Raw genomic sequence first — 72089 nt, 5'->3', positions numbered from 1 at the left:
ACTGTCGTATGGGCATGAAATGTGGTGGGTACAGTCAACATTTAGAGCCAAATTTTGGAAGGTCATTTCGAGGTCACAAGGGGTCATCTGAGGTCAAATTAGTAAAAACTGTCCTATGGGCATAAAACTTGGTGGGTACAGTCACCATCAGCCAGGTAATCGCGACAGCCGAGAACCGCCAAATACGGGTAACCGCCTAGTCTATATAATAATACGCATCGTCTGTCTATCTGTCTGTGTGTCTGTGTGTCTGTCCGCCTATTTTCTCGGAGACTAGGGGTCGCACGTTCCTCAAACTTGGTGGGTGGGTGCAGCTTGACCCCAGACAGAACAAGTTTGTATTGGTTAGTGGGTCAAGGTCACCAGAGGTCATCCAGGGGTCAAATTAGTAAAAACTGTTTTTCTCAGAGACTGAGGGTCGCACGTTCCTCAAACTTGACGGGTGGGTGCGTCTTGACCCAGGACAGAACAAGTTTGTATTGGTTAGTGGGTCAAGGTCACCAGAGGTCATCTAGGGGTCAAATTAGTAAAAACTGTCATATGGGCATGCAACTTGGTGGGTAGGTGCATCTTGACCTAAGACGGAACAAGTTTGTATTGGTTAGTGGGTCAAGGTCACCCAGGGGTCATCTGAGGTCAAATTACTAACAACTGTTTTCCGCCTATTTTCTCGGAGACTAGGGGTCGCACGTTCCTCAAACTTGGTGGGTGGGTGCATCTGGACCTCAGACAGAACAAGTTTGTTTCGGTAAGTGGGCCAAGATCACCCAAGGTCATCCAGGGGTCATCTGAGGTCAAATTAGTAAAACTGTCATATGGGCATGAAACTTGGTGGGTACAGTCAACTTTTAGAGTCAAATTTTTGACGGTCATTTTGGGGTCAACCAAGGTCAAATTACTAAAAACTGTCGTATGGGCATGAAATGTGGTGGGTACAGTCAACATTTAGAGCCAAATTTTGGAAGGTCATTTCGAGGTCACAAGGGGTCATCTGAGGTCAAATTAGTAAAAACTGTCCTATGGGCATAAAACTTGGTGGGTACAGTCACCATCAGCCAGGGATTCGCGACAGCCGAGAACCGCCAAATACGGGTAACCGCCTAGTCTATATAATAATACGCATCGTCTGTGTGTCTGTGTGTCTGTCTGTCTGTCCGCCTATTTTCTCGGAGACTAGGGGTCGCCCGTTCCTCAAACTTGGTGGGTGGGTGCAGCTTGACCCTAGACAGAACCAGTTTGTATTGGTTAGTGGGTCAAGGTCACCCAAGGTCATCTAGGGGTCAACTGAGGTCAAATTAGCAAAAACTGTCGTATGGGCATGAAACTTGGGGGGTACAGTAAACATTTAGAGCCAAAATTTTTGAAGGTCATTTTGGGGTCATCCAGGGGTCATCTGAGGTCAAATGACTAAAAACTGTCGTATGGGCATGAAACTTGGTGGGTACAGTCAACATTTAGAGTTAAATTTGGTAAAGGTCATTTTGGGGTCATCCGGGGTCATCTGAGGTCAAATGACTAAAAGCTGTCGTATGTGCATGATACTTGGTGGGTACAGTCAACATTTAGAGTCAAATTTTTGGAAGGTCATTTTGGGGTCATCCAAGGTCATCCAGGGGTCAGTCTGTCCGCCTATTTTCTCGGAGACTAGGGGTCGCACGCTCCTCAAACTTGGTGGGTGGGTGCATGTTGACCCCATACAGATCAAGTTTGTATTGGTTAGTGGGTCAAGGTCACCCGAGGTCACCCAGGGGTCAAATTAGTAAAAACGGTTTTTCTCAGAGACTGGGGGTCGCACGTTCCTCAAACTTGACGGGTGGGTGCGTCTTGACCGGGACAGAACAAGTTTGTATTGGTTAGTGGGCCAAGGTCACCAGAGGTCATCTAGGGGTCAAATTAGTAAAAACTGTCATATGGGCATGCAACTTGGTGGGTAGGTGCATCTTGACCTAAGACGGAACAAGTTTGTATTGGTTAGTGGGTCAAGGTCACCCAGGGGTCATCTGAGGTCAAATTAGTAAAAACTGTTTTCCGCCTATTTTCTCGGAGACTAGGGGTCGCACGTTCCTCAAAAGTGGTGGGTGGGTGCATCTGGACCTCAGACAGAACAAGTTTGTTTCGGTAAGTGGGCCAAGATCACCCGAGGTCATCCAGGGGTCATCTGAGGTCAAATTAGTCAAAACTGTTGTATGGGCATGAAACTTGGTGGGTACAGTCAACTTTTAGAGTCAAATTTTTTGACGGTCATTTTGGGGTCATCTGAGGTCAAATTAGTAAGAACTGTCCTATGGGCATAAAACGTGGTGGGTACAGTCACCATCAGCCAGGTAATCGCGACAGCCGAGAACCGCCAAATACGGGTAACCGCCTAGTCCTGTAATTAATACTGGTAATGTTGAAGTATCTGCTGAACTTTTTGAGGAAATATTCTTAGATGTTATTGACAAACATGTACCGTTTAAAAAGAGTAGAATTCGCAAGAAAACTTCACCATGGATGACTAATGAGGTTCTTGATATGATGCGCGAGCGAGACAGGCTGAAGGTTATAGCCATTAAATCAGGTAATGATCACTCTTGTTTAGCAATAATAAGCAATATTGGCTTTATTTAATACGGTTAGGGGCATAGCCAGGATTTATGGGGGCTGATTTTGAAAAAGTGGACATGTTTTGGACCTTTTCCTAAAATTGTGGACTCTTTTGACCAAGAAAGTATAAAGAACCTAATTTTTCGCTCGCTAATGGGCAACATTTTTGACCGAAAAAGCATAAAAACTGTTTTTCCGCTCGCTACGCTACGCAAATTGAACCGTTTTGGCTTTCGATGATTGGGGAGCGACCACCCCGCCTACGCCCCTGATAACGGCTTTCATTTAAAAATATTTTCCGACTTCCAAACACCCCTATTCATATCATTTTTATCTTGCCTAGGCCTATTCATTGCGTAATTAATATAAGGCATCTCATATACAATGCAACTTTAAAACATACACCGCGTTGCGACTTAAACTTTGCATATTAATTAACCGGGACTTTGCAAACACGCTCAAAGAATAATGTACTTAATGCCCGATCATTTGTATATAATAGGCCTAAGGATGACATGAGAGAAGAAAAATTTGAAAGGAATGGGGGTAAACATGGTCAAAAGAAAGAAATTTTATTTCAACAAAGGTGAAATTGGACTGGGAAAGCATGGGAAAAAAGTAAGACTCCAAAATTGAACGTATAGGCCTAATTGAGTAGGTCCATGCCTAAAACCTGCGGTCCGCAAGTCGGGCCCGTTAATGAAACCCATAAAAATATGCGGTTGGAAAATAAATAAATAACCAATAAAAGGGTGAAAATGGTGCATCAAATGGCTTCATTTGTACTTCCATTTTGAAATTTTTTCCAAATTCTCAGGGGGCACATCCCCCTCAGACACCCTGCTCGCGCAAGCTCGAGGGGCAGCGCTATCGCGCCGCATGAATATTCTTCAACATTTTGAAATTGCATCGCCCCCCCCTATCAAAATACCCTGGCGCCGCCCCTGTTTGTAGAGGTCACGCGTCAATGGTGAGAGCACTGTGTATTGTGTATAGGAAAACGGACAGTAACTGCAGTATGTCGAAGTTTTTAAACCACTGCTTCCACACAAAACCAATAATATTTCTAATTGTCTCTTTTTTTTATGACATTAGGGTTCCCTTCTACACCTTGAAGTTGAAAAAGATTTTTTAATAATTTTGTAAGGCTGCCCTCGGGGTTAAAAATAGCCTGACCAAAGTTACCCCACATTTGGGGCAACTTTGGTCAGATTACATTCCATGAAGAAAAAAAATTCCAAAAAATTGATCTTCGCTGTATATGGGCAAGTTGTTGTTTTTTGTGACATTTGACCCCTTGCAAAATTAATCAAGCACACATTCTTGCTCACAAATATCGATTTTATTTTTCTGAAAAAAATGGTAAAAAAATGTTCATTTTTGATCAAAAATCACTATTTTTTCGTAAATTTCGAGGAAATTGGACATAAGCGACTATTATTTCTTCCAAATATATTTCTTAACAAATTGACACCAAATATGACTAAAAACAATATTGCTCTACGAAAATATGACCATTTAAAAAAATATATTTGACCGACCAAAGTTACCCCGCTGACCGAAGTTACCCCATTTTACGGTATATCGCGAATTTCAAAAAATCCAAGTCTACACAGATCACGTGTCCTGGAGTAATATGACACCATTTTTGACCTTCCCGAAAAATTTTGACGCAAAAAATTGCATTTTTAGACATTCGAGATTAGAAATTAGACATTCGTGATTTCCGAAAATTGTCATATAAAAACCACTTTTCTACATCGATCAAGTGCCATGGAGTCATCTGACACCACTTTTTGACATCAAAAAATTTTGGAGAGAAATAACAATGTGATCATTCAGTGAAAGCACACATTTTGTGGAAAATAAATAAGAATCTATTCGATATGCAAATCGCACGTTAATATTGCTCAGACCTAATTATGCGCAGCTTTGATCCAACATTATCATGGTCATATGCACAAGAGATACTACTTTTATCATGTTTATGCTTTATGCTGAAGCTGAACACATATTTTATGGTGCCCTTTACTATTATGTATAACCAAAGATTGAGTATCTTTGCTGACATCCCGGCTGACATCATGTCTGTCTGACATGGGGTCTTATATGATGGGTGGCAAGCTGAAGAATTTGTGCCGCAGGGGGATTTTAAGGGGACCTGTGTGTTATATGCCCGGGGGGGGCACATCAAAAAATTTGGTGGGTATGCTCCCCGGAATTGAGGTGGTGGGTCTTTGGGAGCTGATGGCGTACCGGTATAAGGGGTCTTTCGGAGCTGCGAACCGGGCTGTGAACAAGTAAAATGGGGTCTTTTGGAGCTGCGAAAAGTCAAAATCAAGGGTCTTTCTTGGCTTTTTGGCTGAAAATCGCCTGAAAAAACAAGAAATATGAGGAATGAGCAATTTTGGGTCTTTTAGAGCTGAAATTATCAAAATCAAGGGTCTTTCGGAGCTGTATTTTGGTCAAATATAGGGTCTTTCGGAGCTGCGAAACCCAAAAAGGGGGTCTTTCCGGGGGAGCATATCCGTATGGTCATTTGTGTTGAGTGCCCCCCCCCCGGGGTTATATGCCTAGGCGTTGGCCTCTATGCTTAATCGGTTGTGCCGGCAGCTTCTGTATCTGTATCTGTAGCAATACTGCTCAACGCTTCAGGTGAAGCCAGACGAACAGGAAATGGTTGTGCACATGCGGGATGCTATTTATTGTAGTTGCTTTAGGTGGTTGGTTGCTTGATTCTTGAATTCTTTTGAGTCTTGTATCGTGGTGATGTGGTAGGGTAGTTTGTTCCAGTCTTGTACTGTCCTTGGCCAGAACGAGTACTTGTAGCAGTCCTTATTTGCTGTTATAATTTGATATGAGTTCTGATGGGAGTGCCTAGAAGGACGTTGGACCGGCAGAAGGAGGTCGTCGACCGGTAGGGACAGGAGACCCTCTCTAGCCTTGTGGAGGATGGTTAACCTATTGGCTGTTCTACGATCTTTAAGAGAACACCAATCCAGCTCCTTCAGCATGTTAGTGACACTACTAGTTCTTTTGTGGTCATTCATAACAAAGCGCGCTGCGCGACGCTGCACCATCTCAATTTTGTTACTTAAGTCCTTTTGATGGGGGGTCCCACACTGAACTGGCATATTCAATGTGGGGACGTACAAGTGACATGTAGGCATTTTGTTTGATTTGTTTGGTGCAAGAGTATAAGTTATGTGATTTGACCATGAAAGATTGTTGGAAATCTCAACTCCTAGGTAGGGATGGCATTTTGTCTCTTCTAAAATGCTGTCTCCTAGTTTGTAATCAAACATTTTAGTGGAACGTGCATGGGTGATCCTCATGACGAAACATTTTGGATGTTGAAATGTAGTTGCCAATCATTCTGCCATTTGACAAGTGTGTTTAAGTCATCCTGGAGTTGAACATGGTCATGATTGTGAACTATTTGCCTATAGATAACACAATCATCGGCAAAGAGCCGGACTTCAGACTGTATGTTTTGTGGCAAGTCATTGATATATATGAGGAATAGCAAAGGTCCTAGCACCGTGCCCTGGGGAACGCCAGATAACACATCTGTCCAAGCCGAGTGTTCACCCCCGACAACGACCCTCTGCTTACGGTGCTTAAGGAAGTTTGCTATCCATGTATGAATGTTATTGCGAATGCCATAGTGTTGTAATTTAAGCAGAAGGCGATTGTGTGGTACCGTATCAAATGCCTTGCTAAAATCCATAATTACAAGATCAGTTTGTTGTCTGTTATTTAGTGAAAGGGCCAGGTCATGAGTTGTTAATAAAAGTTGTGATTCGCATGAGTGGTTGCGTCTGAAGCCATGTTGTTTTGCGGTGAGAACAGAATGTTTATCAAAATGATGCATGATGTGTGAATGGATGACATGTTCTAAGACCTTGCAACATATGGCTGTGAGAGAGACGGGCCTATAGTTCGAGGCAGCTGTTCGGTCTCCTTTCTTGAAAATCGGGCTAATATTGGCACTAAGCCAATCAGGTGGTAGTTCGCCAGACTCTAGGGATCTTTCAAAAATCATACATAATGCCGGGGCTATCTCCTCGGCTGCAACCTTGAGTATATAGGCAGGAATACCATCAGGCCCTGGGGCTTTGTGAATCTTGATGTTCTGTAAGAGTTTAATGATGCCCTCTTGTGAAATTTGAATGTCTGGTATTGTGGGATAATTACTAGGTCCTAATGTTGGTAATGTGTCATCTTCATTGGTAAAAACAGATTTGAATTGGTCATTGAGAATGTTAGCCTTGTTATGGTTGTCAGATTCCAGAACACCTGAGTTTGATCTCAGGGTAGATATGCCAACAGAGTCGGTCTTCAAATTCTTCATGAAGGACCAGAACTTTTTGCTGGAATCTAGACAAACAGAGTTGATAAACTCTCTGTGAGCCTTCCTCGTAGCTTTCTGAGTGGCCTTGCGCAAATCATGGAAGCGATCAAGAGATTCCTGGTCCCCAACTTTCTGTTTATGGTTAAACGCACGCTGTTTCTTTTTCAGCTGTCTCTTAATATTCCTCCCTATCCAAGGGGTCAGATTGCGCTTGCTGACCATGCGAGTCGGAATGTGGGAATCCGTGGAATTCTTGACCGCTTTCTCAAAATCAGCCCATAGGTCACTCACAGAGCACGATGATGGATCACTAGAAGTCAGAGTATCACTAAACTGCTTGAGATCATTTCTGATGGCACTGACGTCAGCTTTCTGATATAAAAAGACCTTTCTAGGCTTGGTTTTGATCACCTTGGGCTTAGAGCTGACTATGATCATGGGGATACCGTCATGATCACTCAACCCTGGGATAAGTGAAAACCTTTCAACCAGGGTTGGATTGTTGGTGAAAAATAGGTCTAGGATGTTTTTGCCTCGAGTAGGTTTAGTGACCATTTGCTCAAGGCCAAAGTCTGCAGCAATCTCAAGCATGTGTTTGGAAAGTCCAACATACTGGGAATTAGGGGTGACACTCTGAGAATCCCAGTCGACTCCGGGAAGATTAAAATCGCCAGCAAGCCAGATATGGCTACGATTAGATCTTTTGATCTTGCTGAGCGAATACCTAAGTTGGTCCAAGTACTCAGTGGTGTTACCAAATTGGTGCGATCGATAAAAAGCACCAACAATGATCTGTTTCATCCCTTGGACTGAGATAGAAATCCAGACAACTTCACAGTTTGAATCGAGGTCAATTCTGTGAGTGGCGATGAGGTCGTTCTTAACTGCAATCAGAACTCCCCTCTCACAGCAGAACCAAAGTCACGGTCTTTTCTGACTATTTGGTACTGTGGTGGGAACAATTCACTACTATTAATGGAGCAATCCACATGGGTTTCTGTCCCTATGATGACATCAGGGTTATTGGTGTCTATGCAACAAGCCAATTCAGAAATCTTGCCCCGTATACCTTGAAAGTTGATGACTAACACTTTCAGGTTACTACGTTTGGCTGGCCTGTTATTATTGCCAGGAGTAGTACGATTAATATGAACACCACTGGTCGCTCTAGGCGAGGATGCCGCCAGAGGAGGGCTTTTTGGCCCAGAGCTATTACAACTAGCGTGGCTAGTGTTGGTTTCTATATCAGAATCGGTTGACAAAATTGAATATGAGTTGGACACGGTGACATTAGATGTACTAAAGAATGAGTCAGTAAAGTTTGGCAGTCCACACTTAATACAAATCCAGGAGACGCTGCAATTGGCAAGTGCTTCATAAACTGACAGGTCCATGTTCAGGCAATCCGAATGGCACCTTTCCATGCATCCGTTGCACCCTAGCGCACGCTGCTTCCATTTAACCGCTTTGTTGCAGATCATACATGGGAATTTTGGTGTGTAGGGACCTGGATTGGGATGTAAGTCACCTGCACGTGCGAGCATCAGTATGGAAATATAACACAAGGTGATCTTCCACGGCCGATTACAACTCGTAATCCTCAAAGATTGGGGTCCTGTGTTGCTTAGGACTCCCAATAGGGCCAGGAAGTGGTCAAAATAATTCTGACTAACTAAACTGATCTCATTTGACATTGAGGGTTGATACTGAAGAGTATCAGGCATATGTTCCATCCAGGTTTGGTGGATCTGTACGCCAGATCCAACAACGAATAATAAAGAGACGAGAACAATGTCAAGTCTCATGATGCGAGCGGGGAGTTTTCACAGCAGCATAAGAGATTTAGGCTGATGAAAACTAGCGTCGGGGATAACTACGCTCACGCGATCTTTTAAAGCAGGACTAGAACGTGTAGTGATGACACTACAAAGTCAACCAAAATTTGGCGCAAGTGTGGTGTACCTGACAAGCTTTACCCTCGGCTTCGAGCACAAAATATTTTAAAAATAATAAATACACAATATATAATATACAATGGTATGCATAGATAGTAACACAAGAGCCCAAATAAGGCAAGGCAAATCAATCATGCGCGCGTGCAATTATCATACAATAAGAGCGCTTGCAAATATGAAATGCAATGAATGTCACAAGAAATATGCAATTAGCACGCAATTGAGCAATATAAATATGATACAAAAATATATGGCACTATGACAACGCCGATGGCAATGCATACATGTATGATAATACAGTATACAATGTAGTTCAACTAGCAATCAGTGTCACTAGAAATATGCAATTACATGTAGCACGCAATTGAGCAAATATAAATATGATACAAAAATATATATTTAAATGGCAATGACAACGCCGTTGGCGATGTATACATAACAAAATAATACAGTATACAATGCAAAACATGTAAGCCTGTCTGGCAAATGACAGGTAGGATAATATCAAAATTCATACAATCCAACTTACAATCAATGGAGTACTAGCGCAAGATTTTGATGCGCAAAATTTTGGTGCGTACGGCCGCACGCACAGCAATGAAGTATGGTACAAAATTACATAAATATCAAAGAACAATAATGACAACGCTGTTGGCGATGTTTACATATATTATATAAATACAGCAAACAAATATATACATGAGATAACAAGCAAGCAAATGCCAATGTGGATCATAATAATTCAAAGTCCACAAATTTGCTATAATATTTTAAGCTAGCACTAACGCAATTGGCGTGCGCACGCTCAAGACTATATATATACAAAGCAATTATCAATAAATAAGCAAAATACAATCAATATACGGGTATGCATAATGAAGATGCAATGTAAACAATACAGGGCCATACATTCATGCATTCGACAACATGAAGAGGCATGTAAACATGAGCATGAAAATGCTCAAAACAAAGGCATATGAGAGGGACAACCTAACCCCACCGCGCCGGTAGAGTATCTCACAACTACCGTCCCGCGGTCCAAGGCACTACTGGTCTAGCCAGCCATAACTACGCAATTGGGTTCAGTTAGACGAAGGAACCCCTCGTTGACAGAGTGACTGCACAGTGTGTAGATTGTACCTTGATGTCAAAATGGCCGCTACTGGGTGGGCGAAATACAAAACTTCAACACAAAATTTGAGGAAAATAAAGTCTTAAAGCTACCAACAAACCACACTATATCGCTCAGTAGATGTCAAAGAGCAATATCTGGAAAGAGTTTATGGTGGATGGAAAACATAAACTAGGGATTCTGATGGATAAAAATCCCCCGACCTCCAGGTCTACAAAAAAGCAACTACCGTCGACGCATGCGCACCAACCATTTATATCGTGAAAACATGATGTAGGCCTAGGCCTTCTTTATAATTTTTTAAAAACTTTTTACTAGTCGCGCGCCACACCTGGCTCAATCATCATCAATATCGATATCGCCCAACGACGCAAAAAAATCTGATATTGGATATTGCCCAACCCTACATAATTGATTGGCGATGTTTACGTGGTTGCTGAGGACAAAATTTCGTTCTGACAGTTCAACTTTTATGCTTAAAAATGGGCTAAAAGCACAAATGAAATATATATTTGGGAAACCGAGAACCATGTTTACTTCCTTCAAAGGTGATATGTGCTTGCTTTTTTCTGTATAAGGAAATTGAAATGAAGAAAACGTGTTTTATTGTAGCGAATCTTGATCGTCACAACAGTGAGTAAGCTTAAAAAGTCTGTGCATGTACGTGTGTGCTGTTGCAGTGAGCAGAATCTTGGTCAAAAATCAAGTTACCTCCACACAGAATAAAGCAATTCCCACAGAGGAGAAAGAAACGGAGCGCGTACAACCCGTCAAAGTCCCTGTGTATTGTATGATGTAACAATTTCTCGCATATTCATGAGGGCCGATTGTTCGCGATAGACCATAAACATTTGTTCGAGCATATGTACTCTAATGCAAATCTTTGATTTGCGTTAGAGATGGCAAGTATGCCAGGCTTTTGCATAGTCCGATGCATAAAATTGTACCGAGACGTAAACATGCTTCATAGTTCACAAACACACTTCATAAGCGTGTCATTATAAGCTTTATTCTATTGCATGTATTGAGCCGTACCTTTTTACATTTTCGATACTTACGATCCTGAAAATTGGAAGCAATTATAAGCTGATTTTTGCTGGCTGCACAGCTGACGAAAAGATGGCAGAAATTTAGCCTCACCATGTGGGAGCAATTGACGCAGGCAAATGTTCATGAATAATGACTGGAAAGTCATAGGCTAACAACTTCTATAGATGAGAGTATATTATTATCACGTGAGCTTACTTGACATAACCTGACCTTAGACTGCTGCCCTCAGTCGTCAATCTGACAACGTCATTGATGACCATTCCATTTGAAAATGGGTGAATATGGCTATGATGAGGATGTGACGTCGTATAAACAATTGTTGAAGTACCCTTTCACGTTGGTTTCTGCTTTAAGTTGGGCTTTTAATTGTTTGTCAAATATGGAATCGATGCATCCAGGCACTCTATGACAGTGTGTTTCATCTGAAGTAGCGATAAGCCGATGGGCGTCAACTTCTAATAAAATGGATATGGCTGACGCCGCCCTATTTCTCTTAATGGACTAATCCATTGCCACTCTCTCGCAAGATGACCTCTTCCCATTCTAATGACCTTTTACTTCGTGAAATAAGGCGATCACCTGAGAATATTGGAGCAATTTTTCCAGAAATAGTGATGAAATATCTACCTAAATGCACCTGAAATGGCACATAGAACTGAGAATTACTTCAACAACACGCATAGTAACAAATTGGTAGGTAAAGATATGTACAAGGAGGTATTTAGGGATATTTCAGAATTGCCTATTGTTATTACAATGATATTACGTAACGGTAAGCTTACGTAATTTGTTTACCGACCGATATTCAGGGCGAAGGGACACTAGCCACGAATGCGAGGGCATCCGTGAGCAAATTCGTGGCTAGTGTTTCTCGAGCAAATAAACATATGCGGTTATTGCGTAGCAGTCTCGCCTGTCGCATTTCATGGAACAATCGGCCCTCATTATCGGGTAATGCTGAGACTTTGACTGGTGAATGTCCCGGGGTGAATGTACGCGCTCTGTTTCCTTTCTCTGTGGCAATTCCTATGCTATGTGGTCAGTGTCCGATTTACAATTTTTTTCCTACCTGCACTGGTGCATGTAGCCCCAAATTTCTACATGCACAGCAAAAAGTGTGCATGCACCAAAATTAAAGCAAACATAAAATCACATTGAATCACGATCATTGTCAGTTAAGCTTGTAATAATATTTCCGGCTCCCCTGTCAGTGTCATTTTTATGCCGATCACTCGCCCCTTCACTCGCCGATTTCTCAGCCAAAACACTGGATGCTGTGGCTTCATCTGTTCTAGAACTAGTTGCCGACGAGGTGCACGATTTCCAGAATGATGCAAGTGTTTTTTGAGCTATTTCCTTTTTTGCTGGACATTATTATGATTATTTTCCGTACGTAAACAAATATTTCCCACGGTTTAAATTCCGGTCCTTTTTTTTTCCAATGAAATGAAAATGACACTCTTCTACATGTGCGAGGGTATCGGGAATTGGTGGCATATGATGTTACATTACGCTAGCCCCTCTAAGGTCGTGTTCTCACTACAGACATGGGGTCTCGTACCTAGGTCCGAGTCCACATACAAGTGGACTCAGTCCACATTGATTTCGCGTTCTCACTAACACCAAAATGCTGATGTAGGATCGACTCCACTTACCCGGATGTTATAATATCAAGCGCTTCAATGCATGACCATGACGTCACAAATTCTGTTCCAATGCATGTTTTGAGCCGAACTCACAGCACAAATCAAACTACTATCAATTTGGAAAGATCATGTTTTATTTCCAGGCCCCCTGATATATTCCTTCAATCTATGGATATGTTATTTTGTGATATATGCATGTATTTGGAAAGATCTGAAATAAACACCTCTAAAAGCTGTTATTTTATATTGGCCTATACGTGTAAAATGAGAGAAATACATCGGGTGGTTATTTCTTATTTTGGTCAAGCACGCCGATTCACACGCAACACAACCTCTAAATCACCATCAAAAATACTAATTTTGATTGGTAATTTTAACTCAGTCTAGCAAAATGTACACCTCAAAAACGAATATTACACCTGAATATTCTTTTGTATTATACTGTAAAGCCCAATGTCGTTTTGTTTAATTCTGAAACTGGATAAAATCTGTATCTTGCCGCGATGCCGTTGTTTTCACACTGCACGAGAAGCATGCTGCTCATCAAACTACGGCAAGCATCTCGAGCGAACGAGCGTCCGTGTATATCCACTTTCCCTCGACTTTTTTTCCGCATAAAAATAAATATTGTAAATTCATGAAATAAAGCATGCATGTATAAATTTGTTCTATAATACCAGCTACTAATTTTAAGTTAAAAATGCATGTTTACATTTTATCATGGAAAATTATATAATGTAGACATGTATATTGTATAGGCCTATAGTACAACGACGGCCATCAAGGTTGTGTATACAACATTTCCTGTATAAGTGGATCGAGTCCACTTGTAAACGCGTTCTCACTATGCTGTTTGATACCACGTCCTAGGTACGAGACTACCTCAATGAGGTGGTCTCGATGCTACATCCTGGATGTAGGATCGAAACCACTTATTTCGCGTTCTCACTATGCTTGGAAGTGGACTCGATGTAGGATCGACTCCACGTCCTGGTATCAAACAGGCATAGTGAGAACGCGCCTTAGGGAAGTCATAGTCTCGGACCAGACTGTATGTGGCTATCGCGAATGTTCGTTAGGATGGACAAGTATCAGACCGATGCAAACTGGCTGTGTAGAAGACTAGGGAAGTCAATGAAAAAAGTGACAGTTCTCACGTGATCCCATTCTGATAGGGGTATCGGGAATTGTCAATTGTGCGATTTGTGCCAGCCCTTCTAATGAAGTCAGAAGATGTTGCGCTAAAAATAGATTTGGTTTTTCCCAATCGGACTGACTGCTTGTTTACTTTTGTATATTGGCCTTGTCATATCGCTAGCGCTAAAATCGTACATGCACGTGTGCAGGCAGGTAGTGAAAAGCTGCATGCACAGAGGGAATGTTACATGCACTGGTGCAGGTATGCAGGTGGTAAATCGAACACTGTATGTGGTAACTTGTTCGCTGACCAAGATTCTTCTTTCTGCATTGCGGTTCCAATAAATTGAAACTTTCGGCTCACAGTCCTCAAACGTTCGAAATTTGTAGTTATTACAGCTGCTGGCATGGCTGGTGTTGTTGTTGTTGACCTTTTCCCCCGGGCCTTGTCCTTGTCAAATCCAATGAAAGTGAAATTTCAGATGAAATAAATAAGAAAAACAAATTTTTTTAAAAATAATGAACATTTTTAAAATAAGTTTAATTTAAACAAATAAATAAATAAACAAATTTAAACAAATACATTATTGGCTCTTAGCTAGGCATGTTCACAACATTTTCAAGTAGGATATTTCACATGGAAATTATTTTGTTTAAAAAGGTGATTATTTAACTTAAAAAATGAGGGGTCAACCATGTCTGTAGGTCAAAAATTAGCGAAGTTATGGGCAAATGTCTGTTTAAAAAAAAAAAACATGTAATGCATCATTTTTCACCACGGCGATCCATTTTACACAAAGGCGATTTTATTTTATGAAATCTAACTTTCACTGCATGCTGACTTCTGTATCAAGGATAAAGTACCGGCACATTTTAGACTACGTCGTCAAGTTTCTGGTGTCCAAATTTCAAATTTTTGTATTTCCCTTTTTGGATTGAATGTCGCCCTCTATAATAAGGAATGTGGACATGTCTATCTTAGCGTAGCTAGGTGAGCCTTACTCATTGCACTCAGTGAGGACTGTATTTTTGCTGCAGATTTTGGCCACTTGCGTTCTTGCTTTTTATACTAAGGTTTCTTTTGTTTATATTTGGCTTTGAAATGACGTTCCAAGGTTTGCTTAGTTATTTATCAATCGATTGCACTCCTTTAGAAGTGAATTTGGGGTGGGGAAAGTACTTATTTTGAAGTGAGAAAAGTCAAAAGTCGTCATGAGAAACAAGTCATTTCTATCATTTTGCTTGGTTCCCTGTATGCGCTAGAGATTATTTTGGTCTGAGTAATTTAAGTTGTGAGATCATGTCATTTTTGCGGTGATCTCACATGGATAGAAACATGATTGGATGCCTTTGTCCGGATTGTTTATTGAGTTCTCGGGAGTTTTGTTACCATGGGACAACACTTCAAAATATTTAGAGACCAGTGGCGTAGTAATTTAGTTAAATTAACGCTAAATAATCAGGGTTGCCAAAAAAATTCAGGCCAAATCGCAGGTCAAATAATCGAAAAGTCGCCCAATTTTTTTCTTTACCAATATATTCTATGGGGCAGGAAATTGTTCCGGGGAAAATCTTCAAAAGTCGCCCAATTGGGTTACCAAATCGCAGGTTTGACAACCCTGAAAACAACTATTCATTGTTTGTTCGGCACGCTTTTACAGCGTGGGGGTTGGGAATTCTGAAAATCTGTAAAAAGGGTGGGGGTTAAAATTTTGCGGAATAAAGGGTGGGTTTCTAAAATTAAAAAGCGTGGGAGCAATATATAAAGCGTGTGAGCAACGCTACCAATTGAAAAAATATATATAATAAAGTAATTTGATGATCTTTTGAAAAACATTCATATTTTCTTCATAAATCTCGAAAGAAAATGTCAGAAATTAATTTGCTGATGTTTTCAATTCGTATGACGTCACCCATAGTAGAATCGACACGCCATGAATTTTATGAATGAATCACAGCCTGGAAGTGGAGCGATCGGAACCACAGCGGCTGTGTAGAGAGTATATAGTCAAGTTTGCAATTAATTCAGGATGTCAGCCCTTTACCATTCGCCCATGTGACTGTTTCATAACAAGCTATAAATGGCAAGTCGAATCTGTTCGAAAGACGATTGCAGTTGTGCCAATATTTATGTCGCAAATGTTTCGGATGAATAAGAAAATCATGAGTGTTTGATAGATGAGGATAAATTCTGCATCAATTCTGATTCTGAAATGGATTGATGGCACATGATATAGTAGGCATGTCCACTAAAAATTGAAGTACTTTTAAATTGATTCAGACCTAACTTATTGGCTGGGAATTGATGAAAGAAACATTTTGGCGTTTAAATAATCTTAATCGGACGTTTCATTCCAGAGATATGGCCTTTTGAGTGTTACGGTTTTATATAGGGCTGCTAGAACATGTTAAAAAGTAAAGTCCAAAAAGGATTACTAACAGAAAGTGCAATTTTAAGGTACTTTTTCTTAATGTATTTATTAGCTAGCGTTATCTGGAACATTATATTTGCTTATAACAACATGAAAATAAGATCATCCTGAAAATTTAATCGATTTTGTTGACATACAACAAAAAATATAAGACCTCAAAACCCATGGTTTGTTTGGTGAAACCGCATAAGCATGATCATAGATGGTCGCCATGGAAAATATCTCCATAGAGGAGATGAACAATAAGTGCATTATTTCAAATGAATGGCGGTGGTCTTAAACATTGTTCAATCTTTTACGGTCAGCACATTTTATCTTCAAAAATTATTATATTTCATCATGGCATAAGTTTGGTAATATTAATCACTACCAATTTTGAGAAATTTGCTCCAACTCAAAGGTTATCTTTAATACATTGAGCAATACACTGTGTGTGCATGGAAGCCATGATGGATAGCATATGAAATGGACATGGTAGTGAGAAGTGCATGATTTGAGATGGGCATGTAGGCTTAAACATTCTTAAATTTCTTAACATCCTGTATACTTAGTCTTCAAAAATAGTTACATTTTATGACTATGTAAGTTTGCTTGTCTGATTCACTCCAAATTCGGAAATAATTGCGTTTGAACACCTGATGCACGGAATGGTGTCACTTCAACCTGTTGTAGTTCTCATCTCATTAAATTTTTCATTAAAAAAGTTGATCTCTGCATGGAGGAAGGTCCTCTCTATTTACTGACCAATCAGGAAAAAGTTTGGTTAATGTTTTCCGGTGGAATCAGGAATTTCTTGAAACACCCTGATATAGGCCTACATTTGGATCAAAAACAAGTATGTACGCCATTTAACAGGCCTGGGATTTCTTGTATCGATCAGTTTCTCCATAGACAATACGTGTGTGAGTGCACGCACACAGTAAATGAAAAATCGTTCTAGTGGAAACTGTATGGACAGTGGGCACCCCTACATATAGTGATAAAATGGACCCAGAAGTGACTGTGTGAAACGGCGGTAGGCCTACATGTCATGGGTAGCGCCGTTGTTCAGTCTTCCGAATTTGATAAAGTATGACTGTAAGCGTTGGTCACAAACACTGCATAAGGGTGGGGGTTCAATTTTTGATAAAAAGGGTGTCTGTCTAAAAAGCGTGGGGGCCGGGGGAAATATAAAAGGTGAGGGTTTGACCCCCCTGACAAACGTTCGAAATTTGTAGTTGCTACAACTGATCATCATATAGAATGATCTGTTTGTTTGTCTGTATCTGCCTCTTTTGCATGGAGATCGGAGTGTTATCGTCAGAGCACCTCAGACTAGTATAGTAGGGGAAGCATGTTCCTCAATAGCCCGAGGTACTCACACCTCCGTCACTACGATTTCCACTGTCCTTCTCCGTAAGAAAGTCTGAGACTCCTGAGCATATCTGGTCCAGGGTACACATGGTCATAAAATACCACTTTTTCTCATAAATACCACTTCCTACCATTCCTCACATGAAGATGAAACTTAAACAAAACATATTTGGTGCATATGTTCGTAAATTTTGAACACATTTGAGGATGTAAAAGACCAGACTTATGACTGTTATCGTCACCGTGTTTTGAAGTTCTTCCTATAAATAGATGCTGTCAGTGTGGCGTCATCACCATGACGTGACTTCACCGTGCCTCGTTTTTACGCACGTATGGCACTCATGGCCCTAGTGAGGAAGAAACAGGGCCATGATGTTTCGGGCTAGTTCCTCAAACTTGGTGGGTGGGTACATCTTTAATACAACAAGTCACACCTAGAATATTTTCTCAATTTGAATTTTATCCTTTCTGGGTATGGCTGATTTTTTTACCGTAAAATTTGCATCAATTCCCGATATTGCACATTAGTACACGATATATGCACCACGTTTTGTAGGCTCCAATTGCCGATTACATACAATGTAGATGAGAACAGCTGGTAACCAGCGGCACTGTGCAGTACCGGTCTGTTATTCAATTGCATTGTGCATTTGTTACGTGTATTTTATGTGTAAAATGCCTATACGGTGATCCACCCAAAAAAACAAAATCATCGTATAGATCCCTGTACTAGGTGCATCTTGACCCCAGGCAGCAAAAGTTTGTATTGGTTAGTGAGTCAAGGTCACCTGAGGTCATCCACGGGTCATCTAAGGTCAAATTTGCAAAAACTCGTATGGGCATGAAACTTGGTGGGTACAGTCAACATTTGGAGTCAAATTTTGGGAAGGTTATTTTGGGGTCACCCAGGGGTCATCTGAGGTCAAATTCCTAAAAATTGTCGTATGGGCATGAAACTTTGGTGGGTACAGTCAACAATTGGAGTCAAATTTTGGGAAGGTCATTTTGGGGTCACCCAGGGGTCATCTGAGGTCAAATTACTAAAAATTGTCGTATGGGCATGAAACTTGGTGGGTACAGTCAACATTTGGAGTCAAATTTTGGGAAGGTCATTTTGAGGTCATCCGGGGTCAACTAGGGTCGTCTGAGGTCAAATTACTAAAAACTGTCGTATGGGCATGAAACTAGGTGGGTACAGTCAACATTTGGAGTCAAATTTTGGGACGGTCATTTTGGGGTCATCCAGGGTCACCCAGGGGTCATCTGAGGTCAAATTCCTTAAAATTGTTGCATGAGCATGAAACTTGGTGCGTACAGTCAACATTTGGAGTCAAATTTTGGGATGGTCATTTTGGGGTCATCCGGGGTCACCCAGGGGTCATCTGAGGTCAAATTACTAAAAACTGTTGTATGGACATGAAACTAGGTGGGTACAGTCAACATTTGGAATCAAACTTTGGGAAGGTCAATTTGGGGTCACCCAGGGGTCATCTGAGGTCAAATTACTAAAACTGTTGTATGGACATGAAACTGGAAACAGACAACAAATTTTGTGGGGTCGCATGTTCCTCAAACTTGGTGGGTGCATCTTGATCCCAGGCAGAACAAGTTTGTATTGGTTAGTGGGTCAAGGTCACCAGAGGTCATCCAGGGGTCATCTGAAGTCAAATTAGCAAAAACTGTCATATGGGCATGAAACTTGGTGGGTACAGTCAACATTTAGAGCCAAATTTTTGGAAAGTCATTTGGGGTCATCTGAGGTCAAATTACTAAAAACTGTTGTATGTGCATGAAACTTGGTGCGTACAGTCAACATTTAGATTCAAATTTTTGGACGCTCATTTCGGAGTCAGCCAGGGGTCATCTGAGGTCAAATTACTAAAAACTGTCGTATGGGCATTAATCATCATCAGTCGGCTGCGTCTTGAAGATGGCGAGCCTTTATATTCCACCACATGGGAAGAGGAAACCAAGACGGCCGCGCAGTGGAATCTTGCAAGAATCCATGGATTCTCGCCATATAACTTTGTATGATAAATTGAAATATTTACGAGAATCCATTTAGATTCTTGCAATTTTGTTTACAAGAATCTTTGCGCAAATGAATTCTTGGATTCTCGCCGAATTTCTAACCCTGCAGTTCCTTAATGTTTATAAGTTTTGTTTAGAAAGCTCACAAGATAGGCAAGCCATGATCAAAGGAGTCAGGATGCCAGAAGTCATTGATTATTAGTAATCTTGACACAAGTTTGTCCATCAACTTTGGCATGTTTTGCAGAGATATTCAAAACACATTTTATTACAGGGCAATGAGGGCATGCATTTTTAAATAGCAATTTGTTAAGTAATTTGTATGCAGGCATAGCAACATAATTAAATAGTATAAATTGACACAATTTAAGCATTTGTGGTATTTACACTACACTAAAGTGATCATCTACATGGAACTGTGTCAAACTAAAAAGAATGAACAAAAACTGTAATTTCCCAACACTGTATACCCCGGTGGGGTCACTCAACTTGCAATACTGACCGCACGATCGTTACCAAAATCAAGGAAAAAGGGGTCATTTTAGGGCATGTCCATGGACAAAATTGTCCATGAAATTGGAAAAATAGGGGGGTTTTATTGCACAAATGTCTGCGAAATTGAAAAAAGGGTTCTTATTATTTTCTCCTGATCCCGTGGCCAGATAAAAAAATCACAGGAATAAATTTGGTTTCCTACTTTGTACTCATCCCGTGATCAATATTGTTCTCGGTTCTGATTTATATGCAAGGGGTACTACTTGAATTCTGTGATGCCCTTGTTAATTACTGAAAAAAAACCATTCATAGGCCTAAAAATCCCTTCCTTGAAATGTTGAAATAGGGTCAAAATTGCAAATGTGTCCTCGGAATCTAAAAAATAGGGGTGTTTCAGAGTACCATTTTGTCCTTGTTTTGGAGTAAAAAAGGGGGTAAAATTTCATGATTTGTCCTTGAAATCGACTGCGAAAGAGGGTAATTTGTACTTGTGGTAACGGTCCTATGCGTCCCCCCTGCCAGGGAGTGACCCCACCAGGCTGTATACACACCAATGCAAAGTTTCACTCCAGAAATGGAGTAAAAGCCCGTGTCATTTCTCGGATCACTTCATTTATAATGGGACAGAGTTACCAATAGTACTGTATACCATAACGATCAAAGTCATCAATTGACAAAAAATATCAAAAAACAACCAGTGCCCCCTCAATTAGACCCAGTGCCCCCGCCCCCCATCGGATGACTCTTGCTATTCTACTGAGCATGTTCTTGGGTTTTTTTAATTATATTTCTGAATGGACTGACTATTAGACTATGCCATAGTCGAATTTTATTAAAAATATATTATTATTAGTCATGATGAACCCATTTTGTTGAACTCAAAATTATACTGATGTTTATTAAAATTAAAGTATTCAATAGTAAAATGGTCATAAAGAGTTTAAAATATCAGATGATTAGTGACAATAAAAGTAATTGAATGCAACATTATCTTGCATAATTATATAATGGCTCACTTTAATACTGAACAATTCTGATTTTGGAATCTACCAGTTTATTGATAGCGAACCCCGAATATTCGACTATGGACTTTGAATTGTAAGCAGCACTTTACCCCCTGGACTTTCCTCTCTAAAAACACACTGTCAATCATACTTGTTTATAAATCAGTCCATTAACCACAAGTTCGCGCTAGATGTTTGATGAGAGATTAAATACCACAGACAGTTGTGTACGGTGTAGTTAATGGAAATGGCGCGGGCTCGGAAGATTTAAACCATAGCGAGATATGGGCGACCAATCACAAGGCAGATCCATTTAAAGATGCATTACATCATGGCCAATTTTAGTTAGGCCCGAAATTGGCCTAACTCTCCATAGAGTCCCGTGTTAAAAATCTTAACCACAAGGCAAAGTCAGTAATCTACTTGGGAAGCTAACAAAGAGAGGGAGTAGGGTGACTGAAAAGATCAGATGTGAAAATATATCAATTGTGCACACATTAATTAAATCAGAGTTTTAAGCTTAAATACAATATCCAGAGTATGCACAATGGGCAAGTGGACTACGGGGTACTAGTCTAACTGACTATAAGCTAGCCAGACATACAATGTGAATTGTTATTCCATTTTGTCATTTTGGGGAATCCATGACTAGAATTCTTAGAATGGTTTGCTGACATGAAACAGTGTAAATAATGCATTTTGTAAACATTTTGGTCCATTTTCCAATATTCCAATAACAGTATTGATCGCAAGAGCAATACCCTCCTGCTACATGGTTAATTTCATTGTGATAATTTGCCTAGCTATAATTACTCATTTAATAATATTGCTTAGCAACCTGTAAAATGGCATCCATTGTTTCTAAGAATTAGATGAGTATGGACCATCTGGATGAATTTCATAATGAACATTTTCAGTGATCATCAGTACCTGTTAGTTACTCATAAATCAAAAGCATTAAAATTATTGTGATCTGTCAGCTTAGCTGGATGGACCACTTTTGTGTTTCAATGTGAATCATACATTTTTCAATAATAATCTCATAAATTATGTGTATTATAGTATGTGGTATTTGTTTTTGTGCTGCAATCACGGATACACACCTGAACATTTTTCATGGCACTGGGGATACTCAACCAGCTGTGGGAGTCAAATTTTTTAAATGCTTCAGACCTGTTTGTTTATACCTCAAATGGTTCCTTAAAAAAACAGGTCATCAATACATATTGATTGATTCATCTGATTGTAGAGAGAAGAAACATCAATTTGTCTTTCACTGATGAAAGGCTCAAATATACATGTAGATGAAAGTCCTGTTATATGTTCTGTCTTTATTAAACTTATATTTGTATTACATGTTTTTCCAGCAGAAACAATGATGTGCAGACCCAAGTGAGTCCATGATGGATGTTGATTCAGCCAATGAGGAGGTAGACCCACTGGCATCCAGTGGGATGTCTATCAGCTCATATGAAGATGGAGGGATGGGAAAGACTCGCAAGAAATCCAAGTCAACATTATCACGATTAAGGTGAGTAGTTATTCTAATTCTAAAGTAATCATTTTTTGTGTGTTGCAAATAATTAGAATTACAACAATCTGTTAAACTAGGAAATTCTGGTAGTTACAGGAATGTTAGTGTGAGAAATATATGTACAGTGTACACCCCTTCCCCATTAGCACCCTCCCACAAAGAGTGTTTTATAGTTATATTGCAGAAATTATTTGAGAGAATTATTGGAGAGTATCTTAGATGTTTTCTTACATCTTGGCATTGGTTTCAGTATGTTTTCTTTAAATTAAAAAAAAATGAAGTGAAACAGAGGTAAAAGACAGAATGTGTTTGGTGCCATTGTTTTATCAGACCTTTAATTTTTAGAAGCTCAATCGACTTGCTCCTAACTCTATTTAAGGAGAATTATTTATTGAGCTCCTTGTTCTTTCTTGTTCCTGTGATTATGATGCTGACAGTTTCTAATTGAACTCCTTGTTGAGTTCCTAGACAAGTCGAGGAGTGTAAAAAATAAAGCTCCATCAAATTCTAGATGAAGGCCTGATTTTATGTAATTTTGCTAATTTCTTGCTTGCTGCTGGTAATGCTAAAAACCACATTGAGGTTATTTGATGGGAAATGAAAATCATGCCCTGCGAGAGTTTACTCTCAAACCATAGAGATTTAATAAATCACCTGCTCTTAGTGTCATGTAAACAATTTCTGTGTTTTTTTCTTCCAGAAAACTGAAGAAACCAGAAGCTAATGGCCCCATTGGAAATTTCACTCCACACCCACCATCTGATAAATCAGCCTGGAACAGTCCAAGAACCGATGGCCAGTCACCAACCATCCCTAATGGTATTACTCACTCACCGGAAGAAATAGATCCATTTACTGGAGAAATCAAGAAATCTCGAAAAAAGAAGGATTTATTTACTTCAGCTGGTGATGAAGATCCAAGTCCAGGAAAAGATGATGATGATTCTGAAGAAAAGGTAGATCCATTCACAGGACAAGTCATTAGAACAAAGAAAAAACGAGATCCATTTACAATGGATGCTAGTGTTGATTTTGAAGGTGAACCAATTAAAGAGGATGAGACTGATGGTAAAGTGGATCCATTTACTGGTGCACAGGTTAGAACTAGGAAAGATCCTTTTACCGGTATGAATAGCGTTGATTTTGATAAACCAAATGAATCCGTACCCCATGAAATACAAAGAACATCAAAGGAGAAACAAAGAGATCGCTTTACTGCTATGAATAGCACAGATTTCAGCAGTGTAAATGATGATAAAGATGAACATGTACCTGGGCATGATAGAACAACTTCAAGGCAAAGAGACCGATTTACTGCAATGAATAGTATTGATTTTAACAGTCCTACCAATGATGAAAACACAGTGAATGGCGATGAATATACAAATACAATTCAATCTTCCATTTCATTAAAAAATGAGAAGACATTTGATTCTGCAAGTGAATTGAGTATCAACACCAAAAACACCAATGGACACTCACATGTTAGTGATGGGCAAATCAATATTGCAGATGATGAAACAGGTGAACAAGATGGTGAGATAAAGGAGCGTCGATTGACACCTGATGGCGCTGACAGTATTGAAGGTGTCATCACTGCTGAGCAAGAATCAAAAGTAGAATCATCTCTCAATTTATCAGATGGGAATGACCTGTTAAAATCATCAAGTACTGATTCATATGCAATCAAGTCATCTTTGCCACCACTCTCAAGACAGAGGAGGTTGTCTCCATTGCAGGAGCACTCATCGCAGGAACAATCTTCCCCAGAAAGGCAAAAACCACCTGAATACCAAAGCAATAAGAATATTAGTAATATATCACCACTGCTGAATAGGAAAATTGTAGATGAATATGGTGAAAGTATAGGAGAGAGGGAAGAAAGGAGAGTTGATGTGGTCAAAGACGGGAAAGATTGTGATGAAGACGGTAGAACTGAAATAAACACAACTGAAACTGAAATAGTAACTAATAAGGAACAGGCGGTGGACATAGAGGAAGACTCTGATTCAGATGATCTTGTCGTGATCCCCGGGCTCAACAAGAAACCATCTGATGTTGTCATCAATTCAAAGCCAAATACTGAAATGGAAGTTGCAGCAGCAACGAATAATGAACTGCTTCCAGTGGCAACTTCAACTCCTTCAAAGTTAGATGGAGTGTCTTCAATATCTGGGGCAACCCCTGTTGTGCCTGTCTTGGATCTTGAAGGGGTTGTCCGTAGTGATGAAGAGCAGGATGAGGTTATGGCAGAGTACAGAAAACATGTTGCTAAAAGCATTGATTCAGGAAATGAGGACGAAGACAATGCATCTGGTTCTGGCTCAGAATTGGAAGAAACTACCACTTTGAAAGCTAGTAACTGGGTTGCGCACAATTCTGGCGACAGCGAATCTGAAATCATTGTACGTAGAAAAAGTAGAACTAAAAACATTCCAGATATTATAGCATGTCCTGATGAATCGGGTGGAGAAAGTTCGAGCAATGTTACGAAAACGGGGAAATTGTCTCCAATTTTGTCAAAAAAACAACCACCGCCTCTGGAGGAGAATTTCTCATCTCTAGTGTTAAGGACATGTTATAGAAAAGACAATTTAGCGAGTTCAGTGGTTTTGTCAGAGCCTGTAATGAGGAGCAGAGAGGAGTTGTCGGATACAAATAGATCATTCTTGTCAACCGGAGCACTGCCCCAGATCAGCACAAAGAAAGCAAGAAACAGGTGAGATATGATTTAATTTTCCATTTCCTTTTATTGCAATATTACTATGCAGTCACATTTTAAGTCAAAAATTTTGAGCAATTTTTGCATACTGTTTTCAATAATTGCAGATACTTTAAGTTGCAATTCACTGTGTGTGACGCCAATGTGCATATTAGTCGTTGCATATTTAATTTCATGCTTTGTTTCCTGGTTATAAGCTGAGACGAAAATATTTTCATCTCAGGTTATAAGTACTACTATGAAAATTAATGTGGCATGCAAATTGCTACATTAATAGTATACTCCCAGTCAGTAAATCGCCCTGCCATCATGGGTTTATTTTATCTTCCTTCAAATTGTGAATTTTAAGAGTGTATTTTTTTGTATGCGTCAGCATTGGTGTCAGATATTGATTTTGCTGAGAGTAGCCGAACATTGTAATGTTCAAAAACAACAAATAGACCAACTTTCAATTAATCAATAAAATACAAAAAAATTAATGTTTGAAATCATTGTTAAGTCATTTGATTTTATCCAAAGACAAATTAAGCACACATAATTATATTTCAACTTCTGTCAGCTAATGGAGGGGGACATTTTTTGACTGTGAGTATACATCATATGATAATGAAGACTAATTAGGCACATAGGATAATGAAGACTAATTAGGCACATAGAATGTGTTCACTAATTGTTGGTGCAGACTTTTTTAACAATTTTTTTTTCATTTTAGATTATAATATTTTGTCAGTTGGGATAAATGTTCATTGTTTTTAATATAATTTGTATGAAATAAGGTGAAATATTTTTATTCAGAAAAACATAATCCTCCTTGGTACAAACATGTACCTTTAAAATGCTAATGTTTCTGCTACTAACACTGTATACAAGGCAGTCAACTCTTCAGAGTTACATGGCATGAGATATCGACAATTGTCGAACATGGGCGTACTGGGATGAATATATTGTTCACCAACTAAAATTGTTAATTGTTGACTGCTGATTTTTATTGCAAGAATCTAAAAAGTTGGGAGTTGGTAGGAACAAACAAATTTTTCTTAAACTATATTTTGACAATTAAGAAGATTTTACTATCTGGGCGTGAGAGTGTGGGAAAGTACCCAAATGTGTGAGACTTATGCCAATTACGTAGGAGTTGACAGCCCTGCTGCATTACATGTAGCTGACAAAGTAAAACACTAGAATTAGTTTATCCTATAATTACTTAGTTTTAATTATACATTCCCTTTCTATTTCTGACACTGTTGTGCATTTTCATTGCAGGAGTTTCTTGAGTGGAGGCATGAGAAACACAGGGTCTTTGCTTGGTAGGGATGAGTTGGAGAGATTCTTCCCTGATAGGAAACTACACATATTTATGGCTACCTGGAATATGTGTGAACTTAAGGTGAGTTATTCCTCTACTCTGAGGTTAGGGATAGGAGTTAGATGTACCCGGCACTCGGCAGGCAGACTTGTAAAGAGTCATGACTCAAGACTTGACTTTTCAAAAATGAAATTCGACTTGGATTTTCAAATTTTCCTCATAGAGATTGTACAGTGCCTCGAGTCATTTGACTTGACTCGACTCGAGATATTGCAAGAAATGACTCAACTCGACCATAAAATGACTCGTTACAACTGTGCGGCAGGGATGAGTAGTGAGTTCCTGTCTACCCTTGGGATTGAGATATCCTTACCCTATGCAAAATTGCATCCTTGATTTGTTTTGATAGTATGACTTTCATTAATTGCTGAAGAAATGTGATATAAATTTTATGTTTTATTGTTCAATAACATATCGGAGGAGTTAGTTGAGAAGGTCAAATTGGCCTGAAGTCGTGAGATCTTGATAATAGGTATGGAAATGCCAGAAAAAAAAGTAATAGAAAGTTATGGAATTCTTTTTTCAAAGAAAAGTGGGAATGCAAACTTTGTCAATTTAAAAGATAACCCCTCCCTAAATAAACAATAACTGCAACCAGTTACAAAGTTGAGAAATACAGTAGGAAGCAAAGTCACTTTGTGGAGGGTGGTTGGAGGCCAATTCTTAGTCTGTTGCCCTATCTTTAGATTGTAATTTTATGACCAATAAGGTCATTCAAAGTCATATAATATTTGAATTAAAATCTTTGGCAGTCATGATGAGTGAACAAACTTTTTTGTCTTTTGTTTTGATGCGTTTTATTAATGATATCTTATATTAGATCTTACCAGACAACTTGGAGGATTTACTACTACCAGAGCATTCAGAGTATGACATAATGCATGACATGTATGTTATTGGGACACAGGAGTCATCTGCTGATGGGTAAGAAATAGGACATTCCACAAAATGAAGGCGCTATGCCATTTTATAAGATACCAACCATTTAAGGCAAACATTGCTATCCGATCCCTTAACATGCCATAATTCATCAGAAAACAAATGAATGTCCGGAGCAAACATTAATTTTTGAAGTCAAAAACATCCATGAGCAATGCTAACATGTTTACAAATTAAACAATTTAAATTCAGGCATTATTAAAATCCCACCCAATCTAATAAACCAAATTGACATTTATAACAGTTAAATCATGGGTCTAGGACCAGGAGCACTTGGAAGCACTGGAATTTCCCCTACTGGTCAGTTCAACTCAGTTGGTACTGTTTTGGTTTTTTTAGCATTTAGCATTTTGAAATTTTTAACATTTTCAGAAAAAAATCTGACAGACCTATTCTACTTGTCAAGTCCGTCTGCCCATAGAACAGGGTTGGTTTTTGTTGCCTAAAAACCATATGCCAAAAAAGCTAGATTTCACCACTGAAAACTTATTTTCTAAAAATGTTCAGCTAAAATTAATAAATTTTGGCCCCAAAACGGCTGATTTTACTTAATTTTAGCACAACTAAAAAAATTGTCTCCAAAATGCAAATTCTGGGACGGTCGGGCCAGTAGAACAGGTTTTTTTTGGTAAAAAGTCAATAAAATGTTGAGCTTTTTTTGTCATCTGAGCACAAAATTTGTAGTTTTTAAACGCTACCCAATACTCACAATGTAATCTGTGCTATGTTTTCAGGTTTGAATGGGAGGCATCATTACAGGAAACATTAGGTCCATCTCATGTGTTATTACACTCAGCTACCCATGGGGTTTTAAGACTACTCATATTCATCAGAAGAGATCTCATCTGGTTCTGTTCACGTAAGTAAACTCATTAAGAGGTGGTACACCAGCTAACACTGTCAAAATTCATGCAACACAGAAGGTGCAATATTTGCTTGGCTTTGCTTGCCCAAATTTATTGCCTCATATTTTTTCATGGAGGTCATGGGGTCAAAATTGCTCATTTTAATTCTGAGCAAGTCTTCTGTCTACTCTTTCTCTCCCCCTTTTTGATTGGCCTCCCACTCCTATTGAAAAGTGATGGTTATGAATTAGAGGTTAGGTTAATAACTTTGCATCGGTTATTTGGAGGGCATTGTGAAAAATCTAAACATTTTGCCTTTGAAACGGAGGAATATACCGCAGGGCGGTAGCCCCTAGGGATATTCCGAGATCCAAAGCAAAATGTTTAGATTTTTCACAATGCCCGACATATTACCGATACAAAGTTATTAACCTCATTCATAACTGTCACTTTGATCTCTTCACTTTACAAAATAACACAAAATTTTCCTCAAAATATTGGATCCAACACATAATAATGATCAAATTGGATGCTTTACGCCAAATATTTATTGGTCTCGCTATGAGTTTAAAAATATTGGACTCGACTTCGTCTCATCCAATATTTTAAAACTCATAGCTCGACCAATAAATATGGGCTCAATCGATCCAATTTTATATCACAAAACGGCGCGTGCAGAGGTTACTAATATGTGATGCAATCAAGCAAAATGAGTCGGATATCGGAACTATTGATTTTGAGATATAACCAATACTAACTTCCTTTATATTTTATTGTCCTGAGCAACCTCTGGAACCATAAGTCTAATTATGATGGGGTTTTCAGCAAAATAAAGCTCCAAGAATGGCTCATATAAAGAGATTGAAAACTGAATTTTGATTTTGATCGACATCAGACTCATTTTGCTTCATCGCATCACATATTTACTTTTGAACAATTACGCATTTTGCGGTCAACTGTGAGATATAAATGACCTCGATTTGCGTTCCGGTTCTTACAAATAATAAAATATGATTGGATCACATGCATCGTGTATATTAATGAAGTTATGATTGGGTGATTAGTGCTGAAAAAGATTTCCACATATGCTTGATTTATTAAATAATATATTGTTATATTTAGTGGGCCATTGATTGGAACAAGAATTCTTAAACACAAGAGAGGTTTTGTGTGTAATTTCATTGGTTCCTGGCCATGTTTTATGAGCTGATATAACATGGCTTGAATGCAAAATGTCCATGACCTACTCCACACATGTTTTTAAACCAAGTAGGACAGAGGTGTGCAAGGTGACTGGTTGATTCAGTGTTATAATGAAATTGCCTGGGTAACGTCTGCATGGTAACTCATGCAATACCATTATCTTTGGTGTAACTGTAAAACAACACAACCATCAGCTACAACAGACTGAAGGCAATATCTTTATTCTTCAAGTGTGTATTTGGGAACATCTATGAAATTTGTGATATTGCCAGTACACACAATAATCTCAATATTTTGTTGTATTTATGTTCACAGCTGTTGAAGAAGACAAAGTGTCAACCAGAGCATTCTCTATGATCAAAACCAAGGTAAGCATAAATATATTATACAAATATTAACTGCCTATAATGAGTGTGATTGTCGAAATGTATTCACGAGGTGAAAGATGGATTGTTCCATTCTAGTAATGACCAATAGAATAGATTAATCACAGCATGATAGTTCAACCATTGCACAAATTTAAGACAGTTAATATTTATTTTATATTACTTGTACATAAATTCAAGAACATTCAAGAACAGTTTGTATTTTACAACACAACACCAAGTTCTGCTGTGGGTTAATTCACTTTATCCAGATTTATCCTGTAACTTAATTGGTGAGTCCATGAGGTAACGCACATGTAAATTGCGCTAAGGAGCGGTCTCTTCCCTGGCTTATTAGATATTTCGCAGCAGAAATGTCATTGTCAAGAACATTTCAAGAACAGTTTGTATTTTATAACACAATGCCAAGTTCTGCTGTGGGTTAATTCACTTTATCCAGATTTATCCTGTAACTTAATTGGTGAGTCCATGAGGTAACGCACATGTAAATTGCGCTAAGGAGCGGTCTCTTCCCTGGCTTATTAGATATTTCGCAGCAGAAATGTAATTGGGATGTTTAAAACTATCAAATTGCAGTGGTTGGCTATAAATATATAAAATGGTAATCAAACAATGAACTGTCTAGAATTAATGTACGAGTGATATAAATATTAATATCCTGAATAGTGTGCAATCTTTCCACTTTCATGTTCAGATTTTTATTTTCATCCCAAATCATTATAAAAATATATATATATATATATGCACGAATGGAAATACCCATCCGATCGTCTACCCAGGGTAAGGTTACCCAGGGTAACCTTACCCTGGGTAGACTCTATATTACTTTGTAAAAATCTGGATATATATCCGTGTGCTGTTTCTAACCATGCTAACCAGGGTATATGACGTATGACTTCTTGCCAACGTGTAATGTCTATAACAAATATACGCCTATGAACATTATACATCTTTTGCAGTGTCAACCCAGGGTGACCGTTTTAGACACATTGTCAACTTCAGGTAGTTAGTTTAGTGTGCTGGTCAACCTGGGGGTAGTCATGATGTACACATACATTTAAGTGAACTTGAAAGATGAATAATTGAACATAGTTGAAACCGGGAGTTGAAATGCTACATGTTGGTAAATTTCGATATGTGAAATTTAGGCGCTCAATATATATATTGTCAAAAATGTTACAGGTATACATGTATTATCCAACTTTCTATTACTCGGTACTGGTATATATTTATTTTATTCTTTATTTATCTTTTTAGTTTCTTTATAACATTCCAAACACCCATCACTTCTCACTCTTCATTCTGAACTTCCACGTGTTATCATGGTAATATGGATTAATAAAACTGTACATATTAAATAGTAAATACCAACTAGGACTACCGGTACACATACCACGGCCATGTAAACGCTACGGACATTCCGTGCTGTGTAAACACTGGAAACGCTGCATAATGTCATACTCATGAACTGATCATGCTGGTCGGGGGTTGCTTTGACCCTGTCATTGCAAACAACGGGCGTGTCACGCTGCATGCATCAATGATGATACTGTATGTTTTTTGAATGCCCAGTCCCATATAGCACATGAGCGCCGCATATCGGTATGAGACCAATTGATGTTCTAGTTGACATGTTGGTTATTTATTAATGTGCAAACTTGAATGAAATGTAGGCCTGCGCACACTCTACACATGTTCATCATTTCCATTTATTTCCATATGAAATAAATACATAATTACATACGGTAAATCAGGCAAAATTTGATTGTCAAAATACATCAAAAATTAGTTAAATAACTTAATTACAACAATTAACAAGACATGTTATGGAGGAGAAGGCTGGAAGGCCAAATAGCCCTGTAAAAAGCCTTCCCCTATGTCCTTATTTAACGGGAATTAAATGTATAATAACAGCTCTAGGGTGTACTATACATCGTAAGTCTATATCAAAGTCCCTATCACATTGTCTACCCAGGGTAAGGTTACCATGAGTAACCTTACCCTGGGTAGACGATCGGATGGGTATTTCCATTCGTGCATATATATATATATATATATAACAAGTATTGTTTTTCAGGTGACTAACTTTGGAATTAAAAGTGCTCAAACCCATTGGAGATGACATACCATTATAACGTACAGTCCAACCTCTTTCTTTTATTTGGCCATGATGTGACTAACATTGGCAGGATAAGTGAAAAATATGGATAAGTGAATTATGTGTAATTCTGCTTTGAAGTGTTAAATTTGGGACAACATACAATTATGGTTATGCATTATTAATAGATATGGCCTTCAAAGGTGTCAGAACATTAAAATTGTTAAAAAATTGTTAAAACCTAATACAACATATTAAAATTGTGTTTAATGAGCAGTCAAGTTAGCTCAATCGATAAGGCGTTCGACTATGGTGCGAGAGGTTGCGGGTTCGAACCCTGGTGGTGCCTAGTATGCTCTCATGGAAAAATTGAGTTAGATTGAAATTCCCCTGGACAAGGAACTCACTGCTAATTTGTCTCGGTGTAACCCGTACGAAACTCGGGGAGCTGATCCTGGTTGCGATGGTGATTTGTGGTATGTCTAGGGTGTGCGCTCTTGAAGCAGCAAAGTCCCTGAATTGTTGTTTAATGGTTTATGGAATGATATGTGGGTCCATAGTGGTCAGCGACAACCTGTAAAGTGTGCTGAGGCTTGTGGATCAACATCTAGGCGTTGTGCCCGTGTGTAGCGCACTATAAATCACTGCGCTTTAAAAAAAAAAAAAAACTGTGGTCCAGATAAGGGAGGTTGGATTGTACTTTGGCAGAAGTAGCTTATTTTGACAATTTGGTTCGCATCATCAGATATTGTTGTGATGTTCTTATCATTATGTATTGTAACATTTTCAGGGTGCAGTGGCAGCATCATTCACTTTCTTTGGGACATCATTTCTATTCATCAATGCTCATTTCACTTGTAAGTATCAATAAGGTTAATATTAGGCCCCCAAAAATAAATAGTTGTGTTGCCTCCGAAGGGTAAAATGGAGGTCGGACAGTCAGATTTTTTAAATCATTTTATTTTTCTAATCAGTTAAATCAATTAACCATTATTGAACCCTCCACAAGAGAAGTGTTAATATTACAAAAAGTCATGTTCTAAATTGTGTAGAATTGTAAATTTCAGTATTAATTTGCATTTTTAAAAATGTTACAAATGAAAAAAAAGAAAACTTTTCCTGAAAATCAAAATAAATTTTGCCAAATGATCCAGACTGTTCTCGGAGGGCAACATATAACATTAGCATAGAGTTCTGACTTACACTTGAATAATTTCACAAATGTGTGTGCAAGTCATACAATGTGCTATAAGTTTTTCTTGGTTGGGATGGTTGGTCAGATGAGAACAAGCAAATAATCTTTTTGGGAGCCTAATGTCCCAACTTACACTTGTGTATGTCAGTCCTGCAATATACTAAGCACACTTTGTGTAGGTGTTGCACCCACTCTGCATACGCCATTCTATATCAGTCCATGATATTAATATTTTCTTATACTTCGTCTAACAATTTTTTCAATTCAGCTGGTGATGAGAATATGAACGACAGACTGCAGGATTATGACAAAATATGCAAAGGTCTACATCTTCCTGTTAAAGTGGTTCCTACCAAGAGATTCAATGTACTTACCAGTAAGTGATCAAGTATATTTGGGTCTTTATTTGAGGCAAATTTTTAATTGCTTTGTAAACTTAAAGGAGTATTTCATGATCCTAGCATCCTCTTTTTATGACATTTTTTCAGTGGATATCCACGCAAAAAGCTTATTCCCAAAATTTCAGTTGATTCTGATTTTGCGTTTGTGAGTTATGCATGATTATGTGTATTACACTGCTCCATAGACAATGTGTTGTAATTTCATTTTGGTGTACCAGAACGTAATTCAAATTTCACAATATTTTTGCTCAACGAGTTAAGGGCTGGGGTATGAGCGACCTTGAAGTTCCGGTATCTGGAGAGGGGAAGCAATGAGTTACCCCAAATCACAGCGGCAGGTAGTGACTGGGCCGCCGAGTGCTAATATATATTTATTTTAGAACGTTCGTGTTTGTTTTAAATTTTGCGGCGTTTTTCCAAAATTTGATATTTTTGGTCATATTTCAAAAAGCGACATGCCAAAGACAACTCTTTGGGCACATAGTTTGTTATTGTTATTGCAGTTCTTTTCCACATACCCACGTTAACATTCGATTGGGTGATTTACTAATATTATATATTTTATGACTGCAATTTGGCGTTTTCAATGCGTTTTACACGTATCATGAAATTAACGCAAATATCTAGTCACGCTGCTTTTATAATTTTTACCTGATCGTCGGCTTTTGCAGGCAACAGAATGCAGATTGGCTCACGATAGATGTCGTATTCCTCTATGTGGTTCACTCATTGATAAAATGAGTTTGCATTCCTTGTAACAACACACACATTGCCGTCTGGAAACCGGGTCTGGTACTGATTTTGGGACAGCCAATAGACTTCAGCGCCGTATCAAATGTCATAAAAACCACACGACTGACGACTATGTGTTTATGTTTCCCATACGAAAGCTTGTGTCTACATCTATTACTATACTTCTTTGGAAACGTTGACCTTTGACCATTCTTTGTATAATGCCCTGATATGACCTTGATATGTTCGCTTGATTGGGTACGTTATAGCATCAATTTCATTGAGGTGTTAGCACTTGGTCAGTAGATAATACTTGCAGGGATACAATAGTTTAACATGGTGTGTGAGCATGGTGAAAGACTCATTATTGATTAGGCGCGGACATATTAAAGGCACAGGTCCTTTGCGTGTATAGCAGAAAATTATAATAGAATGTGTGAATAGAATGTTTGGAATTTTGCAACTAAAATACTAACTGCATTCTGCATTATGTATTTATTTATTTATTTAGGCCTATGCCTATTTATTTATTTACTGACTTATTTATTTATTTTATTTATTTGGTATATTAGTTAGTAGGCCTAGTTAGTAATATTCTATGATAGGCCTACGCCGGTTTATTATTGATTGTTGATAACTTGACAACTTGATTGATTGATCGATTGATTATTCACATTATATTCCTAGTTTATAGGCCAATTTGAATAACATCGTACATTAGATAAATAGACCTATCAGTATTGATTTATTCTATTCAGCAATATCAAGGATTACTATCAAACTTCTCATAGCTGATTGTCAGTTGGCTCAGTGGTAACGCAGTAGGTTTTACAACACCGAGGTCCCGGGTTCGATTCCCACCTCTGCCTATTTTTTGCAAGGCTGAGAAAAAATGAAATTTCTGGACTGCAAACTTATTTGGCGCGCGATCTGAGCTGGTCCTTTTCTGGTGGCTGTGTCTGTTACAGGCACACTCCCTCTGCATCCAAACCAGGTTCACGCTCATTAGACCTCCCTTAATCTGCATGAAATTTTTTGTACATAAACATAATATTATATATGTAGCCAGAGGTTGGCAGTGGTATAAAAATCTCAACTATTTTGGAGAAAAGAGGGGGATGCTCTGGATCACAATATGCCCTTTTCCATTGGGACGAAATTTTACAAATTGCCTAGTCAAAATGGCAGCCGATGTAAACATGGCTGTCGTTCTCATCGATTATTGGGACATTATAACTACAACATTGCATTTGCAATGCAAGTTCATGCAAAACTGTGATTTAAATGCTTTGAATGAAAATTGTTCTATAATGTGGCAATGAACAGGATGAAAGTTGAAATGTACAATAGGTTTTTTTCAAGCAATTATTATAGTTACTGGCTATCCCTTGATGCAAAAAAAAAAAAGAAGTTATTTCTGTCTGTTTGAGGAGGGTTCTTGCTCCAAATTGCAGCAAAGAACCTTCAGAGAATTAACCAGTCAGAAAAACACTGTTCAGAACTAATGCAAATGAATATGAATTACTTAAAATTAGCATTTCTATCATCTTATTTTTATGTTTTTAGCTGATGTGACCACCCGATTTGACTGTGTATTTTGGTGTGGCGACTTCAATTTCCGTCTAGTTGAATCCAGGAAGAAAGTGGAGACCTGGGCCAATCAGCTTCATGATGGAACCAAAACAGATTATAATATACTATTGGAACATGATCAACTCAGAAAATCAATGAACAAAAGTAAGTTATGAGCAAGACTTGCATACACGAGAGCACTGTGGCTTAACAGTTCTGCTCACGATCATGAGGTTATTATTTCAAGCCCTGCCAGGACCTTGTATCCTTGGCCAAGGTACTTTATCTCACTTGTCCCACTCCACCCAGGTGTACAATGGGGAGCTGTTAGGGGTATCATACCGGTGCCATCGTTGTTAGTGACCACATGGTGTGATATGGCTGCAGAATAAATATAAAGTGTTTTGAACAAATTGGAAAGGGGCTACAAAAATGTTTGACATTTAATTTTCTCTATTTATTTTACATGTATCAAACACACAAGTGCAGCTGGTGCACACATGTGTAGCACACTCCTTCCACACTCATGTCACGCATACACACGCCCACAATCACATGCAATGCAGCAGAAAGTCTTGACTTTGATTTCTTGTAACAAATTAATAAGTAAGAAATGACTAGACTCAGTACACGGTCGATCTTACCGTTTCCGATGTTGATTAAGATACTTCTTGCATCGATCCCGAGATGCGGAAAAACCAATAGTCATTTTGTCCCACATAAATGAATAAATAACAAAAACCCCGATCCCCGGTGGACTCACCCAAAAGGTGACGTCACACCATATGATCGTCCCTTATCCTCCTTGGTCTCCGACTGACACAGACGTGCCTATCGATTGTTCATAGCACGGTGTATCAATTTCTCGACCAAGGCGAGATATACGGTTGTAGTTTCACACCTTAGGTAAAACCAAACCGGTATTGTTCGGCTGAGGATAGTTTTGACGGCATTTTCTGGCGAAAAAGTGACAAAAAGCGATCCAAAACTTAGCTACATATCGTGCCTCCGTTTATATACGGGACACACGAGCAATTCAAAATGGCCGCTCGTTGACGCCATTCATTTTATTTCCCACGTAAAACAACCATTGCAGCCTGTAAGTTACAATAGATGTTTGTACATACACATTGTATTTCATGTACGGTAGGTTATTGTTGCTATGTTAGGGTGATTACTCTATCGTTATGTCTTCATTACCGTCCAATAAAGTCGAGTTAATCAGATATTCATACGGTGGGGATTGGTAGGGACCCGTCTGACATTTTAGTAATAAAGTTAGCCAGTCCTTACTTTACCACTAACGTTAGCGACCAGCCTCCGTGCTCAGGTTTGCTTACTGGGCTTGAGTCGCGTGTTGGGGGGGTAGTGCCCCCCCTCCCTTTCTCCTCGCCGCCTCGGCCCTGTCGGGCTTGCCCTTCCCTGGTGACGGAGCGGGACCCACACCGCTCTGTTTCACCCACAGGAGTGCTCACGATCTTCTAGATGTCTTTCTTTTGCTTAGGACTCTCCGAGTTCCAGCTTGACGATTTGGATAGGCTCCGTCATCGCCATAAGACGAAGAAGAAATCTACCAAGGGCACTGGTAAGGTCGACACGGTGGATTCTGCTGTGACAGCCCCTATGGGTCATGGCAGGTCTGCTTAAGGGGCTCCGGTCCCCGGACAAGCAGGCGGTTCCTTCGAGGGACTGCTAAGCGGCGTCCAAAGGCTCAGCAGCCAGCGAAAGCACTGACTATACGTCGGAGCAAAGTAGCAGGCAGCAGAGCGGGAACCACCAGCGAAAACCCTAGCGGGTTTTGCAGCAGGAGGATACCAGTCGACACGGTAGATTCTGCTGTGACAGCCCCTATGGGTCATGGCAGGTCTGCTTAAGGGGCTCCGGTCCCGGACAAGCAGGCGGTTCCTTCGGGACTGCTAGCGGCGTCCAAAGGCTCAGCAGCCAGCGAAAGCACTGACTATACGTCGGAGCAAAGTAGCAGGCAGCAGAGCGGTAACCACCAGCGAAAACCCTAGCGGGTTTGTAGCAGGAGGATACCAGTCCTCTAGCGAAAATCCTCACGGGTTTTTAGCAGGAGGACACCCGTCTGTTGCAGGCATATCTACAGGCTCAAACAGCCACAGTAGTAGCCAGCGACGGGCAGCATGCAAGGGTACCCGGGCTTGCCTGGGTTGAACCCTAGCATGCATGGGTTCAGCAGAGCGATACCGCTGCTAACGCTGTGGGTGTAGTCTTAGCAGAACCAACTGGGGTTGTCACACGGCAGCGTTCCATGGCGGGACCGCCGAGTGATACCCTGGGCCCTAGAATAGCTGCTGGCTGTCCACAGGGACTGGCTGGCGATTATTCAGGGGTTGGGCTCGCAGTCTCTCTCGGGACAGCGACCCAGGTGCATTCGGTGGCAGCTACAAAGGCGAGCTACGGCTTGACTTCAGTGGTAGCCGCTATGCACCCGCCCATAGCTGCCGTGAGTGGTCCGCCACACACAGCGACCTTGGGCGAAGCTCTAGAGGGTACAGTAAGTAGCTGGAACAGCCTAGCTGATCAACAACCCACTTATGTCCTCGAGAGCCAGCGGGCGTGGGTGATCCATTACCGTCAATGGGTCAATTACCCTCTCTTGATCGATCACTGTCAAATCAACAGGGCATAGCTCCATTGATTGGCGCTGCCTATTCAGGTGGCGAGGTGATTGATCGGGGGTATGCACGCTCAGCTACCCGTGGTACTAGGCAAGCTCCCTCTAGCCAAGGGACAGCCGGTATAGCGGGGTACCCATACACACGGCTTGATCCCCTTGCGGGGAACGCAGTGAGGCATGGGTACAGTGGTACACAGCCGGGAGCCCTCACGGGCACCTACGCTAGTACCACGCCGGTACCACGCCAGCACACAGCTTGATCCCCCAAACAGGGAACGCAGTGTGGCGAGGGTACAGCGGTCCACAGTTGGGAACCCTCACGGGTACCCACGCTGATACCGCACCGGTACCGCAGCACCGCTTTAGTCGCCACAGTCTCTGTGGCAACAAGGGGAGGCGGTGCTGGTACTGCAGTACCATGGGGTTACCCTGGTGGCGGATCCTTTCAGGGTCAGCTGCCGGCGGGTATGCCCGTGGTACCCGCCGCAGGGTGTTTCTTCCACGGCCCAGCACCGTGGCAAGTGTCGCCTAGCGATGGCCACGCAGTACCAACATCAGCTGTTGACCAGGCCAGCCGGCATGGGGCTAACCCAGATCTTGATCAGGGTAGGCCCGTGCTGCTAAGCGCTAGGACGACGGCTGCGAGAGCATGCGGACCCAGTGGTGCCATGGCGGATACCTCAGGGTCTTGCGGAGTACTCCCTCTTCTGCTGGCAGGTAGTCGGCGAGCCACACAGTGGTTATGCCTTCTTACCCGCTTTCAGATGCCCGTCCTCAGTTACCGTCATCATCGGAGCATGATACGGATACTGTGGCGCGAGGAAAGGAGTCGGAAGCTGAGTCCGGTAGTGACATCACTACAGTCTCCTTCCCCGCTGCCCCGCGAGGGGAGCAACAGCACTGATCTTCCTCCGGACACCCCCTAAGGGGAGTCCATGGAGGAGGACCAGGGATCCTTTCAGTAGGATGCTCAGCTGCTGCTTCCTCACAGGGGACGCCTGCACTCTCATTCCGGCAAACCTCACGGGTAGATATCGTGGGGCTGTCGAGCTCAGTAGAGCTATGGCGCCGCGTGCTTGCACGCTTCCTCTGCGTGTAACGCGGGAGGACCACGGGACCTACCTGAGGGGATCCGGGAGGGACCCAGATGTCGTCAGGCGTATCACGCTCAGACAACATCTGAGCTCTTCCATGAGGTGAGCCTATTAGCGGTGCTAACAGCTAGCCTCAACGAGAGCTCCATGGGCCTAGCCCATAGGGTGTCCACTCAGCGCCCGGGGGAGGGGCCTGCCACTCCAATCGCTCAGCGATGGAAAGGCAGGGTCCTTTTCTCTTTGGATGCTTCTGCGCCACGGTGGAGGACCGTGCAAAGAAGCTACCAACGGAGCACTCTGAAGAGGTCGGAAACTGCCCTTACCATGGGTAGGAGCTCCGACTTCAGCAGGCCGTGCACCACCAACAGTACCCGAGCCCACTACCTCTGCAGCACCCATTTCTGGGAGGCGCAAGGGTAGCACAGGAACAGCTGGCAAGCCCGAAGAAGAGCAAGCGCTCTTCCAAGGGAAGCTAGGCAGAGCATTCCTGGGGGCTCAGCGGTTTTTCCACAGGGGATCTCCCAGTGGCGACCGCTTATGGCTTTCACCCAGAGGTGGGAAACCATCTCTTTGGCGCCTGGGTATGGTCAGTGGTGAGTGGGGGTTACAGACTGGCAACCCAGTCTCCCCACATTCATCTGCACATTTCAGAGGTCCACAGTAGTGCCGTCAGACGGCCCCCAGCGTCGGGCACTACTGACAGGGATCACGGCGGCCGCCGAAGCAGGCGATTGTCCCAGTCTACCCCCCGTTCTACGGGTGATCTTGGAGCCATTGGCTCCAAGGAAGACCGGCGACGGGAGCCCCATCCGGAACCGCAGGCTGTTGAACACGTTCTTCAGGCCCAAGAGGTTCAGAATGGGGACTCTCGCCTCGGTGCTAGCCTGCTCCATCAGGGGCATGGGAACAGCATCGCTAGATCTCTCGGACGCCTATCTGCATATGCCAATTGCCTCTCAAGATCGGAGGCATCTGCGCTTCTAGGTACAGGATCAAAATTACCAGTTTTGATACCGGCCATCCGGCCTGTCCATCTCTCCCAGGGTGTTAACACTCTTGGTCAGAGCGGTGGCAGCGTACCTGAAGCACAGGGGTGTCAACATCAGTTGCTACCTGGACGTTTGGCTCATATACGGACGCACTCCACTGAAGACTACGGGTCTCATGGGGTTGATAGTCCGTAGGGTGCGGGACCCTGGATTTTTTGATCAGCTCAAAAAAGTCCAGCGTGGTCCTGACGCAGTCACCACTATTTGTAGGGGCCCAGATCACCCTCACGGAGGGGTTCGCGGTGCTCTCACCCGAGCGGGTGACGAACATGGTGCGGTGTGCCTGACTCTTGGCGAGTCTCGGGCAAAACCCGCTGTGGCATGGATGAAGGTGGTAGGCCTAATGGCCAGTATGGTAGACCTCGTACTGTACTGCCGTTTCTCGTTAGGCTTACCCAACTACACCTTCTAGCCTGCTTGAAGGCCCAGTCGTCACCCAACATCCCTCGCGGTTCCGTTGTCGGCGATCGCGCGAGAGGAACTCTGGTGGTGGACCCATCAGCCCAATTTGACCCAGGGTGTCAGGTTTCCTGCACCCCGGTATGTCACGTAGTGAGCGACCATAAGCGTCAAAAGCGGGGCTGGGGGTCCACATCCACGGAGACTCCGTCTCGGGCCTATGGGGGCCATAGAGACAGAGTTTCACATCAACCTCCCTCGCTTACGAGGAGGTGATCGTGGAATCACATACCGTTGTCCTGACGGATAACACAACCGTGGTAGCCTACCCCAACAGACAAGGGACTCCGGGCCACCACGATTGAGCCTGCATGCACGACACCTGATAGGGTGGTGCAAGTTCAGGCAGATTACGATGAGAGCGATACACATCGCGGGCGTCACCAGCATCCTCGCGCACAATCTGTCACGAGGAAGGGTGTCGGGACCAGCAGAATGGTCCCTTGCTCCGCAGGTCGCTCAGGCGATCTTCAAGGGATGTACCACCCCTCGAAAGATCTGGTCGCATCTCATCGCAATCATCCCCTACCGGTGTACTGCTCAAGGGTCACGGACCCCCAAGCATTCACCGTGGACGCTCTGTCCATAGACTGGGGAGGGATGACAGCTTATGCAGTCCCTCCGATCTCACTACTCATGAGGGTGGTGGCCAAGATCGGGTGGGAAGACTGCATTGTCATTCTGCTAGCGGCAAGGCCGCTGGCACTCCCAGTACCAGATCTACTCCGGATGCCCGGGCGGAGGTACCAGTCTATCACTAGAGCACCTGCAGTTAGCTGCATGGCCCTTACCAGGGAACGCGCAGCGGAGGGATACTTTTCATCAGAAGCCGTTTTTCTCATCGCCGGGGCTAGGCGGAAGTCTACCCTCCGCACGTATAGCCAGAGTCTGGCTCCATACTACGCTTGGTGCAATGAGACAAATAGCTCTCCGCTTAGAACCTCTGTGCTGCTAGTTCGGAGTTTCTGACAGAAAAGTTCCAAGCAAGACTTCAGCGGGCCACTGGGGCCAGCTATAAGTCAGCTGTCCTCTCCATTCACCGAGGTTTCGAGGCGGTCGACTATCATAGCCGATGGTTACCTTATTAGTCTACGCCTCGACGGTATGTTCAACGAGTGTCTACCAAAAAGGAAAGTGATTCTCCTAAGGGATCCCAACACAGTCTTAGATTACTTTAAGGGTCACCCTTTTGACCTTCCGTCAAAGCGATGCTTAAATACGTAACTCTCAAGATGGCTTTCCGGTTTGGCGTTGGCTTCGGGACGGCGGTGCTGAGTTGCACACGGTCTCGAGGTTAGCTTCTGTGTTCACAAACACTGGAGCGACACTGTTTCGGCGCTCTGTTCTCGTGACTACGAACGGGCGCGGTGCATACCGACATTCGTCCCTCTCCAATCCCCAGGGTTGGGCAAGGTTCGGCTGAAGCCAAAGATAGGCTGGGGTGTCCGATAAGGCGCTGCAGCACTATTTCTTCCGAACACAAGCCTTGCGAGGGACCCACGACCGCATTCATCACCCTTACAGAGCCTTTCGGTCCAGCCGCTGTCGCAATGGCTGGTCCAGGTGTTGGTGGGGTCCGGGGGATCGCGAAGGTTTCGCGTCCCATGACCCACTCGACACCAGCTATCTCATCATCTTGGGTATACCGTTCGGTTGTCCCTTGAGGAGATCTAGCAGGCGGTGTCCCGGAAGCCACCTTCGCCCTTCTCTACGATACTTCCGTTTACGTTAGTAATCAGAGACGGGCGGAGGTTTACCGGGACATTGTTCGGGCGATCATAATACGGTGGTGTACGGGTACCAGGTTTTCAGACTATACAGAATACTCAGCATGGTAAAAACCAGTGTCGCTATTCTTAACCACCAAACTTATTAAGTAAGGAGGTTTATGTCTGTGATCGCGTGGTCTTTTTGTTTCCCGACCGTTGGGGAAAATATTTTCTGACCTCGCGAAAACCATCGTTACCGCTCCCGATCCCTGATCAGATGCTGACCAATCTTGTACCTCCATCCGTCGGTTACTTGCTAGATCGATCTTTCAGATGTTGATGCAAGAAGTATCTTAATCAACATCGGAACGGTAAGATCGACCGGTGTACTGAGTCTAGTCCCAAACAAAAATGTTTGGTAGACTCATAACGTGCGATCTTACCTTTCCGATGTTGATTATCCCGGACCCCGGCCACCCCCTACAAGTTTGGTCCGAGTAGGGGATCCCAAGTCGGATAAGGGGCGATCATATGGTGTGACGTCACCTTTTGGGTGAGTCCACCGGGGATCGGGGTTTTTGTTATTTATTCATTTATGTGGGACAAAATGACTATTGGTTTTTCCGCATCTCGGGATCGATGCAAGAAGTATCTTAATCAACATCGGAAAGGTAAGATCGCACGGTTATGAGTCTACCAAACATTTTTGTTTGGGACTAGTTCCTATGAACATAAGTAACTTGTCACATTTCCTGCAGCAATCTACAATAAATTCAGCATGTCTGTATTTTCTTCAATTAAATAACTATTTTTCAGTTTGCAGGGCTTATATAGTGATAAAACGATATCTCATGATCAGTTATGTCTTTTTACTCCCATTACAGATGAAATCTTCAAAGGGTTTAAGGAAGGAGCAATAGAATTCATACCCACATATAAATTTGATATCGGTGATGATATATATGATACATCGGAAAAGAAGAGGGTGCCTTCATATACTGTAAGTTGGCATTTTGTGTTATTGCATTTCACTGGCTTTATTTTATGGGACTAATTATGGTATTAATTAATGTAAAGTAACAATAGTAGGCATAATTTTACATCTGTAGTGTGATAAATGCTGGTGAATAAATGAAGATTACGATATTTATCTGGTTGATTAGAATATTAGTTATGTGTGAACTTTTGGCTGGTCAGCTTTGTTTCACCTATATCTACCAGTTGGAGGGAGCCCCATTTGGAACCCTGTCTATGGTGGTATATGTGGGTAAAACCCTGGTACAGCCCTGGTAAAGCCCAGGTACCACCTTGCTACAGCCTCGCTCCACCCTAACATAAACGCCTCAATGATGCTGCTGACTTCCATAGTAAAGACTTTATATTAGAGCCCTGCAGGGCATTAAAGCAGGGTTAAATATAATATTTTATGACTCCACAAAATATATCAGTGAGTAAATTGTTAAGTTAGAGGCTGGAAATCTAAAGCAAACCATAAAAGATAATTTCATGACGACAGCTGGGGCATCTTCCTCAGGTTTTACGGGGACACCGTGTAGTGAGAAGACAATTTCGTCTACTGTATTGCTCAGCTTCTTCATCTCAGTTTTGTAGTTAAGTTTTCTCCTTTCTCACCTTGTTAAGTTCTTATTGGAGTGTAGTCATCTCTGTCTTGGTATCTTTTGTATCCATGGAAACAGATTCATAAACACTCTGTTTGATTTCAGGCTGTAGTATTTCTGTGAGCTTTTAGTCAGAGCCTTGGATACTGCATCCACAAGAGGGTTGAAATCTCTGGCGTTAATAGCATAGCAGACACAACGGATGAAACAAGTGGCTGTAGTAGATTGGTATCAGAGAGAACTTGTTTGACTGATTCTCACATTTCACCGGCGACTTTATGCTCAAAATCTCGCCATCTAATGCATTATCTGTATTTCCCAGGCTGGTATTGATCATGGAATCAATTAGTAGGGGTGCTGAATTTGTCTCTTCGGTAATGATGGTGGAATCAAGCAAATTTGGCTTAGATTTCTTCCGGGACTGCTTGGATCTGGTCATCATAATTGATCTAGATGCTTCCTGGTGGCTTTGATGCAAAGATTATCAGACTATCAGAAGAAGGTATAATGGAGATTGAAAGTTGAATTTTGATGTGATTTTCGGAGCTCAAATCATTCGATCACATCTCTTGGTCAGTGTTTTTTAAAAATTTACACATACCACCATACCTTTCTTTCCCTGATTGATTTGACTGTTTGTACATGTTTCAGTAGAGGATCAGTATTTCGACACCCATTTGGCCTCTGGTTGGAGGATTTTCCCCTGGATGCTCCCTCAATTGCAGATCACAGAGGAAAAGGGATCTATGAGCACATTTAATAGTGCTGCATTGCATCCTATGTAATACAATCATATGGTTGCATTTGTAGACATTTGAAATATGGAGCAAATTATGATTGTCTTGATTATAGATTGTCAAAACTAAATGATTGATCAATATTTTGGATTTGAATTGCACTATGTAGTTGTTGATGTTTTCATTTCAGGATCGAATTCTATTCAAGAGTAGAAAGAAGAGTGATGTAGCAATACTTGATTATACATCAATCAATGACATCAAGGCATCTGATCACAGACCTGTGTGTGGAGTGTACCAAGTCAGCATCAGACCTGGCAAAGAAGAGTGAGTTTATACCTTTGTTCATATGGACAGTTTTCTTTAGACTTGAGCTTCAAGTTATCTTACATCAATGCTATAGTTGATCTAATCAAATTAGACATTTATGTTATTTTATAAAGCTCACCAGGTGCTTGGTCTTGGCTCCATTAACATCATTTACTACAAATCAACAGGCTGTATTTTATTTATTTATTTATTATTTAACCTGGGGTGACCAATCAATGCACTGGCACTGTTCTCCCTTGGTTCCCAGGTAAATGGTATCAAAATGATTGGTACCTATAGGTTTTGGTGTTTATTGAAAAGCCTGCTTCATTCCAAATGCAATACAATATTGTCTCAAAATAATCAGAATTTATAGTTTTGTGACCTACCAATCTACCAACTTCATGTGGATGTTATGTTGTATATTGATGTGTCAGTCTTGTCCATAATCAGTGGAAACTGATGGGTACTAATCATTTTGATACAACCTGTAGATTGCTACTGTAAGCATGGATTTGCAAGTAATGTCAGGTTAGAACTTATTACCCACAGAAGCTTGTTTTTGTTGTTGAAAGGGATTCAATCATCTTTCACCGTTGTTCATTACCGTTTAATAACTTGCGTCTGTGTGGTTTACTTCACTCAGACAGCTACGGGCCTCGCGAAGTAAACCACGCAGACGACGTGGACGCATTATTGGTAGACGGTGATGAACTATGTGGGAAACATGAACAAATCCATAAATGAAAATCAAGACCTTTATAAAGTCCAACCTCAGTTATTCAGCCATGATGGGACCAAGCACTGGCCGGTTACGTGAAAACCTGGATAAACAACTTATTTTGGCAACCAGCAGACGACAACCTCTAAATTCCCTCCATTTGATTCAGGGATCTCATATTTCATTGAACTTCAATTCAAACACCAGGCTTATACCCTAGTCAAAAATATATTACCTTTCCAGAGGGGCTGGTTATTTTGAACGGGAACCATACCGTCCAGCAGATTTTATTTCTTTAATGTTGATTGAGAGGGTGTTAATATTACCTTTGAAACTCTAGTTTAACTAATAATGTGTACACATCAAAATAAAGTTCTTGTTCTTTGTTTGTTTTACAGCATGGCATTAGGTGGAGGTCAATTCAGCAGGGAAGTGTTTATTGAAGGTAATAAGAGGCGAGCAGCTCGTGCTGGGATATCAGACAAAATACACTCACAAAAGGATAGCTCTGTGTGTTCTATCATGTAAACAATTCCAATGCATAAGCACATTGCCTGCAAGTGGTATGTAACACTTTGCTGTGGAATGGGTTAAATATCAGAAGAACCTGCCGATTTTTGGTAACAATTTCTAGTAAATTATTATCGGCAAAATATCTAATTCCTGATCATGAGAGGACAGATCTTCTTCATACTGTTGCGTCAGCATACTTTTTGTGGAATAACAAAATCGGTCAATCGACCTACATCAGTGAACCGTGACCTTGCCAAGCGATGATCATATATGAAGACTGTGATTTGTCAATTCTCAAAAGCTGTGCTTGCTCAGTAAGCATGTGGTCTTTGCGTAATACGCTCGATGCAAATACATGTGCGTACCCAAGTTGGCTCTCATAACCGAGAATTAGATATTTTGCCCATTGTAATCGAAATGTCAGGCCTGTAAATAATAGCAGCCTGAGTGGTTAGTGTACAGCCCTGAGCGCAAATCCTATTCTCTCGGTCAGGGTTGTTCCATCTATTGCACTTGCCCATTTCACATCTCTGTCAAAGGGAACACCCTATTGAAATCCATATTGGTTTGAATAGGGCCTATCAGTTCCAGTCAATTTTCTCTACATTGAAAATACTAATTTTCTTTATCTTGTGTAATTATTGGAGGTTGATTCCCGTGATAAAAGTTAACTCTCTTCCCGCGGGTGTCGACTGCAGACGACATGTTTCAAAAAAGTTTTAAAAATTCAAAAATTTCAGAAATGTAAATTTTCATGACCATATTTGGAATCAGCATGAAAAATACATTAACATGAGTACAAACAAGCCTAGTATTGGTTCAGTAGTTCTTAAGATAGCTCTTGATATTTTGAGAAAATATTTCAAAACTTTTTCCGTTGAAGCGCAGGGATTGTTTCACAAACAATTATTCAGTTTATGGCATTTTTGCGATTTCCCATATTCAATGGGTATACTGTTGCCTTCATGTCAGAGGGTGTGAGGTGGAGCCAATGAGTGTGATGAAGCAACAGCACCAGTAACATCATGCAGACCAAGAGAATTCAAGTTTTATCAATCCCAGGGCCAATCAGTATATGGTTCAACATATGGGTGTGTGTTCCCCATGCATGTAAAATGCTTATTTACATTCTATTTGACTTAACAAATTATATGAACAATGTATGATGCATTCAATCATTTTACATGAACTGGCAGCAACATGCATGCAAAACATCAAACTAAAGATATACTGGACCTAAGTAAGAATTTTTAGACAAGGAAATTGACCTTTTCGGTAAATCCCATAAGCCTTTGAGAGTACACCTGAGAACTCAACATTTTACGTCACAGATTTGCACATCGTTTATTGAACATAGTTTACTGGGCATAATACAAGTCAGCGTGACATCAAATGACAAGTTCTCAGGTGTACTCGCAAAGGCTTATGGGATTTACCGAAAAGGTCAATTGTCTGAAAAGATTTTACAGCCACTTTTGACAGAAATATTGAGGGGTTTAAATAGTCCAAGAAGGCCCTATTTGCAATAGCTGCCCTATAGACATTTGACAATTTCTGCACTTGTATATTGATAATATCTAAAATATGATAACTGGCAGCTACACATATTGCAGATGAGGCTTTCTTGTATTAAACCCTTGATATGTATGTTTGTTTTTTTTGTAATTCAGTATAAATAATTCATAACCTGATGAGTATTATGTGATGCATGACATGCAGTCAAACTTAGTGACCCATCACATCAAAACCGACCACTTCGCGGCTGGCTTCATTGGCAGATAACAATGAAAGAAGATGAGAAAATATAAGGAAAATAAAAAGAAATTTGAGCTTGTTTTGCCTCATAAAACATTTTTACAGTATCTGATTTCAACAGGTAAGGTATCATTTTAAACCTACAAGACAGCAGTTTATCCTAGTGTTTAAATCTCCATTTTCATTTCTGCTGCGGAGTTGTCTGTTTTGATGTGATGGGTCACTTATTTGTTTGCCAAAAAGTGAACACTATGCGCAGTCACCAATGTTTAACAGCAGACCTGTGTGTGTTGTGTGGTATGGATCTACGCACTATAATGACTTCCACATATGCCTTCACCTATGACAGGGTATGGAACTACGCACTATAATGACCTAGACAAACAGATATGTACGTGCATGGAACTACCATATTTGTACATCACATGATTAAGAATTTGTAAGTGGTCACTTGTGGGTCAGCTGTTCAATTTTAAGGGAGAATGAAAGATAAAGTTAAAATTGTATATTATTAAAAAAATATATAATATTATACATATGGAATCAAACAAATTGAAAAGTGATGTTTAAGAGTGATGTTACTGACTTTGCATCAGTTATTTTTGGAGTACTTATGGACCTTGGGGTATTCCTCAGTTGTAAATGCAAAATGTTTATAGTTTCCAGCGCAGTACTTCAGCGGCCTGCCAATTTGGCACAGTTTATGGCGTATACATAAGTGGAGTTCTGATTGGCTAACCGTGTAGCCTAGTTCCTTTTACGCAATAATTAGACAGAGCAGACGGACACCGCTGAAGTAATTTAATGAATAGTATAGTACAGTCCTCTTACAACAACTGATGTGCAGTCAATAGCCTCTAATCAAAACTCCATTTATGAAGGGGTTTGAGGGTTCTACTAAAGGACACTTTTGTGAGCTTTTAAAAACAATGTACGCAAAAAGAGATATATGTGACACGATCTGGTCCATGGGGGCCAAATGCGGCAAATTTGAAACTGAGATAAAGGTAAAAATATTGAGTAAACACAATAAAATACATAAGAAAATAGACATCAAAAAACTTCATAACTTTAGAACCAAGTATGCCAGACCTTTGGTGTTTTCAGTGAATGATAGCCTATTGTATGTATAATGTAATAATTACAGTAACTCAATTTTCAAAATGCCTCCTTTGGCCCCCATGGACCAGATCGTGTCACATATTCAATGAACAAAAAAATTGATTTGTGCCTTTTGCAGAATATGATTGATAACGCTTTACATTATTGTATTCGCTGGCATAGTGCATGTTAGAATATGACCGTTGCTAGGTCAACTGGCTCATGATTTCTTTGTTACCAACCACTGATCGAAATGATCACAACACAAAGCCTTTGGCATATCATAATTCGGAATAGGGTGTAATAGCCTAGGCTTGAACCAGTAACCAATGGATACTAACATGCACTACGACAGCGAATTATTGACCAGTGATGTGGATATTTGTCAGAGTATAGATCTCATGGACATATCCAAAGATAACTGACTCAAAATTGTACCATGCGTAATGCTATGGTAAAATCTGCCATCTTGATTTGTCGCTCATGGGGGAGATAATGTACCTCTGGCTTTATCGTCAAAAGCCCAAAATCAAACAATAATTTGCGTCTTTACGCTTGAGCGTTTCAAAGGTTTGCACACTTGGCGCTTAGTGCACATTTTTGACACCATGCTTTCCATGCAGAATGCAAACAACACCATGCTTTAAATAAAAGTTTCCCGGGTGCATAGCAAAATTATCCAGAGGTACATTAAGTTGCGTCCATGAGCAACACTCAAACATTGAGGAATCGCTACTCTTTGATTCTACCTCAATGGTAGAGCTAGTTACAAGATGTTCTTTGTAAGAAAGTGGATATAAATATCTCCTTAAGGAACAGATATTACATGTTAACATGATTCTTTTGACCAGACTCTCCTTGATTTAATACACCAAATCCACTCATGACACAGCACATGGTGGTGGTGGTGGGTAGGGGGGGGTTGTTAGCGTAGTGGTTCTGTGTATGCACCACTGAGGTCCTGGGTTAGTTAGAGCCCCGGCTCATCCCAGGCAGGTTTATGTGCATTTACTTTCCAGTCCATGCTCATTCTATACTCACATGTTTTCACATGGTACTCCAAATTCCCCCTGTATCTAAAACTAGGGTTTCTTCCCCGAGTTTATTATATTGTCCCGACGAAATAAAGAAATGTTGATAATGACATAAATGGTCCGAGTACTGATTAACGCCAATCAATCCAAGCACCTTGCCCAATCCACACAGCACAAAATGTGTTCATCTCTTCATTCTCTTGTGTTGATTTGGCTGTGGGCATGGTGTAAACAGGACATTGAACTAGCCAAAGATGGGAATTATTTCTGAACAATTAATGATTTTACTGGTAATGATATCATGATATATACATCCTCCTTCTTACAAATGAAACCTTGTAAAAATATGTGCAATCCATTGTAAATGCCTAGTGTACTATATGATACCATAAGTTATTGAAATGTGTGTGCTTTTCTACTCTGGTAGTCTGTAAATGTACTTAATATGAAATTTTCAAATATTTTCATCACAGAATTAGAACAGTCTCTGTTAGTCTACCTAAATGTGACTGTCCATCACAAGGGGCTGGAAAGTCAGCATTTTCACTTTTTGAGATATCAGACAGGCATATCAATTTTAATAAGCCCAATCAGCATTGGAAGTTTGCAATACATTGTAGGACAGTTTTTGCAGTTTTAGGACACTTTGTCCTTTGACCTTTCAGAAAATTCAGAAATATTGGGTTTTTGTACGTACAAAATATAATCTAAAATGTTTTACAATATTTAAAACAAAATTATATAAAAAATATTAGTATTTTATAAATTAATTATTTGGTATTTTTAATGATCAAAATTGTGACAATAATAAGAAAATTAATAATAATTACGTCAATTTTCCCGATATGTCAGAGGTCAAAGTGTCCCAAAACTGCTCTCAAAAACCGGAAGTTAGAATGGCGATTGGGCTTATTGTATGATGACTTTTTCAAATTTTTATCATAAAATCCAAATCATTAATATCAATAAATTGGTCACAGATTCAACAGAAGTAGCTTACAATGTAGCTGATATTCCAGCCTACTTATGGTGGATGGTCACCAATTATCTTGTTACAATGCATATACCGTAAACGTGTGCCTAATGGCGCACCTGGGCTCCTTTGCCTTGGGGTAAATTTCATGTACAAATATAGAGCTCCCTCCTCTAAAATTCCCAACAAGCATTAAGGGTACGTGCCCTTATTTACTGGTGGGATTTTTATGGGAGGGCACTTTTAATTTGTGTCTAAAATTCCAGTTATGTCAAGGGAACCCATAGCGCCATTAGGCGAACGTTTACGGTAATATGTAAATTATGCATATTTTTGGAAACTATGTAGCATGTGAGTTTTAAATACAGAAGAAAGGTTTTGATTGGCTGATTGAAGCAAGTCATTAAATAGCAGCATCTCACAGGATGATTAAGCAAAATTGCATAGCATAACCTTTCCCCTTTATACATGCTCAGCCATGTCACACAATATCAACACCTCATTTGGTGAACAAGCATTGTATTCTGTGCCGTCCCCTAGTCAGTCACCCCATTAATCATAGCTAGCGCAGATCTGAAAGCGCCAAAGTACTGGCAGGCATATTTAAAATTGGGAAATAAGCTATCAGATCAAGTGTATTTTGATGACAATGGGCATTAAATATGCAGTCAAGATGATGTAAAAAAATCTGCCATAAAATGCTCATAAATTCACCTTTTTGGTAAATCCCATAAACCTTTGCATTTGGACCCCTGATGTTGTCACGCCAATGTGCACATCATTACAACACACTTCACGGCTTTGAAATACGCAGTAACGATGGTTGCTAACAATGTGCACATTGGGGTGAGGTCAAATGATAACATCAGGGGTCCATGAGCAAATTTACAAAAAAGGTGTATTGACTACTGGTAATTGTGTGAAAACACTAGGCCCCAAATGTCGAAATTGAACATTTCATTAACAATATCAACCGTTTTAGAAACTTTACTATCCAAGTAAGGAGAAGGGTTTTTTTTTTTAGTTGGTGTATATCTTAGAAAATATTTCCAACGGTACTCCCTAATTAAATTACTGTAAGCATTTTCAATTTTGTACTGTAGGTCTTGCCTACCGTTCAGACTGCCATGGCATATTTTGTATGCTGCAATAATTGATTGTTTCAAATGTTTGTGCTAGCTGCAGCTGCAATCAGTTGTGTGTGATGTAACTGATGTATTTTGTTTTTAGAATATTTATAATAAACGCAAGGACAACTTTATTTATAGCTGAAACATTTTGTGTATTGTTTATTACAAAAATACTGTTGTGTGCACCACTTTCCTATTATACATCATTACAACTGGAAAAAATATTCCTTCCCAAGACTCCTTAAAATGTGTGTAACTGCTTTGAGCACAAAACAAGGAACTGCTATTCAAATCGGTCACTTTGTACATATAAGCTGGTCTATAAACATCGTAATGTGCAAAGCCAAGGGTATCGGACATTTCTGAATGTGTGATCAGACTTTACACATACTACAATCCGGGACTACGATTAGATATTTGCAAGTAAAAACTAAAAACACTACTTTTCTAAAATGTCCAATGCCATTGGCCAGGCCTTACATGTGCATATTACAATGCCCCAGTGTACAAGTTACCGATTTCAAAAAGCACTTCCCTTTTTTTTTGTACTCCAAGCACAAGCAGTCAAAATGCAATCTATCATGTGTTCAATCAGTTTTATTTGTTAAACTGAAAACATGATCATGAAAACTTTTTATCCCTGGACCAGACAAATCTATTAAATGTTGAGTATATACCTGAAAAGTACCACAATGCTAGGCATCAGTTGCTGCAATTTTGAGTTGTCACCTAGTACTGTATTTACAGATATCCTATGGTGGAGTGACCTATTATCAACACTGCTGTGGCAAATTAAAAACTTACGTCCATGGATTCTAAAAAACATTTCTTTCAAGAAAAACAAAACATACCATACTACACATTTTGTGTGTAGAATGCCTCTGGATAGCGCTACTGGTCCCAGAAACTATGATGGGGATGGGCATTTTGTGACCGGTAAAGTAAATTTCCTAATTATTCAGAGTTCCGTATCAAGCATGAACCCATGATTGATAAACAATTGGGCTTATCAAGAACCACTGAAACAAGACGGTTGACCCATTGAGCATGTAGATTTGTAGAAGGGGTGGATGGATACTCTGCCTCTTCAACACTTGATAATCACATAGCATACCCCAAAGTCTGAAGAATTTGGAAATTTATTTTAGGCTACATCAATCTTTAACATGGTACTACTTATAAACTTTGGTTCACTTCAAGTTTGGTAGTGCTGTAAGTGCATTTTCCCTGCTCTCACATAAAGTTAATTGTGCAGTGCATACACACACATGTACAATAGCAGTTTGTTGGCATGCTTGCGACTGCAAGGTGTAAGTATAAGGGACAGTTTCTCGAAGCATGGCTAGCGGTCAGACTTCCCAAGCCATCAGGCATACACCCAATTAGTCCTATATACCAGTGCTTACAATTTCAAATTGTACATCACCTAGAAAGATAAACCAATAAAAATGGATCCACATTGGTAGGGCCAGCCTACTCCCTTAGGAAGCCTGATCACTACCCAAGCTTTGAGAAATCGGACCTAAATGTCCCAGAAATACAAATAGTATGGTTTGACTTTCATATGTCAGTATACGAAAATAATCTTAAAATTGCATTCTCTTTCAAATTTATGAAACAAAGTTAAAACTTCGAACTTTATACCACGATTTTTGATTTGCAAACATTTTTACCCTGTAAAACATTAGGATTACAAGTAGCTGAAAAACCTCAAATCGACATTATACAGAATAAAAATAAATAAAACCTGATCAGTGATGTCAAATCATTATACATATACTGTAACTCCCCCTCCTCGGATTCTTTTGAACTGAACATTTACATTACAAAGTGGATTGTTCATGATTTATTTTCTTTCAAATTTTGACTTCTTCAACAGATTTTAATATGTATACTCTCATGCATTCAGTGCGAGTCTCTTGCATTTGAGCACTTTCGATGCTCTCACACCAAAATCTCATGGTAGTAAAATCTCATCCCCACCTCTCTCCCTCCCACTTTTTAGATTCTTGAGCACCTGAGCAAAAAAATCATTCACAATTTTAATCAGCAAGCAATATTTCCGTCCAGGTACACCCCTCTTTAATAGCTAACGACAAGCAATTCTGAAAAGTTGGCAACCCTGATCTTCTTGCAGGTTAAGGGTATGTGTAGCGACCCTCCTTAATTACAGACCAGATTATAACAATGTGTTTTCAGAATCTTGCATATACCTTTGCATACAGTAAGCCAAAGAATTAAGGTACCAATTATGTTCACCCCTGTATATCCTAAATAAAGACAAATATGTCAAAATTAAAACAAGCAGCCAATACCTATACTCTTTTGTTTAAATTGGTTGAGAATTAAAGTAACAGTGATCGAAAACTTAATGAAGAAACGAAATCAAAAGTTGCACTTTTGTGTTCTAATCAATGAAAGCACAACGCTAGTTTTAACATGCTAATCAATGGAAGCGCAGCACTAGTTCTCTTGTTCACGAACGCTTTGTGTACACATCAATAGGACATGGACATTAAATGGAGCAAACTGCAACTTTTAAATTGGTATCTTCCTTGGGTTTTGGGATCGCTGTGTCTTTATTTCTTGATCATTTTCAACGAATGAGGTCTTAAATTCGAGCTAAAAGATGCTGCTAGTTCCAATTATGACATATCTGTCTTTGTTTAGGATATACAGGAGGTGAACATAACTGGTACCTTAATGTTTTGGCTTACTGTATATTAAACCTAGAGCCCTATCCAATCTAATTCACCACTCGGATCCTCAAGTAGGCTAAATCCTGAAAACATAATTGCATGGTTTTTTTGGGCCTTTTTGACAATATACAGTCCTCATAAGTGCAGTAATAAAATGCTTATAATATTCTAAAATGCATTTCTACCAAGTGCAGTTTTGAGTTGAAAATGTAAAAAATACAAACAAAACACGTTCTACTTTGTACATTTTTGTTTTTGTAACATTGCACTAGCCCAACACATTATCAAAGCAGTTTTTACTGCAAGTGCATATTAATAAACCATTTATCTACCTATCTAGAAGGGAACTCCTGTGTTCATTCTAAAATATGACAGTGTTTAGTTTTCAAAAATTGAGAAGAAAATACACTTTGTAGCAGACAAAAGGCACTTGTATGGCAGGTTACAGGTTCATGATTCAGGTTTTTTGCCCAACCTTTCCTGCCCCAAACTTCATTTTACCATCCAGACTATTGTCGTGTGCCTCCTATGATTTCAGTTTTCACAAACACTTAACCATTTGACTGAGAACAATTCATTCTTACAATGTTACTAAAATGGTTTCAATCACCAGTATATTTTCACCTGATATCATCTCTGATTCAGATTCCAACATCCGTGTGGAATGCAGGGATGATGTCGGACAACAAGATGACAAAATCACCCTAACTGAAGACATCATTTGGAATAATTTGGGCAAATTGTAAGTCTACAATCTTGTGCGAAAATCCTTGGGACACTTGGATGCCAGTAAATTGAACATGAGGCTGAAAATACATGATATATTTCACAGCTCATGTTATGTACTTGCTTATTCCCCCTCCCTCCACCGGGAAACAATGTTGGAGCGGATATTAAGCGCAACCACCTTTCACTCTTTTTTAGCATTCAACATTTATTAAGGGGAGCAGGGATGGGCTGAATTAAGTGTCCCAACTTTTTTGCGGAAGATTGTATATTGTTCACAGGCTTACAATTCACCATTATTAGGGGCGCACTACATCTAGGCAGGGTAGAATTTCCGCAAAAATGGGTATCTTGGTATTTTTCTGTGGCAAGAGCTCTAACTGGGGGAATATATCCCCTGCCGCATCAACTGCCAAGAACTGCAAGGAATGAGGGGCAAAATGAAACATCCAAAAATAAATTGGCCTTTCTAAGCCTGGGTGCAGCAGATTGGAGCCTCCAGAGTGGTATAATTTACAGGCCCTTGCACCGGCACTTACCAATACTAGGCTTTCTTTATGATCTATAATTTGGTTTGACTCTATATGCTACTTGTCTAGGAGCAAGGTGAATAGCATGATAATATTCCTGATATGATTCCCTTTTGCTGTTACGACTAGCCCTAGTGGTATTTTCATGATGGCCTACATCGCCTCTTTTAGGTCTATCTTCGCAAGGTCTACTATCTTCATTAGATCCATCATCATCATTAGTGTCCTGATCAGTCCGGCTTTTACTACTACTTTCACTCTCACTGGCATCAGAGGTGCTTTGTGCGGTTCCTTCACTGGTCCCTTCACCATCTGCATCACCTTTACCATCAACATCATCATCATCAGTGACTTCTTGGTAAGGCAGAAGATTTTCATCTAGAAATCCCCAGTAAGAGAAAGCAGTAGTCTCTCTGTTCATAGGGTTCCATTTGCTTTGGAACGCATCACTGACTCGGTTGATAAGTTGAATTTTCCGATTGTCCCTCTGTTCTCTATTCTCTCTTTCATCTGGGCTTTCTTCATTGTTGTCTCTGTATTAAATGTATTAAGAAAAACAATTAATTTCCAATATCAGGACCAGTAAATGACACCTATGTTTCTTAAGCATTAAGGTGTAGAACATTTATTTTTTTCAGGACATAAGTAAGCATTGAGGTTTTTGATGACATTTAGTTTTTGATGACAGGTTGCAGAATTCCGTCTACAAGCAAATATGCCTCCAAATGATTTTTTTATGAAAGAGACGAAAGGCAAATACTCTCCATAAAAATATGACAATAGATTGGTCTTACAATGTTTGTACAACTGCCTGCTGTCTTTCGTCTCTACCATCAGAAAACCCCTAATTTAGAGGCATAAAATGCTTGGTAGTGAACTGTTGCATGATACTAAATGCTTGGTAGTGAACTGTTGCATGATATATATCCTTATGTTTGAAGCACATTGTGCAAATTTTATGAAAACAACACTTGTTTGTCTACTCCAGGCCTAAAACTGAAAGAAAACTTCTTGTATTAATAGCAACCTCAATTTGTCTTCACAGTCTTGCAATGTGATCCCTGGTGTAATAACCATTTTTTTTAAATGCTCAAGAGTTAAAAATGAGCATTTTGTTTTTCATTAAAATTGCACATTGGGTGTTTTAAACATAGGGGTGTGGCATGCAATGAATAGTTCACTAATATGGCATCGTCGTTTAAATTATAAAACAAGTGCTTTGAATTATAAAATGACCACTTGAAACAAACGTGGCTGATTAAATAGAATCAAAATTTGTAGAAACTTTTTTTTTTAAAGCAAACTTACCTTGGTGCAACCCAATCAGCTCCCAAATCTGAGCTGCGATCTCCTCTCTCTGGATCCATGTAAATGATAGAGTCATGGGCAATATCTAATATCTCTAAGTCCTTCCTGCTCTCAGCTACTGATATTATATCTTCATAGAAAATCTCAAAACCTGAGGAATTTTAAAATGGAAGACAATCACAAAATACTGCAATAATGATGACAAGTTTTCAGTTTATTTAATCGTAATGTCTGAATGCCACATTGCTATTTGTTAAAATCATGTTACATATTATAGAAAAATTATTAAATTCGTTTACATCGTGGAACACTCAACTACGCTTGTTACTCCGCGACTAATCATGCTAATACACGAGCGTACAACGCTTCTCTACGCGTCCATATTAGCGAGGTTATCTGCGTACAACAGCTTACTACGCACAGCCACGCAAAGAGTATGTTCCACGATGTACACAAATTTAAATAATTTTTCTATAGTACATTTTATAGTGCCTTAAGGATCAAATAAGGCGAAGATTGTTAAACAAGTGACATAAGTGCCAAATTGTGCACAAGTTTATATGGCTCCTAGAATATAGACCTTACATGTACTTTGGCCAATTTGGGGTAAAGACTCAATTTTTAGTCAAAAATACAACTTTTTCGATATTAACATATTTACCCTTTACATTAATAGCCCTTTCATTTGAAACAGGTTTAGAGTTGATATGATGATTTCTTAGTGGAATATAGCCCTTTGAAGTTGTGATAAAATAAAGAGATTTGCGACAGAAATTATCCTGAATTAAAAGAACATTTATCTGAAGCAGAGGCCAGCATGTATCAATTATTTAACAGGGAAATTTAGCATGGTATGTGAGTAACAAAGGGCAACATAGAGTGGGTCAATAGTGCCACTAGAAACAAACATTTAGGTTTGTGGGTGTCTTTGTAATGGGGGGGTCACTGAGAGGGATATCATCATGACCAAATATTCATAAAAAGGTGTGTTTTTTTTCATGATCAGCCACTTAAGCTGAATATATACGATAAGGACATTGAAGAAAAATATTGTGTTTAACTTTGATCAGCTTGTAATCAGTGGGCCTTATAACATCGTGGATTAATATCAAAATATTTCATAGTGAGAATTTTCTTGTGACATCTCGCCAGAAGCATCACAAATTATTAATCCTAGTCCTATATTTTGTCCAGTGTTGGAGGACTCGGGACTCGGACTCGGACTCGAGTCCGGACTCGAGTCCTTTTTTCAAGAACTCGGACTCGGACTTGGACTCGGAAGCTAAGGACTTGGACTCGGACTCGGACTCGGACCCCAAGGACTCGGGGACTCGGCTTCGAGTCCTCCTCGAGTCCGGCAAAATAGAGTCTTTTTAGGTCTTTTAATTTTATTTTCGTTCACTATTAACTTCTTATGCTTGATCAATGATCACATCACATGATTAATTTAAGTAATTTTGATTGCAAATAAATTCAGTTTGTAAATAAAAGTACAAGCAAAAAGCAAGATTCCTTTCAGTTATATATTTACTTGGTTAAATCGATTTTAATCATTGACATGACTGCTAGTTTTAGACGCAAGTGTTAATTTTGGTAAGGGTGTGTGGCGCTGAACTTTGGGAAATGTAAGAACTGATTTGGTGGCAAAATCAGGGCTTGTTGAACTGAAATTTTAACATTTTTGTGGAGATCTGTGAACTAAAATTGGGCCAAATTATAGGCTTTGAAGCTAACAACTTAGGCATATTCAAAATGTTTCCAAATTTGAGCTAAAGAGCTGCAATTTTCAGAGTGTTAGGCTCAACGAACTGGAGCATGATGCAAATGTGTTAAGGAACTGCCGGAGAGCCTGAAAAAGGGACCCTTGACCGCCGCACATACCCATACCACCTTTACGTGTGAGTGACCCCCAGCTACCCCCACCTCCGGAATAATACTGCATAGGCCTACAGCCAGATCCAACACCTCTTCGTTTGTCACCTGGGGTTTGATAGTGACATCATATTTTGATTGTAATATTGCATCTTTTGCCTCTCTAAAACACAAGCCTAATAAGTTACTGTGTGTCTGTGATTATACTCTGTTTCCAAGGTAGCTATGCTACCTAAGGGGCTGAGCAAAAAATATGAGCATTGGGGGGAAGATAAAATTGGGGTAAAATTTTTTTGACCGATTGAAAGGGAGGGTGGAAGCAATTTTTGGCAAGCCGAGAGGGGGGAACAAGAAATTTTTGGCACATTATGGGGCAGTTTTCAAATAAAACGCTCTAAAAGGCTTAGAAAACAGTACGGAAACGCTTACATCTGCAAAGTTCCCTTCTTGCTACGTTCGCAACATATATCTAAACCATTTAAAGTTTGTCAATTGGGATCCCCCAAAAATGGCATGTGCAAAGGGGGTGCAAAGATTTTTGCAGGCCGGGGGGGGAGCAATTTTGGCAGGCCGAGAGGGATAAGCATTTTTGCAATTCACCCCTCCCGGCTCCAGATAATTATTGCACAGCCCCAAAACCATACTAGGCATGCTCAGTGGGACTAGCAAATTATGTATTTACAAGAAAATAATATAGAATTAAAATTCTGGTTAAGTATAGGCCTACGTTGATAAGGTATTGGTGAATACCCCGGGGCTTGAATTTGATACATAAGGACTCGGACTCGGACTCGGACTCGAACATTGAGGACTCGGACTCGGACTCGGACTCGGACATCATAAATTGGCAGGGACTCGGACTCGGACTTGGACTCGGACACCAAGGACTCGGACTCGGACTCGGACTCGGATGGCAAGGACTCGACTACAACACTGATTTTGTCTACCCTTTTTAACACACAAAATAAAGACCAGACAGGTCAACTACTAGCATTCTTAACGTGGGTCTGCTTTTTGGCGTAATGGTAAAAGCCTAACATTTCCTTCCTTCCTTCCTTAAAAGTACAATGCTCACATGAGTGAGAACAGGCGCACTGCGTGGTGTGCATGGGCCGGAACAATAAACGTAGCATGAAACTGAAGACTGGTGCAAAATATATACAGATGTGCGAGTAAAAACTAGGCTGGTGATGAGACTACTTCAGTGGAGAATCCCTCAACATGGTATTAAAGCTGTCGAGAGATTGGTATTCCGCCTATTAGGAGCTGATATAGCTGTACATTAAAAGTTCTAACCTTTGAAATTCATTCTTTACCCAGTTGTTATGAAAGGTTTTGGGGTCAAGAAAATTAATGATTTACTTGCTTTTAATAATACCAATACTTGTTTAGAGTAGGAATTGCACTTGTCATACTTGTTTAGGGTGCATTTTGAGAATTCATGGTCACACATGATGTCAATGACCAGTGTCCCTGCGTTCTTTGTGTCTTTGTATACGTTGTTAACCCTCTGAACACTACTGGTCATCCAACAGCATTTCTGATAGGTTGATAACTTGAAATGCACATTTCAATTGCCAATTATGACTAGGCTTTAAACTATTTATGGTCAAACTTGCATTTGCAGATGATCTTATTAATACCCTCCTTGATTGGTTCAAAATTGGACACAATATTCCTTTTGGCCAATTGGCAGGCAGTTCTCATGGGGTTAATACTGTGAATATCTCACCTGTAATGACCACCTGTTTCAGCTGTTGACAATACACTGTCAATTCTACAAGAGGCTGTGAATACAACCTCATCCTCTCATGCTGGAACAATGATAACGCTGAAGAACAATGGAACCCCAAACTAATCAATGTATCCTTGAAATGAGACTTCAAATAACTAACAACCGTGATGTCCAAATTCTCATCATCGCATACCACTGAAAGGTTGTAAAGTGGAATCACTGGTTTCAACCAGTGTTTGAAATTGTCCACATCTGGCCAATATATACTGATGCTTACTTGTAAATTAGGACTGTGTGTCTTGAGATTCTCCCACTTAGCATCGGAAGTCCACGTCCCATCCTCTACTTCCTTCTCGATGCAAGTGCTGAGTATACTGATGCGTTCCACCGGGCAACGATCTGGTGCTGAGAGAGCTTCAAGTAAGTCATCCGTGACGTAACTGATGTTGAGATGAATTTCTCGCAGCTTTTTGAAAGCTTTGAGGACATTGATAGATGGTGGGCACCAGGGATTAGTGGGGTTAAATGTACAGTCAACAGCTGTACAGTGTAAGGTCTTAAGAGTCTGGCAACTATTGTCTTTAAGTTCTTGCAATCGTTTCGGTTCACCGAGGAGGTCAATGTGAAAACCCAATTCTAAATTCTCAATGCAGGTAGATGATTTTAAGATGGAGCAGATACTTTGCCAAATTCTGAAAAACAAAACAATAAGTAGACTATATGTTAGTACCCTGTTCATAGACTTGGTTCAAGGTGGGAAGGATCTGGAATAGTGTTTCTTCCCTTTATAAATTGTGTTTTTATTTTATTTTTTATCTTCTTCATCTCGATTGCTTTTATTCAAATATCTGCATTCACCCATTGCACAGTTCCGCCATATGCGAGCCTCGATCTGGCAGATAATGGTATTTTACAAGTTGACCTCAAATGAGCTTTGACCTCAGTATATGACATTGAAATCCACCAATAGATGAGGGTTCATCCCATGTAACTATGACCCAAGTTTGATATAAAATTGGATCGATTGAGCCCATATTTATTGGTCAAGCTATGAGTTTTAAAATATTGGATGAGACGTAGTCGAGTCCAATATTTTAAAACTCATAGCGAGACCAATAAATATTGGGCGTAAAGCATCCAATTTTATCATTATTATGTTTTGGATCCAATATTTTCACACACTTGGATCCATCAAAACATAATTGCAATAGGATTTGAACTGTTCATATGAGACCAAATTTAGAAGTTGACATCAAATGACCTTTGACCTCAATATATGACCTTGAACCCCACCCCAAAAAAAAGTAGCCAGAGTTTCTGACCTATCCTGAAAATCTGAAGTCAACCCGCCCATCTATGCCCGAGATACAGCATCCGGACGAAAGGACTTAAGCACGGACATTGCACAAACAGTATGCCTTGCGGTGGAGGCATAATCACATTGGAAGCATAAAAATGTTACATTTTAATATACCTTTCTTGTAATTCTTCAGGGAAGAAATCAACTCCAAAGTCATCTCCCCAGGAACCCATTATATCATCTGGAAACTTGATCCGCAAACGACGCACACCCTTACAGGCTGCCATCAAATCCAGCAGCTCTGGCAATTCTTGGATGGCTCTCTCATATTTCTCAGCAGCATCATATAACAAGAATCCGTTCATGTCAAACATGTTGAGACGGAAGAGCAAGGGAAATATAGCCACTCTGCGGAATATCCACCCATAACTGGATGCAAACTTTTTGCTACGTTCCCAGCCATGGGTGGAGTCAAAACACAACTGAACATCATCCCACAGACACGGAGTAAGAAATGCTTGCCGCCATGTCCTGCATGTTGCTGATGCTTTGCCTCGACTGATTTGGGATAAATTTGAAAATATTTTGGTCAAGAGATTATTAGGTAGATAGTTCCAATTTGAGACAGTAGCCATGTCTCACATTGTCATAATAAAAAAGGTATTGTTTCTTGTCCTGAGGTGGTTCCTGTGAAGAAAATAAAACAAGACAAAATATTGCATTAATTTTATTTTTGGAATAAATGTCAGTTAAAATTCTAGCAAAAAGTATTTTTCTGGTTCCAACCTTGAATTAATTTAGGGTCTATAACTTCTTCATTTTTTGTAAAAAACAATATAATAATAATAATAATAATTAAAAAAAAACCCACTTATATAGCGCTTTCAGTCCGAAGACCTCAAAGCGCTTTACAAAACAACAACAAAATGTAAAACATCTACAGATCTCCAAGCAACAGCAGAAACAGAAAGAGCAACCGGAGAGCTGGTTGATGGAGATCTGTAGACGACAACAAAATATCTTAAACTACAACAAAATATAGCACCAACATAATTAAGCATAGGCAACAAAATCAGTAACAAAATTGCACAAAATAGGTACTACAAAAAGTATACAAACCTCCAAAGAACACATAAACGAGAGCCCAAGACCAAAAAGGCAGGTTCATGGAGATCTGTAGACAGCAATAAATACCAACTATCTTAAACTACAGCATACTATAAAACAACATTCAAGCAAAACATCATAAGTCCCAAACGAGAAAGTCTGAAACACACGAACAAAAGATGATTAGATTTTCCAGCCGTGAATATTGAGTTTGAAGAGATGAGTTTTGAGGACACGTTTGAATGAGTCAACAGAGTTAGATTTCTTGATGTGTTCGGGAAGATTGTTCCACAGTGAAGGAGCAGCGTGGCAGAATGCTCTAGAGCCATATGATACCGTGAGACCAGTTCTTAGTTGGTGGTTGCAGAAGATTCTGCGTGACTTGATCTGAGTCCACGGTGACCAGGAGAGTAAGTTGTCAGAAGCTCAGTGAGATAAGCAGGTGCTAGACCGTTCAGCGCTTTAAATGTCAACAGCAGTATCTTGAAGATGACGCGCTTCTTAACTGTCAGCCAGTGCAAATCGTCAAGAACAAGTGATACACTATCATATTTTCTGACCTTGGCAACGAGTCTGGCAGCTGTGTTTTGAACCCGCTGCAATTTCATTATTTGCGAGTCAGGAAGGCCGTAGAGCAACGAATTGCAACTGTCCAGACGAGACGTAATAAACGCATGAACGAGGCGCTCGGTGGTATGTTGGTCAAGGCATGGACGGATCTGACCAATCTTCCTGATGGCGATGGTAGCAGATCTACAGATGTTGTTCACGTGGGTGCACATAGACAGGTGACCGTCCATAGCAACACCGAGGTTGCGGGCAATGTCAGAAATCTCGACTGACGTAGCACCAACAGCTAGAGGAGGCATTGCAGGAATCTTAGCAAAACGCGACCTGATATGAATGACTTCGGTTTTGCTATCGTTCATCATCAGTTTATTAGCGACAGCCCATTGCTTAACATCACAGATACACTCCTCTAGAAGCGGCAGGGCATGTGATCTATCAGATGGCTTGAGAGACAAGAATAGTTGATTGTCGGCGGCGTATATCATTGAGTGTATTCCGTGAGCAGAGATGATGTCCTCAAGGGGTGCCGTGTACAGAATGAAAGATAGCGGTCCCACCACTGAGCCTTGGGGGACGCCAAATTCCAACGGATGTGATACGGAGACACTGTCACCAATGACAATTTGCTGGCTGCGATTGTCCATGTAACGAAGTAAACCAGTCAAGTGCTTTATCTTCAATTCCATAGCGAGAGTTAAGGCGATTCAAGAAAATGCGATGGTCAATCGTGGTCGAAGGCGCTGAGAGATCTAACAACACGAGAACTGCCTCCTTCTGACTATCCACAGCGGAAAGAAGGTCATTTTGAACCCGCAATAGCGCTGATTCCGTGCTATGGCAGCTGCGTAAGCAGACTGGACATGCGCATAAAGATTGTTTGCAGAAAGATAGTCTTGGATCTGAGAAGCAGCGATTCTTTCTTCGAGTTTGGACAAGAAGCTGAGGTTGGATATGGGCCGATAGTTTTTTAAAACTTCGCGATCCATTTTTGGCTTCTTTAAGGATGGTACAACACGAGCACGTTTGAACGATGTAGGGAATCGTCCATAGGAGAACGATCTGTTGACTAACTTCGTGATGATAGGAGTAAGTTCAGTCAAGGAGTTCTTCTTTCAAGAGCCAAGTAGGAACCGGGTCTAATGGACATGATTTGGTTGGCGACTTCTGAATAAACTTTCGCACATCCTCATCTGTTACCTGGCTAAACTCGCTAAAATGACTCTGGCAGGATTCAAATGGATGGATAATACTGTTCTCATTATCTTTATCCTGATCAAGTTCTTGTCTGATGTCGCGAATCTTGGAAGCAAAGTAGTCGGCAAAGTTATCAGCAAGGTCTTTTTCGGAGTCACTAGATGGAAGAATCTGTTCGCGTTTTCCAACACAAATATTATCAATGACTTTAAAAAGCTGACGGTCATTGCTATTGTCAACTTGCGATTTATGGTAGGTAGCTTTGGCATCGTAGAGCAGCTTATGATATATTTTGCATTGTTCTTGGAATATTTGTCTGTGGCATTCTAAACCCGATTTTTTCCAGGCTCTCTCACATTGACGTTTCTTCTGCTTGGCCGCTTGAAGAGAAGGAGTAAACCAAGGTGCGTTTGGGCGAAGAGTAATTTCACGCCTTACTTCAGGAGCATGTTTGTCAACAAGATCACGCAGTGTGGTGTCATATTGTTCAGCAAGGTAGTCAGGGTCATTTCCTTTGTCAGAAAACAGAGAAGATTCACGCAGCTCAGCTCTAAACCGATCGAAGTCAATAATACAAGACCTAAAATTTGTAAGTGTTTTGGGGTAAAAATACATATATATCTACAATACGAAAGATGAAAGATCAAATATTTTATATGATGGACGGCTTTTACTCCCAGCTACAAATACTTTAAGTACCGGTATATATATCATCAGATAATAAAGTTTACTTCGAGAACTGTTAAATATCAAAAATGTAAATTTTAATAATTTGCCATAAAATTTGTATTATATCGCAAATTTAAAAAAAAAAATCAAAATTAAATGATATCAGGGCATTCCTCGCACTCAGAATGGAATAAAAAATAATGTGCAAACGTTGCTATCCAATTCCTTAATAATCTCTGCACAATCCTATGCACTTTCATGCACAGAATGCAGCATCCACATAGTCATGATAGTCAAATTATTTACATGTAGTTTGGTTGGTTCCCACATAAACAAGTGTCACACATGTGACAGACAGGTAAATCAGGGACCATAAATTTTCAAAAAGTTTCAAAATACAAAAGACTGTCAGTTGTAGTACATTGTAACTACAAATTTCAAACGTTTGAGGACTTGTTCTCAAGTTGTAGAACCTTCGGTAGGGTGTCTCCAGCAAGGTCTTAGCCAGCCATACGCCTGCCCGTCTTTAAGACGGGCTAATCTAGATGGGTAGATTTAATGGATTTGACAGATCTATGTGATAGCTCTAAAACAGATGATTTTAAGGGTATATGAACTTGGGACTACCGTATTCGTCCGAGTATAGTCCCACGTTCGAGTATAATCCCACCCCCCATTTTTCGAAAAATTTCAGAAATTGTAAAAAAAAAAAAAAAAAAATTATTTTTTATTTTTTATAAGTTTTTCGGTTATGAGTGTCCCTGGACCTAGACCTAGATGCTAGGATCATTCATGGTTGACCTAAAAAAAAAAAAAAAAAAAATTTCAAGATATTTTGTATTTTTAATATGAAAATTGATAATTTGTATTCATGTCATACTCTATTAATGATTTCAAAATGCATTGAATTTGAATGCATTTTGAAATCATTAATAGAGTATGACATGAAAACAAAGTATCAATTTTCATATTAAAATATAAAATATCTTGAAATTTTTATTTTTTATTTTTTTTAGTTTAACTATGAATGATCCTAGCATTTAGGTCTAGGTCCAGGAACACTCCAACACCGAAAAAAATAAACTTAAAAATTTTTTTTTTTTTTTTTTTTTTTTTGAAATTGAGTATAATCCCACCCCTCAATTGTGAAAAATTTCACCTAAAAAACGGGTGGGACTATACTCGGACTAATTCAAAGTGACATGTAAAGGCCAAATCAGGACATATTTGAACCCAGTGACCCTTCCATGGGTATAGACAAGTTGTTTAAAATTTGAGGGTCAAAGTTTGGTATAGATTGGACGGGTGGTTTCTGAATTCTGGCTAAGACTCTGGTCTCCAGTGTTAATTTGTTCGCAAATTTGTATTTAAGTATATCTACTAAAATACTAACAACATTAGAAACCTGTGTCACTGATGTATGTCATCTGTGATTGCTCAACTAATTCTACACATCAGCTTGTCCAAAGAAATACTTTAAAAAAAAGATGATTTTCTGAATTAATTTTACTGTCGTACACACTTTTAGGGTTTCTCTACTGGATGATGATTTGTACCTAAATTCCTTCCCACTGTAATCCCACAAGGTAATAGGCATATTGCATAATAATAGATAGGCCTACAGTTCAAAGGTTAATCTGTCTCCTTTGTTATGCAATAGTCATGATTGTGGAATGGAATCTCAGTACAAACCGACATCCGGTAGAGAGCTAGAGAAACCCTGTACAGAAGGCGTGTATTACTAAGTATTAGTCATTCAGAACTTCACTTCCATTTGTTACTCCCATGTTTATGCTGTGTAACGCTCTCAAAATGTAAACATGTGAAAAGTGTCTTACACTGTGAACATTTAGCTTTTGTTGCCAGTTTTGTCATGTTTGAATTAGCCCGACACATCATGGCCCTACGTTGCTCCTTTCTCCTCGACGCGGAGAAGGCCAGTGGAAATCGTAGTGACGGAGGTGTGAGGTGTGTAACGTAAAAGGTTGGTAACCTTAACGAAAAAGCGCTCAATCAACACTCAAACTATGGACCAGAGCACTGCTATGATGTTCCTATGTAAGCTATACTTCATTTCTATTACTTACCAATAAATTCAATGACAGATATTACCGTGTAATATCGGTTTAAAATGTAAGACGCAGGTGAAATCGGTACCAGGATTCCAGGTCCAGGAAATGTATAAGGTGACGGGCTTCGTGTACCGAATTGGAGCTACTTTTCTTTGCGACATTCGATCTGGGGAGTTCGACGTTGTGGAGGCGTTAATCCTGGTGAGTTCCAAGGAGTGAGTTTGACGTGTGATTTGCGAGTTACTACTAGTATAAAAGTACGCGTTTTCAGCATTTTTTTTAAATGACCAAAAAATCACCAAAATCTATAAATATTTTGCGATTTGGGAAAATACAAAAAAAATTGTTCCTGAAATTTTCGAAATTTGGGTCGGCATTGCATTGTAGGCCTACAGGAATATGTTTTCCCTTTGTTCAAAATCTGTAGAAACGAACTTTCTGAATAGAATAGAAAGTTCAGAAAACTCTCATTTCGTGTTATATGATACTATGTACGGTATACATTTTGCCTCATTTCGTGTTGGTGGTTTTTTTAGAGTTGTCGTGTAGGCCTATATTTTGCCTTGCTTTAGGCCTATATTGTATTTTTGAGATGTTTAAATTGTAGGCCTATGTGCATTGAGAGCGTTTATGTTGCAATGCGCTATGAAGATAAAAAGCAGATGAATATAATTATAGATACAATAATCATTATTTTAACCAGAAACCATCACCAACCTGTTCGGCATTCCCGCATAATAAAGATGTTCGGATTGAACAATATAAAAGTGCATGCCATTATGGGAATGTATTTTAAATACTTATTACAGTTTAATGATATTTTATGTAATGTTTTAAACTATACCGATAAGGTTTCACGTATCAGAGTATTAGATTTCATATCCATTCATATGTTTAGTTTATATTTGAAAAATTAATATATTTTGTGATTTAATTATCATTATACTCTATCCATTCTATGAAAACATTTGATTCTTTTATACTTCAACTATTAGGCCTATAGGAGGTCCAATAACAGTTTTCATAATGTAGGTATACGAAACGGCTAAGCAAACATTGCAAATACGAGGGTCATTAAAAAGTTCTACCTCCTTCATTACATGCCGTACCGTATGTTATCTTACATGTCTTACGTGCTAGGATATTGAAATTATCCATTATCATACTCTTAAATCTTGGCTTCAAAAAAAAAGTTATTTGGTGAAACGTTGAAACGGTTAAAAACCGAAGCCAACAGTTAAGTAAGCGCCATACTGTAGCTTTGGATAATATGCGTAAGATGCGGTTGGCCAACTGCTTACTCTGGATAATTATTTTGTTCCTGTTTGAGCTCCCGCCTCCCTGACATGCCTTGGGACTTCAAAACAAAATAAAACGTGTCTTGATTAGAAAACATTGAAGGGTTCAAAAGACAAACAAATGTTATTAGTGACATTTGCCAGATTTCGACCAAACCACGTTTAAGGGTAATAGGGTAATTCGTAATTACGTCCTTATTTAAAAAAATGGATACATCTTGATGCGGAAGCGCGGAAATAAGATGAACAGTTTGTTAATAACCTTAATTGTATATACTTACATAATACAAAAACTGTGCATATGAGTTATTAGATTTTAATTTATGAACCAATTAACACGACTTGAATCAACATGTAACAGGTATCACAAATCGAAGTCAAGAACCCATGGAAAATGGTCAATATAAGACTATTCTGAACATGTATCGGTTTTGTTGTGCAAAAGATACGATACCCAGTAAAACTGTACTATCTGCAAGCATTATAAGCCTAGATATTGATTAAATTATTTGGACAAAAATAAAGCAATATAATTATTTTCAAAAATAATGATTTCCACATAGATGTGGGCAACCTTTTTAATCAAAATATTGTGGCCTAAATCCGAGCCAAAGTAAGATGTGCATCACAACTTATTCTAAGGTCCTCTCCCTTTTTACTTTCTTTTTTTTCTTGGAAAAAATTGAGCCCCTAGCTCGTGCATGGTCCACTAATCTGAGTAAAATCTGACCCTTTCGATAAGCCATAATGTCAGCTGAATAGGGGCCTATGCTGAAATTATTTCCCTTATAAAATGTGACCGGACCAGGCTAAAGCCGACAATAATGAAACTGAGATATAGGCAAAAGGTGAGGAGAAAAGACAATAAAAAACATAAGAAAGAGGTTCATAACTTTGCCACCAAGTATTCAAGAGACCTGGGAATCAGCATCAGTACGTACCGTATGTATTGATAGTATAACTCAATTTTCAAAATTTCCGACTTTGGCTTAAGTGGATCAGATTGGGTCACAAATAGCAAATTGGAGCGATGTGACCTATAGGCCTAAAAAAGTTTAGGCCTATAGAAAACGTACCGCAGTTTGAGACGGTACAACAAAACGATGTCATTTATGCCTGTAACTTAAAGACCCATTCAGTGATCCCAGCGCGAGTGCGAAAAAATTAAAATTGTTTATAAATTGCTTAAAAGTGAAGGAGAAGTCATTCAAATTGTCATTTGGTATTTTTGAAATGAAAAAGTTGGCAAAAAACGAAGAAAACAGCAGTATTGATGAAATTGAAGCCGCATTCAAATACATGTAGCTAACTTAGATACTGTCACATCAGTAATGATATAAATTACAGATTCATGAGTGTAAAATGTCCGCTTATTTTGTCTTAAATACACGGCTTTCGGCTGAACTAACTGACTAGCAGGCTCTGTTAGCACATCTATGACAATGACAAAGGTACAAAAATCTGAATCATCGTCCGGATGAGCAAATCACTGAATGGGCCTTTAAGGTGGTACTACACTCCTTGATAAATTTGTTACTATATTTGCTTTTTTTCAAAAAATAACAACACGCTGGTAACAAAAGTTATGTATATTATAGGGGCAAGGAATGCAGTTAATTAGTGCACTGGAATTTCAAAAGAAAAGAGGTACCGCTAGAATGTACCTCATTTCTTAACATATATAATGAACCATTTGTCTTGAATCACTGAAATTTCAGCGAAGTAATTGGATTCCTTACCCTTATAATGATAACTTTTGTTACCAGTGTGTAGTTATTTTTTGAGAAAAAATGCAAAATTAGTCACAAAATTTATCAGGGGGTGTAGTACCACCTTAAGTGTCTGCTTATAGTTACAACGCTGTCGACATGGTCGATGTCTGATGAGCGCAAAACGACAGAGGTGTGGTCAAGATTAAGAGTGACTAACCATCAAGGAAGCGAACAACGTAAGTTTAACACAAGTACACCTTTATTCTTTTTTCTTTATTCTTTTTT

At 39.8% G+C, this 72089-nt stretch overlaps 2 protein-coding genes across 2 annotated transcripts; one reads left to right on the top strand and one right to left on the bottom strand.

Annotated features, from left to right (window-relative positions):
- Positions 1-22546: 22546 nt before the first annotated feature.
- On the top strand, positions 22547-48278 carry LOC140137838 (uncharacterized). The gene is made up of 12 exons (XM_072159628.1): positions 22547-22706; positions 23410-25428; positions 26695-26818; positions 27618-27721; positions 28471-28595; positions 30100-30152; positions 33059-33125; positions 33732-33839; positions 36163-36333; positions 44005-44120; positions 45667-45803; positions 46905-48278. The coding sequence occupies exons 1-12, from the start codon at positions 22576-22578 to the stop codon at positions 47032-47034; spliced, it is 3285 nt and encodes a 1094-aa protein (XP_072015729.1). The 5' UTR covers positions 22547-22575; the 3' UTR covers positions 47035-48278.
- A 6779-nt stretch (positions 48279-55057) lies between these two features.
- On the bottom strand, positions 55058-68923 carry LOC140137836 (F-box only protein 33-like). Its single transcript, XM_072159627.1, has 5 exons — positions 68810-68923; positions 63357-63869; positions 61880-62574; positions 58276-58426; positions 55058-57500 (listed from the first exon to the last, which is right to left on the bottom strand). The coding sequence occupies exons 2-5, from the start codon at positions 63815-63817 to the stop codon at positions 56993-56995; spliced, it is 1815 nt and encodes a 604-aa protein (XP_072015728.1). The 5' UTR covers positions 63818-63869; positions 68810-68923; the 3' UTR covers positions 55058-56992.
- Positions 68924-72089: the final 3166 nt, after the last annotated feature.

The sequence above is a fragment of the Amphiura filiformis genome, chromosome 17 (genome assembly GCF_039555335.1).
Source record: "Amphiura filiformis chromosome 17, Afil_fr2py, whole genome shotgun sequence".
NCBI classification, from domain to species: domain Eukaryota; kingdom Metazoa; phylum Echinodermata; class Ophiuroidea; order Amphilepidida; family Amphiuridae; genus Amphiura; species Amphiura filiformis.
This window is presented reverse-complemented; position numbering and strand designations above follow the sequence as displayed.

What these genes read in the sequence shown, in the direction of transcription:
- LOC140137836 (XM_072159627.1), bottom strand. Translation starts at nt 63,817, where the DNA reads ATGGCTACTGTCTCAAATTGGAACTATCTACCTAATAATCTCTTGACC. An exon ending in GAAACAGGTGGTCATTACAG is followed by an intron (nt 58,427 to 61,879) that starts GTGAGATATTCA and finishes AAAATTCCTCAG; the next exon opens with GTTTTGAGATTTTCTATGAA. An exon ending in GCTGATTGGGTTGCACCAAG is followed by an intron (nt 57,501 to 58,275) that starts GTAAGTTTGCTT and finishes CATTTAATACAG; the next exon opens with AGACAACAATGAAGAAAGCC.
- LOC140137838 (XM_072159628.1), top strand. Translation starts at nt 22,576, where the DNA reads ATGATGGATGTTGATTCAGCCAATGAGGAGGTAGACCCACTGGCATCC. An exon ending in TCAACATTATCACGATTAAG is followed by an intron (nt 22,707 to 23,409) that starts GTGAGTAGTTAT and finishes TTTTTCTTCCAG; the next exon opens with AAAACTGAAGAAACCAGAAG. An exon ending in TCTCTATGATCAAAACCAAG is followed by an intron (nt 30,153 to 33,058) that starts GTAAGCATAAAT and finishes TAACATTTTCAG; the next exon opens with GGTGCAGTGGCAGCATCATT.